The sequence below is a fragment of the Taudactylus pleione genome, unplaced genomic scaffold, assembly GCF_031769625.1.
Source record: "Taudactylus pleione unplaced genomic scaffold, aTauple2 ptg000018l, whole genome shotgun sequence".
NCBI lineage: Eukaryota > Metazoa > Chordata > Amphibia > Anura > Myobatrachidae > Taudactylus > Taudactylus pleione.
This window is the reverse complement of record NW_028284420.1, coordinates 63,607-135,695: the sequence shown is the minus strand read 5'-3', so window position 1 is coordinate 135,695 and position 72,089 is coordinate 63,607. Positions and strand designations below refer to the sequence as shown.

General features: G+C 44.3%; 1 protein-coding gene across 1 annotated transcript; it reads right to left on the bottom strand.

Annotated features, from left to right (window-relative positions):
* Nucleotides 1-25,499: 25,499 nt before the first annotated feature.
* On the bottom strand, nucleotides 25,500-44,517 carry LOC148540589 (protein kinase C delta type-like). The gene is made up of 9 exons (XM_088442857.1): nucleotides 44,199-44,517; nucleotides 33,892-33,992; nucleotides 32,886-33,056; nucleotides 32,600-32,691; nucleotides 31,705-31,767; nucleotides 31,353-31,491; nucleotides 29,296-29,568; nucleotides 27,608-28,007; nucleotides 25,500-25,637 (listed from the first exon to the last, which is right to left on the bottom strand). The coding sequence occupies exons 1-8, from the start codon at nucleotides 44,515-44,517 to the stop codon at nucleotides 27,729-27,731; spliced, it is 1,437 nt and encodes a 478-aa protein (XP_088298983.1). The 3' UTR covers nucleotides 25,500-25,637; nucleotides 27,608-27,728.
* Nucleotides 44,518-72,089: the final 27,572 nt, after the last annotated feature.

Genomic DNA, 72,089 nt, shown 5'->3' with positions numbered 1-72,089 from the left:
GGGCACTGCGGCACTCTGCATTATATGGTGGGCACTGCGCACTCTGCATTATATGGTGGGCACTGCGGCACTCTCTGCATTATATGGTGGGCACTGTGGCGCTTTCTGCATTATATGGTGGACACTGCAGCACTCTGTGCATAATATTGCGATCACTGCAACACTATTATATGGTGGGCACTGCAAAACTCTACATTATTTAGTTGCCACTACGACACTCTCTGCATTATATGGAGGGCACTGTGGCACTCTCTGCATTATATAGTGATCAATGTGATGCTCTGCATTTTATAGTGAGCAATGCAACACTCTGCATTATATGCTGGGAGGGTGAGGTTTAGGGTGCTGGGAGGGAGAGTTAGGTTTAGGCACTAGGGAGGGTTAGGGTAGAGCAGTGGTTCTCAAACTTGGCCCTCAGGACCCCACACAAGTCACGTTTTCCAGGTCACCCAGCCGGTGCACAGGAGTATTCATTACTCACTGACACATTTTATAGGATCCACAGGTGGAGGTAATTATTTCACTTGTGATTCTGTGAGGAGACCTGGAAGACATGCACTGTTTGGGGTCCTGAGGACCGAGTTTGAGAACCGGTGGGGGAGGGTTAGGATACCGACTGAAAGGTCGTGATTCTAAACACCGGGATACTGAGCGCATGGTATCCCGTACCCAATCCATTTTTCCCTCACCGTACATACTGTACATTTCAGACTTTAAAATGCAGATAGCTGTATCCAAGCTAGCTCAGTGTGAGAGCTGCAGCTTCTAATTCCTGCCTTCTGGAGACTGGACATCAAAATTATTACTTACTTGGTTTTAAACTATAACTATAATAACAGATTCAGCATTATTGTTGTCATTTTTTTAGTTTTAATTTGGCTCTGGACCTGTGCAGTTTTTTTTATTTTACTTAATGCTCCTCTGCTAGCTAGCCACACCCCCATCTGGCCACACCCCTTCAGCTTTGTGCCGCCTCTCTTCAGTGGGCCCCTACCATTGCATTCCCCCTGTGGGCCCTTCATGTCCCAGTCCGACACTGGGTGTACACACTGAACGATATCGTTAACGATCTCGTTCAGTGACGTCATCCTGCCACATCCCTGAACAGGCACTTCCTGAAGATATCATCAGATTGGCCTGCATGTTTGTACGACGGCAAACATCGTTAATGACCCGCAGAGAAACTTAACGATATGAACGATATATGGTTTGAGCAATATCGTTATCGTTCATATCATTTACTTTTATTGTGTAGTGTGCATGCCCCATTAGATAACGCAATGGCATGTGTGGGTGATAATGTATAATTCTACCATCAGTCAGAAGGTCTTACGTGTATTGGTTATAAATTATAATGGACTGATTTGGAGTAGCACATTTATAGGCAGATTATCCTTGGAAGTACCGAGGTTTGTAGAGACATTTACTGTTGCACCTCTCCAAATCTGTTCCAGTTCCAGTCTCCTTCTCCTCCTACTCCAGGATGCAGGACATACACCCCTAAACAAACCACGGTAACAAATTAATCTAACTGTCCTAAAAAAAAACACTAGGGGGTATATTTACTAAAGTGCGAGGTTTTGGAAGTGGAGATGTTGTAAATAGCAACCAATCATATTCTAGTGATTTATCTTCTAGACGGTGCTAGATAAATGTTAAGTAGAATCTGATTGGTTGCTATGGGCAACATCTTCATTTCTAAAAACCTGCACTTTAGTATATATACCCCTAGGGGTCATCAGTGATGACAGACATGAAGCCTACCCAAACAATTAAAAATACTAAATGAATAGCACAGCACTGCTGATTATGAAAATATTTCAATATAAATCTGTATTCTCCTGAATAAGCATGTAGTACACATAAGAACACTATTAATCCCCATGGTTTGATCGAACAGTTGTGCGTTACTTGTTTTTTCTAAATCGTAGTGTCCTAGGTTGTTTTAATATTCACCAGACTGTTTTGATTGTCTGTTTTTTTTTTACCGCCTTTTGCTCACTATTTTCCATGAGTTCATATTTCTGATTTGATATGCTCAGTTGTGCTATTGTCACAACAGCACAGACGGTGTAATGGTTAGCATTACTGCCTCACAGCAATGAGGTCATGGGTTCAATTCCCACCATGGCCCTAACTGTGTGGAGTTTGTATATTATCCCTGTGCTTGCGTGGGTTTCCTCCGGGTACTCCGGTTTCCTCCCACACTCCAAAAATATACTGGTAGGTTAATTGGTTCCCCACAAAAAATTAACCTGTGTGTGCGCATGTGGTAGGGAATATAGATTGTAAGCTCCACTGGGGCAGGGACTGATGTGAATGGCCAAATATTCTCTCTGTAAAGCGCTGCGGAATATGTGTGCGCTATATAAATAACTGGTAATAATAATAATAATGGCCGATTTTTGTTTGAGATTTTCCATGACTATATACTGTTGCCAGAGACATAACATAGAATTTATACTCATTTGGGAGTATTGCTCTATGCATTTATATGTGTGCCTTACCACATTTTATTAATTATATATTTTGTGGCATCTGTCCTTATATGTTGCTATCTTTATACAATTTCTCTGCATGCCCTCTTTAGAGACACTACCTGGCATATAGTTAACCCTGTATATTGTCTGAAATGTATTTCGTGGATTGCCGACCACCACAATCCTGTTGATAGAGCTGACACCCACAAATTCTGGGAAGTGCGTTTTACTATTTAAAATTGGGTATAATTACTACCAACAAAACAAAGTCCACAGGTGTACAGGAACCTACTTGGCGCTGAAACCATGCATAATATAAATATATATATATTCATAGAGACATTGTCTATTTTAGAATGACATCAGCACCACTGACACTAACAATTTTCTACAATTTATGTACACACTGGGCATTTACCCTGGATTTCCTGAGCACATATTGACCTGCTGATCAGTGCCCAGTCCCTAGCCTTTCCTGACCTGCTGAATAAAAAACTTTCTTATCAAAGTGCTGACATTTGCAACATTGACGCCACTTATTTATTCAGTACTGAATCCAACAGATACTGTTGACTTTTACAACATTCAAAAAGTGATGGTCCGAACAGCTATATTGGGCCAAATGTAATAGGGTGAGAGTTTAGCAGTAATTACACTGGTCGAGTTTCATCTTCAAAATGGGAACACATCTGGATGAGAGTTTCAATTGAGAGTTTTTGGAGTCTGAAAAACATGCGAGTTTGCATGTTTTCGGACTCTGGGCCTGATTCAGAGCCGCTCGTAAGCGGGCGCTCGTTCGTTCCGAGCGATGTTCGCACATCTGCGCATGCGTATGGGTTGTAATGCGCATGCGCCAACCAGTCAGTGCGGACGGAAATCGTGTGCTCGCAAAATAGCGAATGCCTGCTAATTTGAGTGACTGGATGAGGCGTTTGTGGGTGGTAACAGGGGAAGGTGTTTGAAAACGGGGAGTGGAGATCCGAACGCAGGCGTGCCAAGCGGTCAAAACGGGCATTTTAAGGGTGTGCATAATTAACAAAGCAGCATCATCGACCACGTCACTTGGTTGTCTTTTAGTCTGAACCACTCGCATGATTGCGGTAGGAAAATGCTACCACAAGAATAGCGAGCAGTTCATATGCCGTTCGATGTACTCGATTAATCTAATAAATAGCGGAGATGACGTATGATGCGAGCGGCCAGGGGGCGTTTTTTCAAAATAGCAAGTGCATGTTTAGTTCGCTCATTCAGACATAGAGGCGTCAACAGACCGCAATGAGCGAGCGCTTAATTTAAATATCCGGCCCCTTTTTCAGAACGACCGTCCGCAAATAGCGTTCTGCTCTGAATCAGGCCCTCTATTACATTGGCCGAATTTAGAAAGCGTTTTCTAACCTCACCCTATTACATTCGGCCCATAATCTTTACTTATGTCTGTTTCATCGCATACCTTATTATATATTGTGTGTGTATATATAGTGAAGTCTGGTAACATATTTTGTACATATCTTTATATATCCACACGACTTTGGTGTTTTTTGTTTATTGTACTTATTAAGATTGACATTCTGTATGACATCATCAACTAACTTTTTTGATGCAAAAAAGGCGTCTGTTTGTAACATGTCTTGCTACAGCTTGTTCCAACAAGTTGCTAGTTTGCACAATAAACAGAGATGTAGCGTAGAGTCACGGCACCTGGAGAAAGTGTGTGCTCCCCCTCCCCGTAGTGCCCCTTATTCCCATTACGCCACAGTAGTACCCATAATCAGAGGTGGATAAGGGGGGGACACAAGGGGGCAAGTTACCCTACTCTCAGGGGGGCCTCCCAATAATATAATCAGCGCAGGACTACACTGGCAGCTGTAGAGCAGGAGGGAGGTGTAGTCCGGGGGGACATGGCTACATGGCACTGACTGTACTTTCATGCCTGCAGCATGGGAGAGGGGAGGGGAGGAGACCTGAATATCTAGCAACCAGCTTATAATGGTAAGACTTAGCTCAGGGAAGGGGCACTGTATGTATAACCAGGGCCGTTTTTAGGGGCGGGTGACCCGTGCAATCACACGGGGCGCGCCGCCTCAATCCCCTGCTGTAGAAACAGCCTGTGAACTGCCAGGCACCCGCTGAGATTCAGTTACCAGCGGGCGCCTGGCTCCCTCGAGTCCCTCCCCGCAGAGCAGCCGGAGACGGAGGCTGGAGCTCATGTGTGAGTTCCAGCTTCCGGCTCCCGCAGTGTACACTATGGGAGAGACGTCATGACCTCTTTCCCATAGTGCAGAGGAACAGTCGAGCGGAGCGGACGGCAGCGGTCGCCGAAGCGGGGCTTAAGGTAAGTATTAGTGTTTTGTTTTTTGTGCAGGCGGCTTTTACTAGGGACAATACTTGTGGGGGCACGTCTACTGGGGGAGGCACTACCACTGGGGGCATTACTCTGAGGGGGAGAAACTACTACTGGGGGCACCCGGGCACTACTACTAGGGACATTACAAGGGGGGCACTTCTACTGGGGGAGTCACTACTACTGGGGGCACCTGGGCATTACTACTGGGGACATTGCTCGGGGGGCACTTCTACTGGGGGCATTGCTTAGGAGGCACCACTACTGGGGGCATTGCTCAGGGCCCAGGGGCACTACTACTGGGTGCATTACTCTGGGGGCACTACTACTTGGGGCTTTACTCCTAGGGGCACTACTACAGAGGGAACATTACTATTGGGGGCACTAATACAGGGGCATAAATACTGGGGCATTTATACAGGGGACACTACTACAGTGGGCATTACTATTGTGGGCAATACAACTGGGGACACTACTACTGGGGCACTACTACAGGGCCATTACTATTGGGGGCATTACTGATGGGGGCTACCACAGGGGTCATTACTACAGGGGCCATGACTACAGGGGGCACTACTAATGGGGGCATGGCATAGGGGGCACTACTACTGGGTGCACTGCATAAAGGGCACCACTACTCTGGGCTCTGCATAAGTTGCACTACCACTGTGGGCCCTGCATAAGGGGCATAAATACAGGGGACCCTGCATAAGGGGCACAAATACAGGGGACACTGCATATGGGGACAACTACAGGGGGCACTGCATAATGGGCACTTTTGCCTGAGAGCCAGTGGGGGGGAAGCCTAAGACCTGTCGGGCTGGAATGGCAAGGGAGGGGGCTGGAATGAAGTGTGTATTATGTGAATCTTGTTTTTTCAATGTGTTTTATGTGGTTCTGGATTTCAAAATGTATTTTATGTGGTTCTGGATTTAATAATGTATTTGAGGTGGATGTGGTTTTAAAACGTAGTTTATGTGGCTCTGGCTTTTCCAATATATTTTATGTGGCAGTGTTTTTTTGCAGTATAATCCTGAAGTGGCTTGTTTCAGTGTATTTTATGTGGATCTGGCTTGTATTTTCAATGTGCTGGGCTCGCCCCCAACGTGACTAAAAATGGGTGTGATACAAGGTCATACTCCTGCAAATGTCACACCAAAGGCATGCACACACAAATGCGGCGCAGGCTTGTGACAGGCCACATCCCATTTTTTGAGCGCGTTGCCACTGACAGGTTAGCCTGACATTCTGACCACGCGGCTGACATTCTGACCACGCTTCTTTACTGTGATACCACACCCCCTCATGAGGAGGCCACTCCACAATATTACTGCTTCCTTGGGGGGGGGCGCATTTTGACTGCTCGCCCTGGGAGCCTCAGACCCTAGAAACTGCCCTGTGTATAACTATGCATTTATGTGTGTGATTATGTATGTGTATTGTGTATAGTTGTGACTATGTATAAGTGTATATGTGAGTGACTGCATATGGGCGCAAGGGAGGGAGCAGCCCAGCAGCTGGAGAAGAGATGTAGGGCATGATGTGTGATCATGCTCCCTTTTCATGTGCGCACCGAAAGCTAGCACACGAGAACCCGATTCCTGCGTCCCAAATTTTGCTCTTTAGGGCCCCCCTGTCTTAAGTGCTCCGGGTCCCCCAAAGCCTTAATCCAGCTCTGCCCACAATTCAAGTTACGCCACACAGTAGTGCCCACAATTAACTTTATACCACACAGTGTGCCCCTTAGTAACATTATGCCACAGTAGTGTCCCCTATACATTATTATTATTATTATTATCCTTTATATGGCGCCACAAAAGTTCCGCAGCACCTTACACAGTACATAAATGAGCACACAAGAAAAAGTTATTAGCAGTACAAAACAATGCAGGACAAGGACATGGTTTATAAATATAGCTGCGGTTGTTCCGCCCTTGCTACACACCTGAATAAATACACTTGGTTATTGCAAGAGTGCAGTCTTCTTTTCTTCTTCAGGTTCCATAGGGATCCACAGGGATACCATGGGGATAATGTAATTGGAGTGATCCAGGCACCAAAAAGTTAAGCTTTCAGCTCCCAGGATGCCTCTGGTCCTCCACCACATATACCCTGCCCCTGGCCACAGGCATTCAGTTGTTCGTTTGCTGCTGCAGGATTCAGATGCACCTTTGTAACAGGAGACAAGCTTTTATTTTGTTTTATTTTATTTCTATGCTTTTGAGCCAGCAGTGCTGAGCCCCTGTATTAAGACGCATGCACTGCGACTCCATCTACCTCCACCAGGCCGCAACACCAGTAACGTCTCTGGTGATTTTGGCGGGTCACGGCAGAGCTTGCTAGCAGCGATACTGGGGCCCAGAATATGCATGGAGGCTCTTTGTGCGCGTAGTGCCCATGCTAACATCTTACTGGGCTTATTGCCCCATTGGAAAAAAAACGGTTCCTACATTTACGATATTCTAATTTAATTTTATCCAAGCTTATTTAAAGATCGTCTAGCTTCAGTGAGCTCAGCGAGAGCATCCCCAGACAAGGAAGACTTATGAAGCAATTCAAGTTCTTGAATTTTCTGTAAAAGCAACAGTTTTTGTCCTTTTTCTTTCTGTTTTTTTTCATATAAGAGCCCAACTGAATCAGCTTGCCTCTCAGGACACATTTATGTGCCTCCCACAGCGTAATAGCAGCTATATCTGGGCTTTCATTCAAAGAGATATACTCAGCAATGCACTGCTTCATTTGGTCTCTGCAATATGAGTCCTGAAGGAGAAGCTCTTTGAGCCTCCACAAACGTATAGCAGGTGGGGGGTGAGAGATTTTAACTGTAAGGGATATGGACGCATGATCTGACCACGTGAGATTACCGATCTCCGCATCCTCAATCATATGAAGATGTCTATGTCCTATAAATAAATAAATAAATAATCAATCCTGGAGTAGGCATTGTGGGGGTGAGAGAAAAAGGTGTAATCTCGATCCACAGGGTGTCTTAGTCTCCAAGTATCCACTAATTGATGCTCATGGAGCAAACAACACACTTTACGGTGACATCTGTCAGGACGACTTCAGGACGCAGAGGATGAGTCTAGGGAAGGATGTAGGACCCAGTTGATATCTCCTCCCACAATTAACATACCTGATTTTTAAGTGTAAATTTGTTCTAATATACGTTCTAAAAATTTATGTTGATTTAAGTTCGGAGCATAAATGTTGGCAAAAGTGAAAACCTGGTTGTGGATCATACACTTAATCAACAACCCTCTATAAAGACATGAGTTTCAATATTAGACAAGGGAAGGCAACGATTAAAAAGAATCACTACTCCTAAAGTCTTGCCGAGAGTATTATTACTGAAAAAAGACTGTGGGTAGTCATGATTACGGAGAGTGGGAGCTCTGCCCTCCTGAAAATTAGTTTCCTGGATAAAGGCCACGTCTGCTCTGTCTGCTTGGAGTTCCCGAAGAAGGCGAGATATTTTTTCTGGAATATTTAAACTCTTGGAGTTTATTGAAAGTATCTTAAGACTTAGGGTCATCGGGGCACACGAAGAGACAGGCTACTATATAACCCATGACAAGGAGATAGAATATAAAAGAAATGTTAGTGGAATATCCACCCTCAGATCCAGCACCCAGAGGAGGAAAAAACAGAAAAGGGAAAAATAGGATAAAAAGGGAAAACAAAAAAACAGTAAACAGTCTAGAAAAACATCATACAAGTTACAAACATCAAAAAGAATACAGCTCCTGACTATCATGGAAAGAGAGGAAAGCACCCTCTCCATGAGTAGAAAAACATCAGCGGTATAGGGGCTCTGGGGGATCAGTGCCCGCGACAATATTAAATATCATGCCGTATATCTTGTCAAATCAGAGATATATAGATTAACAGCATTAGATATAAGAAATATTGCATCTAAAAATACAATGAACACAAACAGTCTAAAAGATATTATAATAATATTTCTATGGAAAACATTCCTTACCATCACCAAGACCTAGATGTAGCATAGCCCTATAAAAGGGTATTGAAATGGACTTACTGAAAACGTCCATTCAAATAACAGCTGAAAAACTGGATGGATCTGCACTCAACACCACTAAGGTGTGAAATGAGATAACCACAAGGATCCAATCATGTCCCTTCGGACAAGGCCACCGGCTGTCTCCGCCGAGGACACCGTCTGGTATTCTTTACTGGTTGGTAGGCCCCATCCTGGGAAACAATCTCCTGGAACTGGGAAACTATGTAGGATTCCTCCCATCCTGGGAAGACAGGCATAGACAAGTCCAGAGCAGAGCAAAAATAATCAAGGTCAGGAATGTCCCGAAACACAGCAGACCTACCATTATGTGTCGTCCGAATGGAAAGAGCCATTTTATATTTTCGATCATTAGAACATAAGACTTCAGTAAGGGGCCATAATAAACGGCATTGTTGAAGAGTGTGCCAGGAAAGATCTTGAAAGACCTGGATACGATTTCCATTAAAGTCCACTCCTTCCAGACTTCCGGTTCCGGTGGTGATGGAGTGAGCTGCTCACCATCTAGCTCCGTTACCAGCTCCGCCATTCCCCATCTTTATACCCGCAAGCCGGCTTCTACTTGCTGCTGCAAGCCCCCTGACTGTTCCCCTTGCTGATCGGCGGTGCATGGAGAGGGATTTCCCTCCTCTGATGCCCGGCAGACAACAAAAACCCCGCCAGGAGCGTAGCCGCACAAACCCGCAATCCAAGATGGCGGAAGCATCCACTCGAGCTGCCGGAGCCTCCGCAGCGCAGCCCACGCTTTCACCCGCTGACAAGTCTGAAATGGAGGGACAAGGCACCTGATATTAGGGAAGCTTTAACTTACTCAGACATAGTACAAGCAATAAAGAAAACAGTGGGTCCTCTCCTTAAGGAACAAGCACAAGCACAATCTGCAGTACTTCAGCAAGCAATGGCTGACATAAAATGACAGAGGCCCTGATTCAGAGCCGGACACTCTGACAGAGCGCTTGCTCTGAATCAGGGCCGGCCTTCTGTTTTTTTAGAGCGGCCTCCTGGCCGCTCGCATAGCTGTGGGTTACCACCGACAGCTATAGCGAGCGGCCAGGAAGATGGTCGCGATGGTCAAGACCATCGCGACCATCGGGCTTGCGACGAGACCCTTGTGGTAGGGTCTCGTTGCCGCAAGCCCCAGAGTGCTTTCGGCTCTAACAGAACCGAAAGCACTCCCACTGACATCACTTGTGATGTCAGTGGGGCCGGCCCCAGATGGTAGGCGTTCCCATGGGAACGCCTCCGTCTGGGCAGCCACACCCCCGGCCCGCCCACCAAAGGGGGCGTGCTGTCACTCAACATCGACAGCACGCCCCCTTTGGTACGAGACCCGGAGCGACGGATTGCTGCCCGTCGCTATAGCGCTCGCGAGCGGGTCTGAATCAGGCCCAGATTCAGCAGTTGGCAAACAGGGTGTCACAAGTGGAACACAGATGTGGCGAGAATTTTCAAGATATCAGTGCTCTGAAATCTACAACATCTCGACTTCAAAAATCTGAATATTTTATATTGGCCAAATTAGATGACCTGGAAAACAGGTCCAGGCGAAATAACCTAAGAGTGGTTGGACTCCCAGAATCGCTAAAGGGGCCTGCTCTATATTACTTGAGGATTACCTTGCCTGAAATTCTAAAAATCCAAGAGACCTGTACCGATCTTGTAATAGAAAGGGCTCATAGGACTGGACCAGCTAGGATGCAACCAAACTCCAGACCACGTGTGGTTCTATTCCGTTGTATAAACTTTATTCACAAAGAAACAATATGGTCTGCGTCTCGTGGGATCTGAAATCGAGGCAAAACGTCATCATCCCACCTTCCGGGTCTCGCGGGTTTTGGATCCTATATAAGGTACCTGCGTCGGTGCCATTTTCTCACTCGGCTGTGGACAGTGAAGAGGGAGGGTGGGAGTTAGGGCTGGCTGGGCTGTGTAGTGTAGTGCAGTGTAGTGCTGTGCTGTGCTGCGCTTTGCTGCTGTTGTTCATAGGGGCTGTGTCCACTACTTCAAAGTCCATAGGGGCTGGCTGGACTGTGTTGTGCAGTCAGTTGTCCATAGGGGCTGTGTCCACTCCAAAGTTTTGTGCAGTGTCCCAGTCCTAAAGGGGTGCTGTAGTGTTGTCCAGGGGGTGCTCTGTCCGTCAGGGGTACTCCCCCCAAGTGCTAAAAAAAAAATATTTTTTCTGTGTTTGTGAATTGTGTGCACTGTGGCTGCACGTGCATCAACAAAGGAGCAGCACCAAGCGTGCGCCTGTGTCCTATTAGTAAAGGGCCGGCTGGCTTGTCCGTTAAAGGGTGCTGTAACCCCCAAAGTACACTCCAAACAAAATAAAAATAATTTTCTGTGTTTGTGAATTGTGTGCACTGTGGCTGCACGTGCATCAACAAAGGAGCAGCACCAATCGTGCGCCTGTGTCATAAGTCAAGGGCCGGTTTGGACATCTGGAACGGACTGAAGGACGTGCCAACAATTTCTGACAAGTCTACTGTCACTGCAAAAATTCTTCTTTTTTTTCTGTCTTTGTGAAATGTGTGGGCTGTAGCAGCAGCGACAAGCGTGCGTCTGTCTGTTTAAAGGGTGGTGTAACCCTCAAAGTGCGCTCCACAAACAATAAAAAAATTCTTCTTTTTTTTCCTGTCTTTGTGAATTGTGTGGGCTGTAGCCGCACCTGCATCCTCAAAGCAGCAGCGACAAGAGTGCGTCTGTCTCTTAAAGGATTACATCGGTGACAGCATCCAAGTAGGCATGTCAGACAGTCCGTACATGTACTGGCAGGAAAAAGAGGCAATTTTGAGGCCCCTGTACAAACTGGCTCTATTTTACCTGAGTTGCCCCCCCTCCAGTGTGCACTCCGAAAGAGTGTTTAGTGCAGCCGGGAACCTTGTCAGCAAAAGGCGTAGGAGTTCGCTTCCACAAAATGTGGAGAAGATGATGTTCATAAAAATGAATTATCAACTTTTCCAGGGAGACCAGCCTCCAGAACGTACAGAGGGACCTGTGGTGGTGGATTCCAGCAGGGATGAATTAATACTCTGTGAGGATGAGGATGTACACAACACTGAAGATGGTGAGGAATCGGTGAATGAGGAGGATGAGGACGACATCTTGCCTCCGTAGAGTCAGTTTGTGCAGGGCCAGATTAATTGCCAGCTTATTTTGTGGGGGCCCAAATGAACCAATCATTTCAGCCACAGTCGTGTGGCAGACCCTGGCGCTGAAATGATTGGTTTGTTAAAGTGTGCAAGTCCTGTTTATACAACATAACGGTGGGTGGGAGGGCCCAAGGACAATTCCATCTTGCACCTCTTTTTTTTCTTTGCATTATGTACTGTTTGGGGCCTAGTATTTCAAACTGCCATCCGGTCTGCCACTGCAGTGTCACTCCTAGATGGGCCACGTGTTTGTGCCGCCCACTCGTGTCGCTTAGCATAGTCATCCAGCTACCTCGGTGCAACCTTTTGGACATAAAAACACTATTGTGAGGTGTTCAGAATAAACTGGAAATGAGTGGAAATTAAGGTTTTTGAGGTTAATAATAGCATAGGAGCAGAAAAATCAACACATTCTGTGATTTTAGCTGTTTTTATGCTTTTTTAAAAAAAAATACAGATCCAAAACACAAAACCCAGAACCCAAAACACCGAAGGGTGGTTTTGGCAAAACCAATCCAGATCCAAAACACGAAGAAAGATCCAGATCCAAAACCAAAACACGAAAAGTGGCCGGTGCACACCCCTAATAAAGAGCTGGGGGTACACTGGGCATATATACACAAATGACAATAGACTGGTCAATATTTCCATCACTGCTACTAAGGGGAAACTTCTGCAGCGTAATAACAAGCACCACAAGCTGTACGTCCTATGGATTTCCCGTGGTCGGCTCACCCAGACAAAAGTCCCTTTAAAAGCAGCGCCCCCTGCCCGGGCACTCTCCCACAATGCCCCGCGCAGCACTCCCACAGGCTGCTCTCACCCCGCTCCTCTCCTCTGCGTTTCCGGCCTGCGAATTTCCTGCTGCTTTTCTTAAAAAGGAAACTGCAGACCGGGGTCTTCGCCTCCGCAGCAGCGGCGGCGGGTACCGGATCAGCCATCTGTACCGTGTCCGGCTCCGGTGTGCCGGCCATCTGTGCTGCGACGTCACCAAACCATAGAGGCGGCTGCAGTGTAGCGAGCGACGCCTTAAAAGACTGAAATGACAACGCTACCACCTGCTGGATGATGGGTAAACTACAAGACAATTTACAGCCGTCGCAACTATGGTCCAACGAACACCGGTAGACAATTATTTATTGATTCTCCACAAGGTATGAATGGGAGCATCCATCGGTTTCGGATTTTTCCAGACAAATCTTTTTCTATCTAAAAACTAACGCTATATATAATATATATTCAAATAATTTAACTTCCTTTATAAACCTAAATTACCCAGGTAAGTGTGAATAGGCTTCTATAATACAAAGTGGATATAAAAATAGTTATAAACTCATGTAAGTATTATCTTTATAAACTGCTTTCTTATGTCACTGTTTATAATCATTGTGTTATGTTCTATGTATTTTAGAGCAACTGGTGCATTATAAGGAATAATTTGTTACTGTAAGCTTGCGAGCAGGGCCCTCCTACCTTTTATGTCTGTCTGTTACTACCCTGTTTTGTTCTGTTCATGTTGTTTCCAATTGTAAAGTGCAATGGAATATGTTGCGCTATATAAGAAACTGTTAATAAATAAATAATAATAAACTAGCTGGGATACCTGGCATTATCTGGGTTGAAGACTGGACCCTGAAGTACACCTGCAGTCTTTATTTGTTTACATTGTCCTCGCCCGCCTATAACCCCAATCCATTGATCCTGAAAAGGAACCCACTGTTTGCTAACATGCATGGAACCAGTGATGTAACTACCATGGGCACAAGGGGTGCTGCTGCTATGGTGCCTGAGCTGCCTCTGTGGCCTGCCGCTCCCCCTGTACCCAGTTACGCACACAAGGTGGGCCGGTCCAGTCAGGGCCGACGAGGGGGCCCTGGGTGTCAGCGGTGTTGATTTGGTGCCGGCCTGCCAGCTAATTACAGCTGGCACACTGGCAGGCAGACATGGAAAGACAGCGCCACTGGTCACGAGGCAATGGCTCACAACCGATTCCAGATTTAAATTGCGCATGCACTGTCTGTCCTAGTCTGCTGCTGCCTGCCAGTGCACCAGGTGTAACTAGCTGGTTGCCCAGGACCAAATCCACACCTGATGGCACACAGGGGGAGGCGAGAGGCTGCTGGAAGGACACAGGGAGAGAAGTTGCTGGGAGGGGGGCATAACTGTGTGGCATAATGTGTAAGAGGCACCACCATTGTGTGAAATAATGTGTTATATGGGGCACTACTACTATGTAGCATAATCTGTATGGGGCATTACTGTGTGGCCTAATGTATAAGGGGCACTACTACTGCATGGCATAATGTATATAAGGGGTACTGCTGTGTAGCATAACCTGAATGGACTCTGTGTGGGGGCAAATGTATGTTTCATTTAGCTCGGGGGGGAAGGCTGCCTTTTAATATCTTGTTATGTGTCCCACAAGTTCTAGTTACGATCTTGCATGCAAACACAGAGGGCTGACTAATGTATATGATCACTTTAAAAAGGACTAAGGGGTCTATTCAGCAATGATTCTTTCACATAATAAATGCGGAAATCAGCATTTACGCATTTTTTATGTAAATCCACTATTCAGCAATGGGTTAATTGAGAAGATAACGCAATTATCTTCTCGATTAATTCCCATCTCGCAGAGTACCATACTGTTGAGATCAGTCATTGATCTCTACAGTGCTTTAACGTTTTTTGCTATTCAGCAAAGCAAAAAGCTTTAAATTACTCTAAAAATCCTTACTTTATATAACACCATCTCCGAATGGCATTATATGAAGAAATTACATTAAATTCCCTGAAAACTGCAGGACAGAGGGATATTTTCCCATAAGTCCCTGCAGCATCGTGTAACACCGCCCAGTCAACGTCCCTGCTTTGCGGTGACCACAGACAGGTAAGACCAATTAGAGCATGTTAAACCTGCCGAAATTGATTGACATGTGTACATTTTTATGTTCTATTATACTTAACATTTATATATAAATGTTAACTATAAAAGCACATAAATATACATATATACAGGCTAATATAAAGCCTGTATGCACATGTCACTCACTTTGGACAGACTGGAGATGCACTTACCCGTCGGCGGTCACCTCAAAGCAGGGACGGAGACTGTTCAGAAGCACGTGATGTAGCTTTAACACAGGTTTTTGGCAGACTGCCAATTTCCATTGGAGCCAGCCCATGAACCTGTGTAATTTAAGAGTGTCCCAATTTTTAGGGATTGTGTGACAATGTGTGGCCCTGACGAAGTTCAAATCTAGGCAAAAACCTAATACTGGTCAAACTACACCACTATGCCGAATTTGGTGGAGCTAGGTCTAAACTCTGGCCGTGCATAAAGGACAGACAGACAGACAGACAGGCTTTCTTGCTTATTATATAGATATTTCATTGACCAAACATTTTTTGTGCCCTTTATAAAGAGCATTCCTCATTGACACATAATAGTCTTATCATTAGCATTTTTTCTAAATAAACCTGGTTTACTTTACTGGGGATTTAAAAGAGTAAAGCTGGCCATACACCTTTTATCTGTCCAACTAATTGGCTAGCTGGTACGAAAATCTAGTAATGTATGGAAGCAAATTACAATGGAACATTTGCTCCCAAACACTGGAAAATGTACAAAACCTGTCATTCAAGACCAACTGGTTAAAACTAATTTTAGTATGCATGTCCATATTTTTAATTTATTGACATTTACTTCTATATCACCAGCATATGCACTTTACGATTTCAAGGAAACCTGGGCATGACAATTATTGCTGTTGAGAACATTAAATAACTATAATATGTTTTTCATATAAACAAATAACTGATTTATTTATTTTTTTCACTTCTATGGAAGCTGCAGTGCTTATCATAAAAATGTAGCCTCCCTTCTCATGGGTCCTCCTAATGAGATGGCTCGAGCAGCGCCATTTTGACTAATTATAACTGGATGGATAGTGTGTATTTATGCCATCCCTGGGCTTGCTGTCCTCCTCTTCCTAATGCCCTTGTATGCACACTGTACTTTATTACGTCAGATATCATGCTTTCTCCTCGGCTGAGAGAGCATTGTGTGGTGATATACATTATGGACAAGGCACTGATGGGTCCTCTTTAATAATATAATATGTTACTACAACAATGAAAAAGGAATCTGAGAATACCATTATGTTTTCCATTTAGTATAAAAAGGTTAACTTTGATATATTTTGCATTCTATATAAGGAGGACAGGTCTGGAGTGCTCTACAACATATTTGCATAAAAGGCACAAGAGCAGACTGCTCTTGTAGATCCCTAATAGAGAATGCAAGAGGACATTTTAAATATGTTGTATACTGGGTAAGAAACTTTATTTTTGTTATATGACATAACTTTCTGTCCAGTAGAATTATTAGAGCCATATGCCATGATAGAAAGTTGGGCTTGTCCTCCCAAACACCTACCTCATGTGCACATCACAAGACTCTGGGCCCGATTCAGACCCGCTCTCTAGGAAGCGCTCGCACGCAGCCAGCCGATTTCTGCATTGTGCGCATACGTATGCATCGCCGTGCACAAATCAGTCCGAGCAATCGGAAAGCGTAGGCTTGCTGCGCATAGACTGCTCAGCCGAGTGAGTGACAGGACGAGCCGTTTGTGGTTGGTGACATGGGTTGGTCTTTGAAAACGGGGGAGTGGAGGTGCGAATGCAGGCATGCCTGAGCGTCTCAACGCCATTTCAGAGGCATGCATAATTAAGACGCAGTGTCATAGTACACGTCACCTGGCTGGATTGTACACTGAAGTGCTTGCGGTAGGGTATGGTCAACCACAAGCGCTGCGTTCGTTTGCAATTGTACCGATGGTTGCATACACATCCTGGAGATGACGTGCACAAGTGGGCGTCTTAAGACAGGCTGGTGGGCGTCTGCATACACAGAGCGATCGCACGACAAGACAGTGGACGTGCTTATGCCTTGCTGTGCGATCGTCTATCACTTAGCCGAATTTGCATACGCATCTAGCAAGCGGGTCTGAATCGGGCCCTCTGTTCCAAGTCATGCATCTTTAGCTGTTTTCATTTTTAGTTTTTTTACGTGTACTTTTTTTTTTTAATCATTGTCTTAAAACAGATAAATCCTTGAATAGTCACAGTCCGGTCTAATATGCCTACCTTATACCTACCATCTTTTGCAGTCATCTAATTGGGTCATCACTAAGTGCATAAAAGGTGTGTAGTAGCCTTATTATAATGGGGCATGGCCATGTTGATGTAGGGGCGAGCATAGCGCTTCTGAAGTCCAGCCTAACTTGAGACAATCTGAAGATATGCTATCTCCTCTAAATTGAGTATGACCACTGTTACTTAAAATAAATGTAATGGTTACTGGTCATGCTATTAGACTTTTATAGAGGGTGTTCAATTGGTAGGTCCAGGGTCATATTAACTACAGGTTTAATCAAAAAGTCTAAAGTTTCATCATGTCTTTACCCAGGGTGCTCATAAGTACATGATGTAATTTATGCTTCTATGTGGAGGTTCTTTATTGACGTAGATAATTTGCATATACTGTAATCACTAGGCCCCAAAGTAGGGTAGGGGAGAGGTGCTCATGTTCTAGCAGTGTGGTAAGTTTCTGTGGTCAGTCTAGGAGAGAGAGGTTCAGGTAGTGGTAAGTGAGATTCTTCAGGATAGATAAGAGGGGCTCAGGTTTCTGCAAGTGAAGAAAGCATCAAGTATCACAGGCCATAGACACTCCTGCTCGGCCAGCATCCTCCTCTTTAGAGTCTCCACGTAGCCCTCTTGGCACAGAACAATACTCCTTCAGATATTTGTCCAGAGGTGAGCAGTCTATACGTCTGGAGGTCTCATCTGTATCTGGAGTCTACCTGTTCCTGATCAACTGTAGTGGAACTACAAGTCTCAGCACATCTGATCAGTTCGATGTTCCATGGCAGCTCATGACATAATTTATTTATATTTTCAGCAGTCCAAGTTATTATAAATATATATTGTATTTATTGTGCTGTGTTCACTTGGATGCTCAGTGTAGTGTATGGCTGTGCATGGAATCCTCAGTGTACTATGTGGTTGCGGGGATGCTGTCTGTCCTGTATGACAATCGCTGGTATCTGCTTTATGGCAGTGACAGGGATGTTGTCTGTATGGCTTTCACATGGATGCTTTCTTTATTGTTTGGCAGGCACGTGGATAATCTCAGTATTGTGCTGTGGCTAGGGCTGTTTGCCAAGCACGCCTTTTTTTTTTTTATTGCCCCCCCTCCTCCCCTACATTTTATTTGGTTCCACCTCCAAGCAGCCACTTTTATTTTTGTTTTATATGGCCACTTTAAGGTCCCAATCCACCCCTGGGTAGGTCCCAACAGTTCTGTGGCTGGGCTATTGGGCCTAATTATACATCTGAAGTAGATGTCTCTGGGTGGTGAGTATTAAGATGCATGAAGCAGCTATTTCTAATGGGAGTGTATGTACAGCTCTGTATGAAGTAGTGCGTATGGGAAAGGGATATCTGTTTTTTACATATCTTACACCTACCTTGGGGCTGGTGCAAGTGCCGACACTAATGATTATCTTTGCGTCTGAGGATGCTAGGACAGTGGGCAGGATAGGCTTGCCTTTTCAGACTCACAGATATGCATCTTAGTTCGACCTATTGTCGCATTAGCATATGAAAGTGCAATGCCACGACACATTGATTGGACATCTTATATATACATTTTATTGTTCTTTTTGTTTGTCTGTCCGGTTATGCATTCGGATACCCCTACACCGATTTGGATGAAACCAACGCAAGATGATCCAGTTGGATCCTGGCCAGGTTTTAGGGGGGTTAGGGCCTGGTCGGACCTTCCATTGGCTGGGCAGACTTCTGACCTGGGGAGCCTGTTCTGAGCCTTCAACTGGATGGATTTGGATGAAAACTTCACAGAATGGTAACATTGGTTCCCAGAAGACATATTAGGGGGATTTGGATGAAAACTTTACAGAGAAGTGGCAATTGGTCTAGGATGCCTAACTTAATAACTTGAAATTTAGGCTCCTGTCGGATCTCCCGTTGGTGTACGCTGGGCAGAACTTTGACCTGACCCGGGGAGCCTGTTCTGGGCCTTCCACTGGATTGCTTTGGTTGAAAACTTCACAGAGGGGTGGCAATTGGTTTGGGATGCCTAACTGATACTCCTTTTACACTTGCAGCAATAACCCGAGTTATTACACATGAACGCTCAGTAACCTGGGTTAATGTGCAGTGTGAAAGGGCCAGGATGAAATAAGCCAGGTCGAGTGACCCCCGCGCATGAACATAATCCTGGGTGCGACTCGGCATTAAATGTTAAAGGTATAAATAACATAAAGATTTAAACCTGGGCAACGCTGGGCACTTCAGCTAGTATTCTATAAATATCCGGGGTGTAGCTAGCAAGGTTTAAAGCGGTTATTTAATTATCTAAAGGTTCATACACACTAGACTATGTGCTGTATGATCGTTATTGTGAAAGATATGGGGTGTACACAGGGTTGGACTGGCCCACAGGGGTACAGGGGAAATCCCCGGTGGGACCCACTGCCTGGGGCCCACCCCCTCCTCTAGGTGTCATGTTCCACACTGTGTACTGAATTGTACACTGTTACTGTATTAGATGGTCAGTTACCTTGTGGAGCAGGAACATGGATGAACATCAGTTCTTGGTTTGCTTCTATAGAAACTATACCAAGATTTGCTTGATAGTTAGCCAAGCAACTGTGGTGGCTGGCCACACCCCCTCTGGTGGATGACCACACCCTTTAAGCATGGGCTCCTAACACTGCATTCCCCTGGTGGGCCCTTTATGCCAGCAGTAGGGATTGGGGACGATAGAGCAGCATAGAGGTGCAGATAGTGTAAATGTATAGACAGAGTATGATAGTTTTAAAAATTAGGGAGCTGAATATGTATTCTGAATGAGATGGATGTATGGAGTGAGAAGGATGTTGGAACCCACTGGGATTGTTGTGGTGAACGAATGGGAAGATTGTGGGCACTGAGTGGAATGTGTGTGCCACATAACTGCTCAGACCTCAGTTGTATAGACTGTATGTGTGTATTCCAATGCGCACACAAATCTGTGAATTAGCAGCTCTACCATTTTGTGAGTGACAGAAATCTCACTCTTTGAGAGTGCTGAATCTGCAGTTAACCACAGGTGTCATGGCATACCATATCTGTATTGCGCAAGGAACACGTCCATTAAGGCATCATCCTTAATGATCGGAATTTCATTGCTTTTTTTACTTTGAGGGCCAGGAATTCAGTAGGTTTTGTGAAATTTCAGATCATGTCTAATGAAGCTTTAATGGGACATGCGATACCGTAAGGTTTTTTGTCTATGGAATTTATTTATTATTTTTGCTGTTTTGCTCCAAAATCAGAAACAGCCCCTAAATGTTATACAGAATCCATTAATGCTATTTTGTACAGTAAAGTTATTAGTTTGGGCTTGTGCTTTTTGTCTTACTACTTGTTTTGCTATTATGTTTTTAATAATGTATTAACCTTGTTTTAAAAATATAAAAAATGTCGGATTGGACTGCATGTAGGGAAGATCAGATGATGCGACCAATGACCCCACAGGAGTGCGCACTGCACTCAATATAGTGCATACACACTGGGCGATTTTAATGATTTGTCGTTTCCGATGCAACGGAATCAGGTCTAGTGTGTAGGGGCCTTTACAATGCATTAATATAAGCTTAAACACTTTATAAAGCTCTACTTAGAAGAACATACTTTTTATAGTAGTCACAAGCAGCACTTTCAGTGGTCATATTACACCATTTAGTTCTCATCTACAGTCGGGGGGGGCAGGGTGGCATCTGCCCCCTGGCCGATACACTTTTAAGGATTTAGGGGCACGCCCATGAGGCAGGCAGAGGATGCTCCCAGGCAACAATTAGAGCTGACAAGCAACATTCTCTGCCTTTCTACCGGCGCCTGTCATGTCCAGACTTCAGTCCAGAGTCTGTCAGACTGTCACTCTAGGCACACGCAGCGAATCAGCGATGCAGCCTGAGCGGCTGCCGCCTCACTAAACTGTAAGCTGCTAGCATTATTGATTGGTGGATGGTGCTAGCCATCCACCAATCACAGTTGTGGGAGTATCTAAATGCTGATTGGTGGATGGCTGGAGCTATCCAACAATCAATGGAAACTACAGTGCAAGTGGCCAATCAGGCTCAGGTTAAGAGCGAGAAACAGAAGAACACAGAAGGGACTGCAGCAGCAGGAGCCTGAACTAGGGTATGTATATGTATTGGGCAGTCCCCATAGAACTGAGGTCTCATTTAATATTGATCTTTTATCAGCAGTTGGGGCATGATTTTAATTGAGGGGGAAGAGGGGTTGTCACTTATAGGGGTGTTAATTGACAGGATTTCAATTGACAGAGAAGGAGGAGGTTGTTAGGTCTGCGGGGGGTGGGGGGGGGACAGTGTAGAATATGATTCTACACTGATTATATAGGGGAAGGGGTTGTTAGATTTAGGGGCAGTTCTGGGACATGATTTTAATTGAGGTAAAAGAAGGGGTTATCAGGTTTAGGAGAGGCAGTTCTTTGACATGGTTCGGGGCTCGACTTGGGGGGCATTTCTGGGGTATTATTTACATTGAGGAAGTTGTCAAGTTTGAGACTGATTATAAAGTAATTGAGGAAGGAGGGGTGATTGTCAGGTACAGGGTATGTTTGCAATTGAGGGTCAAGGGTTGTCAAGTTTGGGGTCTGATTATAATTGGAGGAGTGGGGGAGGTTGTCAGGTATGGGGTATGATCATAATTGAAGGAGTCTGTGTGATCTGGGGTCTGATTTTAAACTAGAGAGGGAGGGGAACTGACCTGTCAGATCTGGGAACTAATTTTTAATGAGGAAGGGTGGTGTCAGATTTGGGATCTACTTGTTAATGTATAAAAAATTGGGAATGATCATTTATTTCTTTTACCAGTAATATACTTATTTATTTTTACCTATAGGGGTCGATTCAATTAGCCATGAGGTGGCTTGCCCCGCGAGTAAGTGCAGCTATATAACACAGTTTTGGTGGCTCTGAACACGCAGCTTTTTATTTGCAGCGCTGTGTACAAAAAAATTGAAGTCTGGGGCGGTATTGAGCCGGGACTGGGCAAGTTCAGCTGCCATTGCTGACGTTTCTACACCATTTCAACTGAAGCTTTCTTCTCTTGCGACTAATTGAATTGACCCCATAGAGTGGCACTTTACTAACTCCATGTATTAGTCGTACTATTAATTATTTATGATTTGTCCTGGTTTGTGTCAGTGCCAGCGCTCACGTTTGTATGTTGTACATCATGTGGTACACCTGACCACTACGCATATGTTTAGCTTTTGCTAATTATCATCATCGTACATCAGACTACACTTGTTGCAGAAGATGCACCGGGCGTATTTACACTTAGGACCAACTCAGTGGCTGCAGTTCAATCAATACGCCCTCACTGAACATTATCTACATGAAATTGCTCATTACAGCCCAGTTACGCCTCCTCAGCCATTAGTGGAGATTCACTCTAAATGCGTACTACCCTGTGTCAGTTACACTTCCATATGCCTGGTTTGTGCCTATTTTTCTTTTGCTGTAAGCTGGTAGAAAGCCAGGGCCACTTGCTTGTATTTTCCCCCCAGGCTAAAAGCTGCCAGACCCTGACTATTACCATTCGCCAAATAATGTAACAAGTGATCCCAGACCAAACATTTTTTTGTAATTGCCATTCTGAACACTTGAATGGAAAAAAGGAGAGAAATTCCTCTTAAAATATAACCTTTATTGATACAGTATAAAACATACACATTAAAATATTAAAAATATATAAACACGTAAAAAAAGTGATACAAAGTTGGAAATGTGAGGTAATAAAATGTCACATTGAATGCTGCTATTTTTGTATTAAATTATACAGTACTGTACTAAATTGTTTGAGTAACCATGACTATAAATAGAGAATAGTGTTAGTAAGGTAAGTCCATATAACCCATAGAGAGGGAAATCCCCAATAAAGTATATAATAAATAAAAAAAGAAAACATATATATAATTATAGAGAGATAGAGATCATATATGGTGTATATACTGGAAATAACACAGTTTAAACTTATAGCTAATAATAAAATGGCCCCAATTCAAGATGTATTTATCTTCCTCTTCAACATCACTAAAACCTGGCTTTCTCCCACAGCTCTCTACTATGGTGACCTCTTTTCTACTCACTCAACAGGTGATGATGTGTTCTTCAAGGCTTTCATCTCCTCCAAATCCTCCAACTACCAGTGTCTCATCACCACCTTCTCTGCCTTCCCACACTCCTATATCTCCTTCCCTACCTATATCTCCTCCCCTATCTGCCTCTGACTTTGTCATCTATTCACCTCCAACATAGAATCTATCAGATAGGAAATCTCTACCTGCCACCTTCTAACCCTGCCTATCCTACTTCTTCTCTCTCTAGCTATTACTCCTTTTACTCCATCATAGGGAACAAATCCAAGTTCTTCTCTCTTTTCCCTTGGTCCCCCTAACTCATCTCTCTCCTATTCAATCTACCCTTAACATGCGGTCATATTTCTTTCATATGCTAACAATAATAATTGCAATAATAATAGTAATAACAATAATGACAGTAACAGAGATATGTACTGTCAATTTTTTTGTAAATAACTAAAACACAAACTGTAGGTTTTATTTTTATATGGACACATCTGTACCATGTTTTAGGTAAAACCCGGCCTCCACCACCCCTAAATAGCCGGCCAGTCACACGCCTTTGATATTTATTATTATTATTATTATTATAGTTATTAGTTTAAATAATCTCTCTTCTCCCCTGGACCCCCTAACTTCTCTCTTCCCTATTCATTCTCCCTTTAACCCCTCCCTTCAGCAATAATAGCATTAGTAGAAGTAATAATAATGAAACCCGGCCTCAACCTCCCCTAAATAGCCAGCCTGTCACACTCCTTTGATGTTTATTATTATAATTATTAGTTTCTTTAAATAATCTCTCTTCTCCCCTAACTCCTCTCTCCCCTATTCAATCTACCCTTAACCCCTCCCTTCAGCAATAATAGCAGTAGTAATAGTAATAATAATAAAACCCGGCCTCCACCTCCCCTAAATAGCCGGCCAGTCACACTCCTTTGATGTTTATTATTATTATTATTATAAGTATTGTTATTAGTTTAACTAATCTCTCCTCCCTTGGCCCCCCATAACTCTTCTCTCCACTATTCACTCTCTCCTTAACCCCTCCCTTCAGCAATAATAGCAGCAGCAGCAACCGGCCTACATCGCCCCAAAATAGCCGGCCTGTCACACTCCTTTTGAAGTTTATTATTATAATCATTGATATTAGTTTAAATAATCTCTCTTCTGCCCTGGCGCCCCCTAACTCCTCTCTCCCATATTCACTCTCCTCTTAAACCCTTCCTTCAGCAATAATAGCAGTAGTAGTAGTAATAATTAAAATAATGACAATAATAAAACTCGGCCTCCACCACCCCTATATAGCCGGCCAGTCACTCTCCTTTAATGTTTACTATTATTATTGTTATTAGTTTAAATAATCTCTCTTCTCCCATGGTCCCCCCTAACTCCTCTCTCCCCTATTAACTCTCCCCTTTAGCCCTCACTTTAGCAATAATAGCCATAGTAGTAGAAGTAATTATAATAATAATAAAACCCGGCCTCCACCTCCCCTAAATAGCCGGCCTGTCACACTCCTTTGATGTTTATTATAATTATTGTTATTAGTTTAAATAATCTCTCTTCTCCCTTGGCCCCCCATACCTCCTCTCTCCCCTATTCACTCTCCCCTTAAACCCTTCCTTCAGCAATAATAGCAGTAGTAGTAATAATTAAAATAATAACAATAATAAAACTCGGCCTCCACCACCCCTATATAGCCGGCCAGTCACACTCCTTTAATGTTTACTATTATTATTGTTATTAGTTTAAATAATCTCTCTTCTCCCCTGGTCCCCCCTAACTCATCTCTCCCCTATTCACTCTCCCCTTAACCCTTCCCTATAGCAAAAATAGCAGTAGTAATAATAATAATAAAACCCGGCCTCCACTGCCCCTAAATAGCCGGCCTGTCACACTCCTTTGATGTTTATTATTATTACAATTATTGCTATTAGTTTAAATAATCTCTCTTCTCCCCTGGTCCCCTAACTCCTCTCTCCCCTATTAACTCTCACCTTAAGCCCTCCCTTTAGCAATAATAGCCATAGTAGTAGAAGTAATAATAATAATAATAATAATAATAAAACCCGGCCTCCACCTCCCCTAAATAGCCGGCCAGTCACACACCTTTGATGTTTCTTTTTTTTAATATTATTATTATTATTATTATTATTATTAGTTCCATCCTAACTCATCTATCCCCAATTAAATCTCCCCTTAACCCTTCCCCTTAGCAATAATAATAATAGTAGTAATAATAGTTAAAATGATAATAAAAATAATAGGAATAATAATAACAATGAAATAATAATAGTAAATGTAAAAATACTAAAAATATAAACATGTTTTAAAAATTCTAAAAACAGAAACATGTTCTTCTTTTCTTCATCATGGCTCTGAAGTGCTGTATAATAACAAAAAAAAAGTAAGACTTTAATGTGTGTTTTCTATGGTAAAAAACACACACACACTACATACAGTATCTTATTCTGTTTGTTGCTGTGTGATCCTGCACTATGGATGCAGAAGACCTCCAACATGCATTGTCATCTCCTGCCAATATGTCTTATTTCTATACCCAGCACCTTCATCATTAGATCTCTCATATTGTGACTATTCATGATATTAATTATCGGGGTTCGGACCCAGATAATTAACATTCTAACTCGATGCAAGCGCTGGAGCAATTCATCATTGCTCCAGCGTGGAGACAGCTGATCCGAAAATCAGCTGTCTCCCCGAACTGTTTCACTGTTGCTTTCAGAGCAGTGAGACAAGTGCACATGCGTAACCTACAGGTTACGTATGCGCACAAGAGTCCCGTCGTCTGGAGAAAGGAGTCGAACAGGGGTGGAGGGATCCAAAAGAACCCTCTTCGCTATCCGGGACTGTTGCAAGGCTGGAGCCGGAGCACTTGTCATCTAAAGATGGCGAATGCTCCCGCACTCAAGCCCGTAAAATATTGTATTTTCGGAGCTTGATTAATTCTGACCCCATACTAGTGTATGGGGACAGTGACCCATTCAGCAAGAGGAAGGTAAGCAGGAGATATCACAGATACCTTCTTGATGAATGGCCCGATAACTTAATTTCTACAATTGCAGGTGAAAATGTTCATTTCCCCTGCTTTTGTAGAAATTAAGTGATGATGAATAGGCCCCTATATGATGAAGCAAGGGATGCACAGGATGTTATTGTTCATTTACTCATTTAATCAGTATGTGAGATAAAATATTCCCTATCCTGCATTACCTAATATCACATAGACAGCAGGCGCGTAACCAAATGGGATAGGCCATCCCCTTCCCCAAGTTCAGTCATACATTGTGTGGCTGCACAGTGACTGGGTATGAGATCATCTTACACAGTAGCAAACTGATTGGTGGATGGTGCTGGTCATTCACAAGATGGAGTAGCTGGAGGTCTCCATACTTTAATTAGTGAATGTCTGAAACTATCCACTAATCAGAGTGCAGGCTGCTGTCACATGGCCTGTACAGTGCACAGACAGACAGCAAGACACCACAGGAGGGGCAAGTTATTTAATTGTTTCATCCTACAGATATGTGATCTAATTCCATAATAATTATACCAATAAACTTTTGGGAGTGGCTCAGTCCAGGGGCGTATCTATAATGGGTGCAGGGTGTTTGCGGGGAACATAGCCCCCTGGGTCCAAAGGGGCCACGCACCGCACACCCTGCACCCATAATATTACGTACCTCTCCGGAGTCCCACGTCGGTGCGGGCGTCCTGCGCTGTAAAACGACTGGAAAATGGCCACGTTGGCCATTTTCCCGTTGTTCGCGCAGGCGCAGTACAGGGAAAATGGACGCCGCTGCAGTGCCCAAAGTCTATAACTCCAGCGCTGGCCGCGAACAGCTCAGTGCGCTGCCGGCCGCCAGGCGGAGAGGAGGGGGCCCGTGTCGGAGACTGCACACGGGCCCCCTCCTCTCTAGAAACGGCCCTGGCTCAGTCTCATAATTATTTCAGAGATCTGATTTTATATTATATTATATAGAGGGTAGATTTAAATTATATTATGCTGTATTATATTATGTATATTATATTGTGCTGCTAGAGATCTACGGTCTCATTTAGCATTATTGCAGAGATTGGTAAGGAGGGGAATATTCTACATTATAATGTTATCAGAGATATGGGGCCTGATTTTGAATTACAGAGATTGAAGTATGGGGTACTCTATATTAAAATGCCAACAGAGATCTCATGAACAACCATGGCTGTGTATGAATTTAATAATTAAGACACTTTCATAGAGGAGCTGACTATAAAAACTCAAAGTTCAATATTATCATCAGCATCAATCAACTGATTTGCTGAGTGACAGACATGAGCCCTCTTAGAATTTACCTTCTTCATCCAGCGAGAAGTCTAGACTATTCCTGCTGGGAGGTGGTGACATAATCTGTAGAGCACATCCTCAGAGGTGACCTCAGAAGAATAGAAAAGAAAATGTGTTAAAATTATACTCTTAACTTATATAGAGAATATACACATAAAATATAAACATGAATACGAAAACCATCAGCTTAAAACCATCTCTTCGTTCCATAACCATCTTCCAGGTGTTAGGCCATCTCGCTCCATGCAGGTGGAAGGCTGGTGTTCTGGGGAAGGTCCTCCAGTTGGAGCCCACATATGAGAACCCTCTGAACAGCTCCTGGTCCATTGAGCTCAGTGGTGTTATCTGAGCCTCTGCTGCTTCCATCTCCTCGATGTTACATCCTCGGGAGCTGTGTTCAATGGTGGGCTACAGGAAGAAGAGACAAATAAACATCCATGTACTAAAATCTGATTTCAAATTCATAAAAGCTAAAAGTGTTAGAAAAAAGTAAGATGTGACATGTATCTATGGATCCGCTGATAGCACAGACTAGTGTAGTGTGGTTCTGCTCAGTGGCCTCTCTATAAAGGGTGCGGGGTGTGCGGTGCATATATTGTAGGCTGCAAAGTCTACTGGGGCCCAAACCATACCAGGGCCAAAACTAGGATTTTTCTCACCCGCGGGAAGGCAGTATTTTGGCCCCTCCCCCCAAAAAAACAACAAAGAAGAAATTTTTTTACGTGCAATGCATGTGCACTCCTGAAAAGGGTGTGTGGTTTCATGTATTACATTACGCAACACAGTAATGCCCACAACACATTATGCCACACTAATGCCCCTTAGACAGTAAGCCACCTTAATACCCCTTACACATTATGCCACAGTAATGCCCCTTACACATTATGCCATAATAATGCCCTCTTACACATTATGCCACAGTAATACCCTTTACACATTAACCCACCATAATGCACCTTAAACATTTATGTCCCCCTTCCTTCCCCGAAGTCTCTCACCTTGTTCCCAGGATTTGAAGCCCCTCACCCTAAAAGTTGGAGCTGCACGCCGCATTGGCAAGCTTGCTTTCCAGCTAAAGATTTGGGGCCACATGCCTGCATTGGCAGACAACAGTCCACAGCCCTTGAGAAACAAACACCACCATCATTCTAATGAGACACCGGTCACGGGCCTATCAGAGCTTGCAGACCGGTAGCCGCTGCTGATTTGCAGCTGGTCCACGAGCTCTGATTGGCTCTCGATTGGCGCTACATGAGAATGATTGCAGCTCTGTGTCTCTGCAGGGCAGCTCCAAACCCACACTAACAGCCAGGTACCTTAGGCCCCCGCTCAGCAGCCTGTTCTCAGTGCCCCCAAGACCAGCATCAAGGGCATGTGCCCCCCTAGTAGCTGAGCTGACCATACACCCTGCACCCATGTTCAATACTTAGCTCTCCGGAGTTCCATGTTGGCAGTGGCTGGACTCAATATAATAATGTACATGAAATCACTTACTACATATGGGTGCAGTGTGATTGCAGTTATTTCACTAGCTAAATAAAGCAGGTAATGCCACAGTGCTCACCATGTGGAGAGGCTGAGCGATGTCCTCTCATCATAAAATGATAGTTGACCATCTTTTTATTATATTTGTAAATGACCCTTATTATCTTTAAATGCATTAATTGTGCAAAACTGCTTTTTTTCCTATACTTACTGGGTCAGGGACATGTGGTGGTGGGAGTCTAAGGGCTTCCAGCGAGACCCAATCCATACGCTGGAACAAAGGATGCTGGCGGATGTTTCCGGTGACTCCCAAACGCCTGGATGGATTTTTACACAGGAGCTGCTTAACGATGTCTTTAGCCACAGCTCCTGCCTTGTGGAACCGTCTGGGATGGTAGCGACGGGTTCCGGTAAACATTTCATTAATGATGACACCAAATGAATACCAATCCACTCCAGCGTTGTACTCCTCTCCTGCCAGCATCTACCATAAGAGAGATATTATAGCACATTGTTACTCTATCATTATCTACTATATGCCATGTGTCTGTGTCTCATTGGCACTAGCTCTTTGCTATTATCATCCCACCTCTTTCAGTAGGTAACACTTTGGGCAGCATTCTATTAGCTGAGTCTTTGCCGCAAATTGCTTGAAGTGGCTAAAAACGTCACAACCGTGACTAGGAATGGTCATATAGGGCTTTCTATTGATGGTCACCTTCCATGTGCCATCGATGATAACCATCGATGGTGCAAAACAAAACATCTATCGAAAACCATTGATGGTTTGCACCACTTGATGGCCACTACTGCCTAGTAAATAGTGGGTCGCGGGCCAATATAAAACGTGGGGTGGGACTTAGCAGGCTACCAGGGGGCGCAGCTAAGCTCTTTATCTCTCTGTAGAAGAAAAAAACATTGAGCTCCATTGGCTCTCTGCAATCGATAGCAAAACCGTTGCCCATTGGTAGTAATTCTTAATGCTTGTTAAATATCGATGGTCAATGGCCATCCTTAGCTGTGACTTCCACGGACAGAACTCACAGTGAATCTGCCACTCAGTGATGTTATTAGGGAAGTGTGAGCAGTGACATTGTGCAGGGCCCTTGGTATGGCACTGTCTCTGTCCCAGGCTCCTGTATTTGGCTTGCAGGGTGCCTGGTCACTACAAACACACACCCTGCAGCCTGTAGAGCTGCCTGGAGTGTCGTAACACCATGAAGTCACATATTCAGGGGTGGGGCTGGCACAGGGTGCCACAGAGTACTTCCCCAGCACTGCTGTCACACATGCTTGCTCCTGGGTAGGCAGGTCAGTGACGCTCTTATTAAGAGTATAATAAAGGTGTGATGACCCAGCTATGAACAGATGGAGGCCAGAATTATTATTTGGGGGTAGGTCAGGGACGTGTGCACATTCACTGATGATGATGATCACCAGCACTAGCGACCCACTTGTCAATGAATGATGGCGAATGCACCACTTATGCTGACGGGACATATAGGGCCTGATTCTGAATTGGATGCAATGCCGATGGTCACAGAGTTGGGCAATGTTTTACTACTGTGCTTACCCGAAAATCCCTAAAACTCCTACGGCGCATTTGTGTTACACAGTGTGTGCGCACAAAGACACTGATGAGCCGCACACCATCAGACATGTCTAGGAGAAGTGCCTGGCATTCCTGGGTGGTGACTTGGAGGTGGCTAAACAGATGCACAGAGATGGTCTGTCTTATGGGCATGTCAGTAACGTGTTTGTGTACATGGGTGCTCAATCACTCACAGCGAGGCCATACTTGTATAATCTGCACCTGCCATAGGGCTGGTATAAGTTTCTATGGTGTGACCGATGGTGGTGACTACAGATGCACCAGGCAGTATTACAGCATCTACATATGCCCATAGTGACGTCTCAGTCCTTGCTCACACAGATGTACACCAGGGAAGGGCTGTGCAGTGTCATTACATAGTATCACATACGGGCGATCACCAAAGACACAGTCACGTCTGCTCCCACCTCTGACTTAGGCCCATAATGTTTTATTTGTGTGTGGTGTAACCATTGTTTTCTCCATATGGAGAGTTTTTTCTATGTCTTAAAAAAGATTTTTAAATTTTATGCCTAAAAGTGATGTATACACTGTATTTTGCAGTCAAAACAAATGGCAAAAAACATTGATTAATAATATAATAAGTGTATGTGACATCTGCCAGGCGTAAGCCGGAGCATATGCTGCTGATAGTAATAATATATTACACCCCTCACCTCTGGTGCCATATATCCAGGGGTTCCAGCGTAGGCTGTGGCTGTCTGGTCACCAAAGATGTTATCGATTGCCAGGCCGAAATCAGCAATTTTCAGATGACCAGACTCTGCCATCAGGATGTTATCTGGCTTTAGGTCTCTAAAAAGAAATATTTATAATAAATGAGAACTGTTTTGTCTAGTGAGAAATATATACTGTACATGAATTACCAGTAGTATTACAGGAGTCACATTTTGCAGACAGCGCCACCTAGTGATTACAGTGATTTCAGTTCTTACTTTAAGCGTAATAAGAAAGTGCACATCACTGTGACCTGATTATGTATGAAATTGGAATTATTAGTATAATTACCGATGGATGATTCCCTTAGAGTGCAGGTGTTGTACACCACATGTGATCTCAGCTGTGTAGAACCTTATAGAGAGGAAATGACTGTAACTTGTTGACATTAGAAAAAGGTAGAAAACCTGATATCCCCACTTACCCCCTCATGTCATAACACTGCCCCTGTCACATGATACCCTGTTATCACTGACACATTCTCAGAACTATGCCCCCACATGATCAGCACATTGATATATATGCATGACATTCCATGATCAAATAGGCCATATGTTAGCAGGGCTATCATACAATGGTGGGACCAGGAGATATATAGGGGGTGTGGTCAAATCCCCCTGAAAAAAATTAGTGGAAAATACTATGTGCACCTGCAAAGGGGGGTGTTTATCCCCCTCAACAGCTGGCCCAGGCACCCTGCCAAGCCCCTCAAACAAGTTCAGGCCCCGGTAATTAGTATCTGCTCCCCCTTCTCTCTGTGCCCCTGCATGTTATTCTATCCATACTCACATTCCACATAGAGACCAAATTAAGGTGATCAGACCGTACCTTAATGAAAAGATTACATTGAACATTTGCCATTCCCTGGAGAGGATGGCCCAGGTGTATGGGATGGGGGTATGTACATTAAAGTCTGCATTTTATTTAAGTCTAACTCCTTTCAATGCAGATGTAATGCAGCTCAAAACTGAGTATTATTATCTTAAACAAGCTCTATTGATAAGGACAAGGTACCCAGTAATGTTAGCTGCTGGGCCATCTAGCATCCCAGCTTTGGGTAAAGGTGTAGGGGTAGGAAATACTAAGGGGAATTTATAAAAGGAGTACAACCTTTATACTGTCCCTATCTCTGCACACCCTGTTACAGTTCATTTCAGTACATGTCTGTTGTATTTGAGGTGCTTACGTTGCGCTGGTGATGTCCAAGCAGCCTTTCCTCTGCAGGAACTGGTATAAGTCCCCGCCACTTGCGTATTCCAGACCCAGAAATAGATGGTTCTGTTTGATTGGACACACACAATAGTCATATAATACATTTTATTAGGAGAACATTGCAACAACTCCAAGTGAGCGTACTGGCTCATAGTAACATTATTACCCAAGAAGAGATGAATCCTGTATTTATGTTAAATGTGTAAATATAAATAAAGATCCCAACTAATTATCCTTGTCTAATAAGAAATACACTGTACCGTGGTCTGGAAGGCAAGGTGACCATGGATGAGGAAGGCACTACCAGACGCAACCTCTAGCACCCTGCGCTCCACAAACACCAGCTCCGGGTTCTTCAATAGCAGCTTTCTCTTCTTGATGACCTTCACTGCCAGTCGCTGACCAGTCAGAGAGTCCTCAGCCAGCAGGACCTACAGGTGATAGAGGCATACACACACAATCATAATTCTACTTACATTTCATTACCTCCATACGTATCCAGGTAGCTCCATATCTTTAGAGGTTAGCGGTATATTGTATTTCCAGTGTCATTAAAGAAAAAAAAATTTCATTTTTAGATATTATTTGATTCTATAACAGAGTAGACTGTGGATGACGTTTCTGTAAATGACAATAGTAATATGCAGTCAGCCAGCACAGGAGTAAGGCCTACCCGGCTACTTTCCTGGAATGAGACTCCAGAATATTCCCAGATTAATGATGTGACTGAGGGGAATAGTGCCATTAAGTCCTGCCCCCACTGCAGGGCCGGATTAAAGGGGGGGGCGACAGGGGCGGTCATCCCTGGGCCCCACACATGGAGGGGCCCCCACACAGGATCAGTGTGACCCTGCCGAGAACAGGTGTCCAGTGACAGTGCCGCTGCATACAGCTCAGAGCGGCTCCCGAGTCTTCTTACCGGTGCCACGTGACACATTACGTCCATGACGCCGATTGGAGGACCAGGCAGCAACTCTGCCGGGAGGAGGTCACGCCCGCACGCCGTCACTCAGATAAGTCAGCGGCAGAGTCTTTGGGGTTAGGAGGGCAGAAGGCTTAGGGGGAAGCTCCGTGTGGCTTGAAGGGGCCCCCGCAATATAAGGGGCCCCCAGAAGCCTTAATCTGGCCCTGCCCCACTGCTTTATGGTGATGCTTAATGACGTGCATGGAGTGACAATGATAATATATTCATGATGCCTCCTTTACTACAATATCTGAGTCACACAGTTGTTACCTGAGTTATGTAACCACAGTCACATGACTTACCTTCCCAAAGCTGCCCTGGCCCAGTAGATGGCAGAAGGACAGCCTCTTGATGTATGTAGAGACTGTTTCTCCAGGAGCAGCTTCCTGAACACCACTTCCTCCTTATAGGGATAAAAAAGTGAACAATGTAACATTTACTATTCAGCGTTAGGGCTCTATTTATTATCATTAGTTTTACTAAAATTAAGTGAAAAAGGGTGTTTTCACACCCTTTTCACATTATTTTAGTTTCACCTAAAGTTACTACAGGGCAATTGGAGTAGAATTTGTAAAATTCTACTCCAACCCCACATATCACTTATTTTTAGTAATCAGATCACATTTTGCATAATTGGAATGGGAAATGCGATCTGTGTGCAAGTTACTAAAAATAAATTGTGAAAAATATACCTGGGGAGGCCCTGTAATAATAATGCCACCTGGAGGTGGCGTTATCCAGGGTCTCCCCCGGTTACCGGACTCCTGCTCCACTCTAACATGCTGAGCAGAGCCCGGAGTCAGCCCCAGTGATCAGCTGTGTGGTCTAAACAGACCACACGCTGATACACTGCAAAAAAAAAGTACTTACCTGAGTCCAGGGACTGGAGTTCGGGGCTCCGTTGATGTCCTCCCTCTGGTCAGCTGGTCTACCTTACTGCACTGCGGCCCGGTCATCAGGTGACTGGGTCCCAGTGCAGTATGGGATGTCAGCTGACCGGAGTAATTTCACACTACAATCTGCATTCGCAATGCGGATAGTAGTAAATAGAGCTTTTAGAGGCACATGTAAAATGCATGTACATTATTGTATTGTATTACACCATTATGTAACTGTAATGCAGTCAGAATACTGTTGTGTACAGAGAGAGCACATAAACTCAGCCATACAGAGAAAAGTGGGTCATCAATTGCTACTGTTGGAAAAATGGTCAGGGATGGGCTGTGGAGGGGTATTTGCACCTCTGGCTGGTGTCATATTGCATCACCTTGTGCCAGTCAGTTGCTCAATATTATTTGTATAATAGCTGGATTGGCTGACCATCCGTGTATCTGGGATATCCTCAGTGGGCCGCATTGCTTAACAATTTAATTGGCTAATATTTTCCAAAAATTACCCCAAAATTGTTGATTTTTTTAAATGATCAAATAGTTATGTAAATAACTATTTACACTTGATTTGGTAAAACGCAATTAATAAATATGTAGATTATTAATGACATTATATTGAATAAGGGTAATAGTTCTTATTTACATAATTTGATTATTTAATAAATCAATTTTTGGAACAATTTAAAAGAAGAGTTTCATACAGGTAAAAAAAAGTTTATAGTGATATATATATACATATATATGTATATACATATATATATATATATATATATATATATATATATATACCATTTTTATAACTGTATAAAACATAATTTTACTTACACTTATCAGCCCTGCAAAAAGCCAGCAGCAGCAGTGAGTGGGCAATCCTGCGGGGCTGGCCAGGTGAGCAGTGCATGTAAATGGGGAGAGACGAGAATACACAGCATCCCTAAGCCCCTTGAGCTCAGGCTGCAGGAAGACTGTTTTAAAGCAGGGGACTGAGCTATTCATTTTATTATTATTTTGTGGGTTAGTAATTTAATGTTATTGGATAGAGGACTTGGCTATTTATTAGTGTGGAGATATTATTTAATGTAATGGGGATGTGGGCTGGGCTATTAATTTATTGGTGTGGTGGGGTAATCATTTAGCAGTGGATGGGAACTGTTCATTTAATGATGAGGGATATTAATATAATAGTGGCATTTTGGCAATGTCTATTAATTTAAGGTGGGGATGAGGGTTATTTATTAAATATTGATGTTATTATGGGCTTTATAGGATGGAAGGTATATTTATTTATTGGGGATGGTTACATGGGATCCACAGTGGTTATGTTGGTTATGTTGATCCCAGAATGGGAGATGTGAAATGACTGAGCAGTAAGCGCTGTATACCGTGATCACTCGCACTGCCGGCATTCTGTGCTGACTGCCCCAAGTCCTGACAATGCGCCTGTGCTGCTGCGCAGTGTGTAACTTCCCGTATCCCCATACAACTGCATGCCTGAAAACTCTCTGTAACCCTGGTTGTCTCTAGAATATGTCTTATTTATTAATGGCAATGTGAAGGCACAATTGTCCCCTGTGGGCTATATTGCACTTTATACATTATATTGTGTAGGAATAATGTACTATAACTGTGAGGGAGGAGTGCTAGTCCCTTATTTTGCCAGGGGCCTTTGCCATATAAACTTTAGGTGGGGCCAGGGGTGTAACTAGGTATTTGAAGACCCCATAGCAAAAGTTTGAGAAGACCCCTATGTAGGACTGGCCCACAATGGTACCAGGTAGACCCCTGGTGGGCCCCACTGCCCAAGGGCCTACCCTCTTCTCTAGTGCTCAGGTTCCAGACTGTACACTTGAATTATTAATTATACATATGTTAAATTATACTGCATAGGACTATGATGTATTTTCTACAATGCATTGCTGTTATTAATCTTGTACATTATCTTGCATGCATTAGCAGTATTTACTATATAGATTCTTTAAGGGACTCAGACCATGCAATCTTAATGGTTAGCCAAGCCTCTGTGGAGGCTGGCAACAACCCCAAATATGGGCCACTATCACTGCATTCCCCCGGTGGGCCCTTCATGCTCAAGTCCGAGACTGCCCAATGGTAAAAAATATAAGACCTATAACTTTGACAAGGTAGATCAGCCCCCCTCAGCACTGGGCCCTAAAGCAGGTGTACCCCTTGCACCTATTGTAGTTAGTAGGGATTAGCACAAGATGAGATGTCAAGGCTAAAGCAACATGCAGGGCCGGCACGAGGCATGTTCAACCATTGCAGTCGAAGAGGGGTGCCACCCCATTGAGGGCACACCCCTGCCAACCTTCCCGATTTTCAGCAGGACAGTCACATTTTTTGGGCACTGCCCTGCTGTTCCACCCGAAGTGTCCCGTTGGTGGTCGGGAAGTTGGGCACTCCCACCGCCGCAGCTGTGCCGGCCTCATAGAAAAGTAATGGACAATACAGTGCAGGAAGAGGGCTGGGGGCAGCCCAGCTACTGAAGGAGTGCTGGGCTTGCCCCCAGCCTGACGTTAAATGGGAGACGTGCCATACAGGCACGTCCCCAATTAGCATCACTTAGGGGGCATGGTCAATGATAATTAGGCCACGCCTCCTTTTTGGGTGCTCACGACTTCACCGAGCGCAGGGTGAGGGGCATCATATTCCCTCTCCACACAGGGCGTGACTCCTCCTCGAGCTGGCCCTGGTAACATGCAATAGTATGTGGAGTTGCAGCAACTCAAGGGGGAGCATATTACAGTAAACAGACCTAAATACATAAAAAACGCTATAAAGTATTCAGTTATACCCCAAGTATTTCATTAATGTAGAGGTCAGATTGTATGCTGTGCTCCATTTTGTTGTGGCTAAAGGGTATTGACATTTAAAATACTCCCTGGAACTACAATGAAACATCTTACAATGGAATTGTTTCCTCTATGAGTAACAAGTAGACATAGCTTATTAGGAGCATCTCCACATAATTGTGGGCTATGCAGGGATTGTGCATATGTGTAAATACACCTGTATATTCAGGAGGATCTCTTGCACCAGGGAAAGGGCTGACACAAGTGAGAACTGAAAATAATGACAGCTATGAAGCCAAGGGTACAGATTGTAGCAGTCCAGTCACAAGGATGCATACAACTCAGTGTGTGGGTGATATCTGTATTTAAGGCCTGTTTCATTATATATCGCTATTGCGATCGCAGCTGTGATAATGCATGCAGTTCTGCTGCAAAATATGCTAATGTTTGCAACCACTCAGCCAGCATAGAGACGCCCACTACCGCTTTCTCACATCCATAATACCTCTCAGTCCTGCGTATAAAGCGGTAACAATGAGTAACATCGGCCCCTCTAACAGAATTACAGCAGGTCTGACCTGTCCCAGGAATTGAAACAAACAGATCACAGGTGCACAACCCCAAATTACTAATTATATATAAATACATTTGCAATCAAATTTTGCAATCGATAGAGCTTTTCGCATAATCATGGCCAAGGTTATGGGCCTACCCACCATATCCAGGTAACCTCTTTAGGGTAGGTCCCTAACATACTAGGGGTCAAATCCAGATCGCACGACACCCCCAAACTAGCCCAGCTAAGCCACCTTAGGGCACCGCCATAATAGGAAAAGTGAAGTGTAAAAGAAATAGTTAAGAGCAACCACAGCTGCATATATATATATATTCAGGGTGTGCAGTCCAGGAATCTTTCCTATATACTGAATCTTTCCTGTCTCAGGAATTGCAAGTTCCGTTGCATGCAGTGAGTACTCAGGCTGCATATGTCGTCACAGTAGCTAATGTATGCACACCCATGTAATGGCGTTCAAACGGACAGACACGCCTGGGTTTCTCCTACCACTCCCTCGTCACCACCCCCAAACACTGACATCCCATCACTCACTCTGCGATGGCTTTCTATCTGCGTGTGTAAATGCAATGCTAACCTTCACATGCGTACTGCGGTGCATGCGCAGTATGCACCATTGACCGATATGCGTATGCAGTTGCAATCCATGCTGTTTCAGGCCCTTAGTTCCATATATGCAATGCTGGAGCTATTATGGCCAACTCGCATTGCACTCTGCATTTAAAACCAGACACATGATCATTATCCAGCTGCATGCAGTCAGCTGTAATCATGCTTGTAATTAACCAGTTTATTTAAGGTGGTAAAAGATTATGGTTTTACAGATGCAGCAAAGTTTGTTGCAGCAAACAGAATGTATTATGCTATTTATTCATATAACCCAGGTTACTGACAGCTTAACTCAGACCCTCCAACGCATACTTGTCTACTCTCCCAGAACTCTCCCGATAATCGGGTGCTGCTCCCGTCACCCCGCAAGACTAGAAATACAAGTTGGAAGCTGCTCAATCACTTCAGTAATATCACTCAGGTGCATGTAAGGGAGGGGCTAGTCTATACAAGAAACAACAAAAAGTATTCCCCCAGCACTCAGAATGAAATCAGCAATAAGATTTGAAAAACTACATGGTGGTAGATAATTCAGAGATCTCAGTTGCATATATTTGCAAAGATATGGCTAAGCCTCCAGGCCGCGTCACGGTGTCTCTGATACATATAAGGCCACATGATAATGGCACATACAAATATACCTGAATTGAGAGCTAGCTTACCTTGGAGTCACCCCTAAGTCCTCCTAATGGCACTACAAGAACCAGCACGCCCTCCTAACGCTGGTCCCATCTATGCCTCTCAATACAGAAATACAAGTTGGAAGCTGCTCAATCACTTCAGTAATATCACTCAGGTGCTTCGCTGGGGTGGCTGGCTATCGCCGGCTTTTTTGGGGTTCTGCACCCCAGATTCTGACCAAGTGATAGGGACCTCCGGTATCAGATACACCGTGACGCGGCCCGGAGGCTTAGCCATATCTTTGCAAATATATGCAACTGAGATCTCTGAATTATCTACCACCATGTAGTTTTTCAAATCTTATTGCTGATTTCATTCTGAGTGCTGGGGGAATACTTTTTGTTTTACCCCGCAAGACTAGGCAAGTCCCCCGGAATGGCCTCCGGCACCTCGCAAACCCGCAAAAGTGGGCGGTCCGGGGGTGCGATGACGCGATTCGCGCTGAATTTCGTCATTGTAGCCCCGCGCCCTGCCTTATAATGCCAGTAATACTGGCATTCTAAAGCGGGGGGTGGGGCCACTATCATGTGATCGTGTCGGCACGCCCTCGCTCCGCCTACCTGAACCGCCCCCACCCTCCCTGCTGGATGGACCTGGCAGCCCCCTCCCGAAGCCCCCTGCAGAAAAGTCGGTAAGTATGCTCCAACGTGACCATTCCATTAGGAATAAAATACTCTGCTCCTGGACTTCCCTCTTAATTTATGATTGCAGACACCTGTGCTGAAACACCTGTCTCATCAATTACCTAGTTCAGCACAGGTGACTGCAATCATACATTACGTGGGACCCTAGGAGCAGAGCATTTTGTATCTAAAGGCCCCCATACAACAGCAATCTGAAAACCACAATTGAACAATTTGAAGATTTATTGCCTGATCTTAGGATTTCCCAATCGAGCAATCTGCGCCCATACATTACAGATCTGTTTCAGTGATTTGCAGATCAATTGCAGAAAACACAGATCGGACAATCTTGAAAGGCCCATCATTTTACTGGTAACGGTCTGCAAATCTGCTGATCATGGCCATACACTAGCAATCTACAGCCACAATCGATCTGTGAAATCCAACATGTTGGACAATCAGATTTAACAATTCCAATCACTTTTTGGTTGCAATCTGCGATCTGTGAAGCCCATACATTGCAGATTTTTATACACAATCGATTGCAAATTGCACGATTGCTGCAATCCATCTCTGATGTATGGGGGCCTTAATGGAATGGGTCATGTTAACTGTGATTCAAGATATCAGAGGTTTAGTTGTGACAAACCATTTACTGCACTAAATCCTGCCCCATATGTAAATAACAGGATAAAACCACATACTCTTCAGCAGTAAACATATACCTATTGTGGGCAGCTGTAAGGTGCCCATGCAGGAGAGCACAATCTCTTTCTCATAGTAATTATGCCTGCTGCCCCTTTAAATTAAGCATCCTATTTCCATAGCCATGTAACAGCACTGGGTGTGGTTATCATTATCTAGTCCCCTATGCCCGATATCCCCTAACAATGCATGATAAAAGGGAAATGTTGCATTTTCTATCTAGAAGGAGTAATCACCCCCTCCCTCGGACACCTAGTGATTGCATTATGGCTGGTGGGGCAATTTAAGGCTTGGTGGGGCTAGGCAGCTGCAGAGGTAAGAGGACTGCAGATGAATAACATAGGGATAAATCACATACCTACAGTATAACCTAAGGCCATCAGGCTGAGGGGGAGGATATACAGATTAGGGGGACATGACAGCAGAAAAGAAGCTACAGAAGGTCACTAAGGGTATATCTTCAGTTGAGCCATGGGCAGGGCCGCCAACAGAAATCTTGGGGCCTGGTACACTGATATCTCTGGGGGCCCCCCTCGACCCCCTCGCCCACACATATCTCCCCTGCATTTGCCAAAACATAAGTTACAGCTATACATTGAACAGAGATACCCCCATATATATATTAGCTATACACTGAACAGAGATACCCCCATACATATTACAGAGACAATCAGCCTTTGTCACCCCTGTATTGCCACATAATGCCAACAGCACTACTGCAAGTCATGTGTTGCAGAAGTAACTACATTATTATCTATAACTTGCCCAGGACCCCACGATAGACAGATAGATAGATAGATAGATATGACATAGATAGAGAGATAAATATGATATAGGAGACATAGATAAATAGATGAGACAGATATGACATAGATAGATGCATACCTCCCAACATTCTAACTTAGCTAGGTGTCTATGGAAAATGGGAAAGAGCCTCGCAACTTCCACCGTTATTGTCACTTTGGGGGACGTGCTTTGGGAGAGCGGTTTGTGGTCTCCCCAACTTCCCCCCCACCGTGGGACACTACGGCCCGCGGGTGGGACAGCGGGACAGTCCCAGAAAAACGGGATGTCCCGCATTTGGTTGGGAGGTATGTAGGTGTGATATAGATAGATATGAGATAGAAAGAAAAATATGAGTTAGATAGCTAGATCGATACTGTAGATAGATAAATATGAGATGGATGGATAGATAGATAGAGTAGATACTGTAGATAGATAGCTATGAGATAGACAGATAGATATTATATAGATATATTTGAGATAGATAGATAGATATTAGATAGATAGTTATGAGATAGATAGACCATTTTAAAGCCACCCTCTGCTTATACCCATTTTTTTATATTATATATATTTGGCAGTAGCAGCACAGCGTTTTTGTTTTAAATAATATCCCATAATATTCTATATGTAAATCCAATGCAAAACTAATTAAATTAATTGATTTTGCTTACCGCATCTCACAGTTAGTGTGTGTTTCAGTCAGCTGCTGCGCTGCCATTCAGTGACTGTGAGATGCTATGGACTGGTTGGGACTGCCAGCCAGGGAGGGTCAGGTGTCATAGATAAGTGTAATAGATAGGATTCTGTAGTGTGGAGGGACTGGAGTGGTGGTGCTGCAGGGCCGCTTATGGACAGTGCATATGGATTAGTCTTGCATTGGACACCATTACTGGGGGGGGCTACTACTGGGGACACCATTACTGGGGGGGAGCTACTACTACTGGGGACACCATTACTGGGGGGATGACTACTACTGGGGACACCATTACTGGGGGGGAGCTACTATTACTGGGGACACCATTACTGGGGGGGACCTACTACTACTGGGGGCACCATTACTGGGGGGAGCTACAACTACTGGGGGCACCATTGCTGGGTGGGAGCTACTACTACTGGGGACACCATTTCTGGGGGGGGGAGCTACTACTTCTGGGGACACCATTACTGGGGGGGAGCTACAACTGGGTGCACCATTACTGAGGGGGCTACTACTGGGGGTACTGCATCGGGAGGGGAAACCTCTACTGGAGACTACTACTAGGGGGAAACTACTACTAGGGGACCACTACTGGGGGCACTAAATAGGGAGAACCACTACAGGGGGCCCTGTATAGGGGGGTTCGCTGTTGGGGGCCTGCATAAGGGGGACAGCTACTGGGGGCACTGAATAAGGGGCTGCATAAGGGGGACCACTACTGGGGGCATTGCATACTGGGGGTACTGTATAAGGGGAACTAATGGGGGGCTGCTTAAGGGGGACCACTACTGGGGGTACTGTAAAAGGGGTACTACTATGGGCCTACATAAGAGGGACCACAACTGGGGACATTGTATACTGGGGTACTGTATAAGGGGCACTACTGGGGTTAAGGTGCATATGGAAAGGAATGGTCAGAGTGACGATAAAGGGGTGTGTCATGTTGACACGCCCCATTTTTAAGTGGCCATGCCCATTTTTCCGCCATTTTAAGCCTTCCCGATGCTTCTCTGGCTTGAATACATACTGCTTATCTTCCCAACATGCTCCTCCGACTCCAAATTGGAGTTTCTATAGAGGAGTGTATAAAGAGGCGCAATATGAAAAAGCTCAGGGATGGGCTATATATAGATATATATGCATTTTTTACAAATCTGTATCATTATACTGCTGGGAATGGCTACAGGGACTGATTGTACAAGATCCCTCTATCCTGGTTGTTTTCAGGCTGAAAGAAGGATTTTTCTTCATATGACGCTATTCTGAGATGACATTATATAAAATAAGCGTCTACACCTTTATTTAATGTTTTGATGCTTGATGAGTTGCAAAAATGTTAAAGAACTGTAGGGAGCAATGGCTTCCGCTCTACAGTGTGATACTATGCGAGCTGGTATTAATGGAGAAGATAATTGCGTTATCTTCTCTGGTAACACATTGCTGTATAGTGGGAATAGTACTGAAAAATGTGGTAACACTCATATCCGCATTGTTTAGTAGAAATGTGTTTGCTGAATAGAGCCCCAACTATGATATTTTTAGGAAAAGCAACAGAGATCATTATCTGCATAAAAAAAGACTAATAACAGACAGTCCCAGGTAGTCCCTTGAACAGCAAAGTACATTTTTTGTATTTATTAATGCATATGTTTATCCATATAAATTAATGTAGTTCTTTTTCATAGAATATATGAAACTGTTTTTCTTTATATACTACACTTTAGCATTAAGCAAGTTCTCGTTGGAATTACCACAACCCCACTAATGGCAGTATATCACCTCGCTAGTGGTTGGCCTTACCCCTAAGTGGGACCCATGATTACATTCCCTTTAGGGGCAGTAGATGTAGTCTTGGACCATGCTAACTTGAGTAAACAGAGACCCAAGAGATGGAAAATAACAGATAAAGAAGACTTATAGCCAAATTAAACACATATTTCTAATTATATTCATAATTTCAGCTGCAAATCCTAATATTGTTATACTGCATGTGATGGCCATAAATGATTACCTCAGATAATATTGAATAATTACTTCATAAAGGTTATCATATTTACCACCAGGCAAAAGGTACATAATTTGTCGGATGTGCGATTCTCATAGGAAATGGGTGTGGTAATTGTGGATAATGGGAGTGGTCTAAACTGTCCAGATTGTTTTTGTTGTTTTCTTGTAAGGTTTGTATTATTCCAAGTCTACTGGTTGTCATGTCTTATATATTGATACGGCCATACCTGCTCGTTCTTGTCTCCTTCTAGAGTCACCAAAGCGAATGAACTCCCCAGATGTTTTCCTTCTCTTCCTGTCTGCAATCATTCCACTGTCTATGCCAATTTCTTCTATCTGATCCTCTCTCTTCCTCCTCTTATCACTGTTTTGGTTGGTATAATCCATAGAAAAAAATTCCTGGCTCCCATCATCAGAGCTGTTTTCCACATGCAGGCACTTCTTCCTTCCTTTCGTGCGAGACTCGGTGGAAATCCTCTTTCTGGCCTTCTTGATGGCCCAAGACTCCTCCAAACTGTCAGATATCTTTCTTTTCTTCAAAACCATCATCTTCTTTCTTCTCTTGTAGATAGAAAACTCCTCATCCTCTGAGCTCCTGGCTTCCTCCAGATGCGACGCCATCCTGCCAACAGTCCAACTGTCTCTGACTCCCAACTGCCACTCAGAGTTTTGAAAGTAAACAGCAGCAGGTGATCATGTGACAGCAGCATGGCAGCTGATGATGGCACCAGCTATACTTTACCAGACAGCCCACCACCATAGATGATGCCCATCTCATGTAGCTAACTTGTAGCTGATACTGTTACTTCTCCTATTACAATCAATTGATGTTGACAAATGCTTGAAGTTACAAATCAGGGTAATTAAAAAAAACATTAATTCATATACATTTTTGAGCTTGGAAGAGGGCCTCTGTGGCATCACTGACAAATCTCCTTGCTGGACTGACGCAGATGGTGTTTCGCTTGTATCTTTTATCATGGATGCTGTTTCATGCTGATTAACTATAGAAGGCTAGCTTGTATAGTAAAGAATTTAACCTTTCAGACCTAGAAATTGAATAAATTATAGAGGCTTAAGTAGAAGTACGTATCAGCAACAGCATGACGCACAGTCACAGTGTCCTCTTTAGGGCCATATTCAATTTGAAGAGAAAAGTCAGAGGTCGGACTTTTCACCATCATCGCCGTTTTTTGCAGGGATAAAGTATTGGGCGCATGCCCGCTTATCCCCATATTCAATTTGGATCCGGCGAAAACTGGACCCGGCGGAAAGGTAAGTATCGAAAAGTGCTGTTTGTTTTTGGGGAAATAATGCTGTCAACCCCCAAAAGATGTTCTGACATGGGGGATCACTTTGGGCACCCCCGATTTGGCCTGCTGAAGATAGACGGGGTTTTAACATAGCCGTGGCAGGTGCATAAATGCGCCTGTGAAGAACTAGTGAAGAATAGCACTTAGCTTTTTTTGGAGAGTAAAAATAACAATGCCTATCAAATTTGGGGCACATGAAAATGGGTACAAGCATATTTTTAAGTCCCTAAAGTTATTTTTTAAAATTCTTCAAAAATGCACCTGCCGCTACCAGCCGCATTCTAGAAAATGCACCTGCCGCTACGAGCCGCATACATGGGAAACCCCCCTGAATAATTTTCGGTAGTTTAAAACTTTTTCCCCAATATTTTTTTTTTTGCCCCCAAAATTAAAGTATATTTTTTGGGGTGTCCTGAGGATTTTTTAAAAATGTTTTTTTTGACACAGATGACTTTTAGGGGACATTAAAAAGGCTGCATGCTATTTTCTTTTATTCTGCAGCCCAAAACCCCAATTCTGCACTTTTTCATCATGTATTACATGGAGAAAACATATACCCATTTTTTTTACAAAGACTTTTCGCACCGGCGAAAAGTCTTTGAAATTGAATATTGGGATAATTGAAACAGGCGAAAATGATGTCATCAGCGATAAATTATCGCCGATGACAGACTTTTCGCCCCATATTGAATATGGCCCATAGTTGTTGGTGGTGGTGGAGTTTTAGAACTATTCTGCTGGCTGCACCTGAAAAACTCTTGAAAACAAAGGGTTACCCGGCAGTCATTTCTCATCCCAAGGGTCTTTTTCCTCTAATATTGATGACAACAGTTTATTTTTTAAATAGCCTATACAGTAGTTATTATATTACTCATAAACATTTGACCTTCAGTTACCAGTGGTACACGCAGGGTGGTGCTTATGAGCACCCAAAACTGTAAGACGCGAGAGCGGGTATCATATTATTAAGCCCTGGACCAATATGATGTGATTCCTTTCCTGCTAGGGAGAGGAGCCTAATGACATGGTGCCTGGACCTGTCTTCATCTACAACCCACAGCTGCTGCAAGGTATGTGTGTGTGTGTTTGTAATGCATATGCATGTTAGTGTTTAGATATATATGTGTGTATGTGTAATACACTGTACACGTGTGTGTATACACATATGTATGTTTGTGTATATATATATATATATATATGTCTGTGTATGAATATATATATATATATATATATGTGTGTATGTATGTGTGTGTATGTATATATATATATATATATATATATATATATATATAACCATATGTGTGTGTATGTATAATATATACTGTACATGTATGTGGGTATATATGTCTGTGTATGAATATTTATATGTATGTGTGTATGTATACAGTGTGTATATATATATATATATATATATATATGTGTGTGTGTAAACTGTGTATGGAACGGCCCAATTCAGGAGCAGACCTACTTATTAGCAAAGACCACTCTTCTCTCTATTCTGAAAACGTTAGCTGAACCAATATAAATAATAGCATCGGGGTCTATGCCACAGAAATGAGTTTGATAAGTGAAACTGATTTAAGCGACTAGAGTGTCTTATGTATAATGGCGTTTTATAACCCACTGGGTCAAGAATGAAGTGCAGTAGTGTTCATATATATATTATATATGTGCATAAATCTTGTAGCAAAGTGTAGTAAACTGCTTTGTGAAAAAAGCGCAGTGTGTGCAAAGTGTGCTACTAAAGTGCTGAAATAAACCAATAATTTAACCATTTAAAATGACCCCATCAAAATGGGGATGGTAAAGTGCTTCATAAATACCAAAATATATACCAGTGATATGAACAGAGGCCCTGATTCAGAGCCGGATGCTCTGACAGAGCGCTCGTTCTGAATCAGGGCTGGCCTTCTTGTTTTTTAGAGCAGCCTCCTGGCCGCTCGTATAGCTGTGGGTCACTTGTGATGTCAGTGGAGCCATCCCCAGATGGTAGGCGTTCCCCTGGCCTGCCTTCCAAAGGGGGCATGCTGTCACTCAACATCGACAGCACGCCCCCTTTGGTACGAGACCCAGAGTGACGGTGTGCCCGTCGCTATCCGGGTCTCGCGCATGCGCACGACGGAGCCGGCTCCGTCGTACGCATGCACACTGGGCCACCATTGACCTGCTTGCGAGCGCTCAGCACTCGTGAGCAGATCTGAATCAGGCCCAGAGTGCAATAAAGATATATATAGCAATTTATTTATACCTGAGCAAAAATCCAAAACACAGCCTAGCAATGATCACAACCTCTAATCAACCTTTAATGGGTTACCAGGTGGATACATTGCACTTTATTATCCACCTGGTTACCCCATTCTGATGGGGTCATTTTAAACGATTAAATTATTGGTCTATTTCAGCACTTCAGTAGCACACTTTGCACACATTGCACTTTTTGCACAAAGCAGTTTACTACACTTTGCTACAAGACTTATGCATATATATATATATGTGCATATATTTATATATATATGTGTGCATAAGTCTTGTAGCAAAGTGTATATATATATATATGTACTTATATTTATATATATATATAAAACCGTGCTCTCCCAAGGCTCTACTTAAAGGGCGGTCCGCCGAAACCAATAACAGCCGGCGGCATCTTCTTAACCAATCGCCGCCGGCAGATTCTCTTCACTACAGTTCCGAGAATCACCCTGGCGCTTGCAACTCCTCCTCCCTCTGTGTGCGCCTTCTGCAGTTGCTGCCCACTCGTCGCTCTGTTCCTGGCTTACTCAGCCTCACTCCGGTCCCTCTCCATCACACGCTGATCCCGCCACAGCCACTCTCCATTCACTGTGCCTCAGTGGGGATGTCGGACCCGAGCTGGGGAGGTGTGCATACCAGTTGCCCAGGTGTAAACGGTGCTGGTAGAGGAGCATCCAGAATGGTAAGGACTCCTGTCATTGGTGTTACTGGCTGGCTTTGTGGCCCCTGTCACTCCCCAGCTGTGTGGCCCCTTCGCCTGGTATTAATTCCCATTTACCCTGACTGCTGTGTGCACCCCCGTCCTTACCCCTAGCACTGCCTGTCCCTAACCACCTCCTTGTCCACAATAGTGCCCTAGCTATCTACCTTTGCCCCCTCTCAACACCCAAGCCAGGCATAGTGTGCAATAAGGGGCCATACTGTGGGGGCATAATGTGCAATAAGGGGACATACTGTGTATATATTGGGCAATAAGGGGCATACTGTGTACATCATGGGCAATAAAGGGGCCATATTGTGTGGGCTTAATGTGAATTGGTACTATTGTGTTGTCACGCCCCCTCCATGGAAAGCTAGGCCCCTTTTTGCACAAAGTTTGCCACCCTGCTGCTTCTTGATGCCACCCGGCTGCCAAAATTTTTATCCAAAAAAGGATTTTACTCCTGTGGTCAATGTTTCAATGAGTTAACATTTTCATCAGGACAAAGTATACAACATAAGCTCACCTTTCCTTACTTCTATTATTGTGGGTCTGGAGTCCGGACGTACATGTGCAAGGCAACGGGGTGCAGTTTGTTTCTTTTCAGTGAGTGCCGGATCCCCTTGGAATATATATATATATATACAGCTGTATTTTTCAGCAGGAACAAGCAGGAACTTTGGAGCTGATTCAGACCCGGACATTAAGAAGTGTTCGCTCGTAGCTGGCCGATGTTTGCATTGTGTGCATGCGTATGCATCGGAGTGTGCGTGCGCAAACCAGTGCGAAAAATCAAGAAGCGTTCGCTCGCCCAGTATAGACAGCCCAGCAGAGTGAGTGACAGGAGAAGCCGATTGTGGGTGGTAACAGGGGCAGGCCACTAGAAACGGGGGAGTGTAGATGTGAACGCAGTCGTGTCTGACCGAAATAACGCCGTTTCAGAGGCGCGCATAATTAACAGGCAGCGTCATAGTACACATCACCTGGTTGTATTTCACACTGAAGTGATCGTAGTGCTTGAGGTAGGGTACAGTCTACCTCAAGCACTGCATTCGCTTCCGATGGTACACAATGTACCCAGGCTTGCATACACTTACTGAAGATGACGTGCATTAGTGGCCGGCTTAAGACAGGCTGGTGAGCGTCTACATACACAAAGTGATCACATGCCAGAACATAGTGGGCATGCTTAAGCCTTGGCGTGCGACTGCCTGCTGTGCCATCACTTGGCCAAATTTGCATACGCTGGGAGCGAAAGAACGCATCTAGCGAGTGGGTCTGAATGAGCTCCTTAGATCCTGATCCTCTCATTGACTATGACGTAATGTCCGGGGGCCAAAATGTATTTTCCATTAGAGGAGCCTAATGACATGGTCATGTCTTCATCTATAACCTGCAGCTGCTGCAAGGTAAGTGTGTGTGTGTGTGTGATGTATGTGTGACATATACATGTTTGTGTTTAGCTATAGATATACAGTATATGTGTGTATGTGCAATATACATATATATATATGTATGCATACCTCCCAACTGTCCCGCATTCAGAGGGACAGTCCCTTTTTTGTGGGGCGTGACACGGTCAAAGGGGGCGGGGCTCGGCAGCTGATGCGGTATTGGGGGCGGAGCATGGGGGCGTGGTAGCGCAATCGCATCATCATGGCTCTGCCCCCTCTTCACAATGCCGTGATTAATGGCGGAACCACAATGACGCAAATCGCGTCACCGGCCCCCCTGCTGCCGAGGTTTTTCCTTACAAGTGCGGGAGGGTGCGGACACATCGCCGGGGGCCAGGAGGATTGCCTGCCTTCCTGGGAGGTTGGGAGCGGCACCCGATTTACGGGAGGGTAGGCAAGTATGCATACATACATAGATACACACATACATAAATACACACATACATACATACACACATACATACATACATACATAAATACCCACATACATACATACACACATACATACACACATACATACATACTCACATACATTACATACACATATGAATTCTCACCAACAAGACATGTAGTGTAGAGGGGCGGAGCTTCTTTTGTGATTGACAGGCTGGGAATCCAAGGGTAGGAGGAGAGGACTTCAGGAGAGGGAAGGGGTGGCCCCCATACTGCCTGCATGTTCCATGTCAGTGAATGCATATACCTGACAGCCAGGAAGGTTCTTCTGATAACCCTCCAAATCTCCCCCTGACACGACACTGCACTGCTCTGCACTCTGCATTCAATGACATGGAACATGCAGGCAGTGTGGTGGCCACCTCTTCCTTATCCTTAGCACACAGCAGCACAGCACACATCAGAGCTGAAGCTGACCGCCTGGGTGGCCACGGCAGAGACTTGCTGGCAGCCTGGAGTGAAAAGGTCATACAGGAGTTGGGGCAGATAGCGGCGGCTAATTAGACCAGCAGCCGTCACCAGAAGGTTGTCTATTTCAGAGACATCCTTTTTTTGTTTGGTGGACTCAGCAGCGCCCTCCAGGGGCTGGCACTTTTAGGCAGCTGCCTAAGGCAGGGTACACTTCAGAACGACCTGGGCATTATAGTGAGAGCCTGTATGTAATAGTGCAGCAAGCTGGGGATATGGGGCTTATATACTGTATGTATAGGACTGTACCTGACTTGCGCTGCTGAGACATCTCTGGGACTTGTAGTTTAGCAGCAATTATCTGTCTACTTGTTCTAGATGGGATAGGCCTAGCATTATTTTTGCCTTTGTGGAACTACAGGTTCCAGCATTACCTTTGGAAACTAGAACAGAACCACACAATCACTAATACATTGTTCTTGTGTATAATTTCCTATTGACTGTACCCAGTGGCGTCAGAAGGGGGGTGCGGGGGGTGCGGGCCGCACCCGGGTGTCACCCGCCGAGGGGTGACACCAAGGTGCAGGCTCCCCCTCGGTAACAGGAGGCGGGTGCTGCACTGTAACATCATGTGCAGCACTCGGCTCCTGTCACAGAGAAGGAGCCTGCACTGCCCGCACCTCCGGCACCCCCCATTGATAACTAACTACCGGCGGTCTTGGGACGCGAAGCCACGCCCCGTTCCCAAGGCCACGCCTCCTCCATCGAGGCCACACCCCTTTTCGGCGAAGTGCGCGGCTCCGCCACGCTCAAGGCATCCCTCCCCGCACCGGGTGTCACCGCGGGGAGGTACGCCACTGACTGTACCTACTATACATCTTGTATGCAGGGTCGGCAACAGAAATCTTGAGGCCAAGTACACTGATGTCTCTGGGGAGCCCCCCTCGAACATGCACACACCACCACCCCTGAACCCACCACGCTTGACCCAGCACCAACACATCCCTCCCCTGCGTGTGAGGGAGGCAGGGACAGAATTGCCTGGGGAGGGGCAGCATTGCGTGTAAAGTCACCGCTGCATCATTCATTAATAGGCACAGCACGAACCAGGTGATGAGCGTACTCAGAGGGGGGCTGAGAGATGGTGCCATGGCTCATACCTCCCAACTTTTGTGTTCCACAGAGAGGGACACTTCGCGTGCCTGAGGCGCGTGCGTGAAAAGTGGGCGAAGCTCCGATGAAAAGGGGTGGGTTTATTGGAAATGGGGCAGAGCCTCACAGCAAACCCTGTTTATATCATTATAGGGGGCGTGCCCAGCAGTCTCCGAGATGCTGGGCAGCTGCCTTACACAGGTGAACAGATGCGGCATCTCTTCACCTTCTGCACACCCGTTGCTATGCAGAGCAGGGCTGGATTAACAATGGGGCTGTTGGAGCTACAGCTCCAGGCCCCCAATCAAAATAGGCCCTCCAACTGCTGTGCTCCAATGCCCCGCCCCCACCAGCCACTGTGTATATATATATATATATATATATATATATATATTTGTGCAGTATTTGTATTTTATATACGTATATATATATAAATATATATATATGCAGTGTATGTATATATATATATATATATATATATATATACATATGAATTCATATATGTGTAGAAATTATACTGTTTATGTGTATATATTAATAATATACAAAGAGTGTGTATGATTTATATATATATATATATATATATATATATATATAACACATGCACTTCTGTTATGGGATTGCAGTGCCCTGGTGCACTATATATATATATACAGTTATATATATATATATATATATATATAAAGTCCACACTTTAGCACTCACATCAATTAACATTGCACATTGATGGGGTGCACACCAGCTGTATCTCCTTAATCCAAGGTTCACCAGCGCAGATAGATATAGTAAAGGATGGCACTCACCAGTAGAATTGCATCTTATTTAATATGTCAAAGAATAGACAATAGGCTTACATACAGGCGACGTTTCGGTCCCCAAATGGACCTTTCTCAAGCAATCAAGCCTTGAATTTCACATAGACAACAAGGTACAGTTCCCTGTGAATAGAAGTATAAGATGCAGTGCACGAACTAGTCCATCGTGATCGCACCCTGTGCACAGACGCTCTGCTATAATTAGTGACGGGACGTGCCGTTTGTGGGTGGTGATGGAGTGGTCGATGGAAACGGGTGTGAACGCAGGCGTGTCTTTGCATCTGAATGCCGTTTCAGGGGAGTGCATAATTAAGACGCAGCATCGGCATAAATGTCACATTGCTGAATTACACATTGCAGCACTCGCAGTGCTTGCGGTAGGGTATGGTCAGCCACAAGTGCTGGGCATGGGTCTGATGTTACTGATTGTTTAATACACTTCCTGGAGATGACGTGTGTTACTAAGGGAAAGTGGGTGTCTTGTGACAGGCTGGTGGGCATCTAAATACATACCGTGATCGCACGGCAAGACATAGTGGGCGTGCTAATGTCTTGCTAGCGATCTCGGGATTTGCATACTTTGGCAGCTGACGGCTGCATGCGAACACATCCTAGCGAGCGGGTCTGAATCAGGCCCTTAGACCCATCTTCTATTACATGACTTGACAAATTTTTCTAAAATCTAGGAGCCAGGATGAAAGTGTAGGAGCCAGATCACCGTCCCCCCAAAAAAATTACAGGAGTGAGTGAGGAGCACAGCTCTGTGTGTTATGCAACTGTTATACACACTATACTAGTCCACAAAATGGTTGCAGTTGAATGGATACAGTAACATGGAGGCCCCCTCACTGCTCTGCACAGCTCCCTTGCTCCACCCCCCACCCTCCAGTAATAATGGACCACATTTCATATAAAACAATGATGCCAGAAAGTACAACAGAACCCCCATCCCCTCGTGGTCACACCACTATCCCTCTGAAGCTGCTCCGCAATCCCTGGCCACGCATAGACTCTACTACCGGGGAGCTCTATGCAGCCAGAAATAGGCGACAGTAGACAGCCGGGACATACAGGAGGATCAGCATAGACTGAGACAGACAGCAGGGATCAGAGCAGGACAGGAGGAGTCAGCGCAGGATGGGACAAATAGGAGGAGTCAGCGCAGACCAGGACAGACACAGGCACAGTACTTACCGCAGGCGACACTCGGCACATGCGAAATGAACGCCTCAGTACTACAGGCACAAATCTCTGTGGGGGCTGATGAGGATCTGCTTCCTCCCTCACTGCAAAATCTGGTAGCCATGGCGACCTGGCCCCTCAGATTTGTCAAGCCCTGTTCTATTAGATAAATACTATATGGGCAGATTGAATTGTATTAGTGGTGTAGTGTAGTGTATTAGCGGTAATGCAGCAGATGGGTGTGTATGTATTTTTTATCTATAGCACCCATTGGAAAACAATTCCTATTTTCTGTCAAGGCATACTTGCCTACTCTCCCGTTTTGGTCGGGAGCCTCCCGAAAATCGGGTGCCGCTCCCGACCTCCTGGGAAAGCAGGCAACCCTCCCGCGATCAGCGACATGTCCGCCCCCCCCCTGCACTTACTATAAAAATCCCGGCAGCGGAGGGGCCAATGACGCGATGCGCGCTGAATCGCGTCATCACGGCCCCGCCCCCTGCCTCACAATGCCTTTAAAACCGGCATTGTAAAGAGGGGGCGGAGCCGTGATCACGATGACACGCCCCCATGCTCCACCCCAAAATGCACATCACCCCCGGGCCACGCCCTCTTTTCGCCGCGAGCCGCCCCCCGCCGAGAAAGCCCGACAGCTCCCTCCAGGAAGGAGGGAGTGAAACATCGGCATGTATGTCAAGGTGGTTATCTGGCATTAATGGCTGGCTGGTAATGGCTGCTGTTAATTGAACTATTTGTTATCCCAAGAATATTTAAAATTAGCTGATATTTGTACATAATACACGTGCACTATGGACCTGAATCAGAGCCACAAGCAAAGCCAGTGTTCACCTAGTCAGGCAATTTTTTTGTTACTGCACCTGCATAAAAATCACTAAAATCGTGTACAGTGCATGTATTACACAGTGTGTACGCATAATGACGCTGTTGTGATTGAGACGCACAGTATCAGAAATGTCTTGGAAAAGTGCCGGGCGTTCCTGGGAGGTGGCTAGTAATGTGTGCAAAAAAAATGGTCAGTCTTATGGTGGTCACTAAACTGTTTTCATACACAAGTGCTTCACTATTCACATCATTCACACTTCAACTAGCACATATGCTGGTGCCAATCCTCTTAGAAATAGAAAACATGTGGGTGAGGTTTGTATAAATAAAGACATCCAGGATGGCACTCAGAAGCGTTGCTGTCAGCATTTTTTATATATATATATATATATATATATATATATATATATATATATATATATATATATAGCCTTGAGTTGGTATCTGTCTAGTGCCCCATGAGGTCTTTGTTCTCTTAAACATTGTGCCTCCGTGGGCCCAAACAATTAAATTCCCCTGGTGGCCCCCTCATACCCCAGTCCTCCAATGTTCATAACCATAACAAAATAGAATTAAAGCACATAATTAGCATTTTGTTAATAAACCATAGTTTGTGAGTTTTTATTTACATTTTTTATTCAGTGATCAATAATATAATAGACGGTGTAATGCTTCATATAAGCAAAGAGGGTGATAGCCACACCCCATGGCACAGGCCACACCCCCATGTACACACATCAGCTGGTCACACCTCCTGCGGCAGCACGCAATAGGCCCTTCATAAAGGTCAGCTCCAGGCCCATGTGGACCTTAATCTGGTACTGAACAGATACCTATTGTAGTCAGCTGTAAGGTGTCCATGCAAGAGAGCACAATCTCTTTCTCATAGTAATTTTGCCTGCGGTCCCTTTAAATTAAGCATTCCACTTTCCATAGTCATGTAACAGCACTGGGTGTGGTTTCAGGTCACTAATAAGCTGGGCACACACCTCAAAGATATATCTGCAGATCGACTGATCAGCATGGTGAGCTAATATATCTGCATCGGCTGTGCAGCACGGAATGGGTATGAAGTCCAGTTGGCTGTATAGGGTGCATATCCAGACGCTGGCAGCCCGAAGGGAGAAGATCCCGACAGGGCAGGTAAGTACCATATCCCTACCCCTCTCCGCCCCGTAACCCTCCCTTAGTGGTGCCTAACCTCCTGCTTAGTGCCTAACCCTAACCTCCCCCCGGGGTGTGCCTAGCCCCAACCACCCCTTACCGCACCCTAAACCTAACCCACCTGGGTGGATGCCTAACCTCCCCTCGGGGTTGCCTAACTCTAACCCTCGCCCCTAGTGGTGCCTAACCCTAACCTCCCCGCAAAACCTAACCCTAACCCCGTTACGCTTCCTAAAACTAACCCACGGCTAACGCTAAGGGTGCCCGGGACGTACCTCATTCGGTCTGGCGTCCTTTGGCATTCCGGCGTCGAGATTAAGATAGGCGGTGGTATTTCAATGCCTATCTTGAGTTCCTTGTCAGGATTCAGATGTCGGTATTGAGATCCCGTGCAGCACAGCCGATGCGATATGTCTGTGAGTGTGAACAATGTCATTCACAGGAATATCACTGGTACACACTAGCCAATGGCTTGCTCTCTACAGTGTGATACTGTGCAAGATGGGTATTAACAGAGAAGATAATAGCATTATTTGCTCTATTAACACTTTGCTGAATAGTGGGAATAGTACTTTGGGAATAGTATTTAAAAAATTTGAAAACGCTCATATCCGCATTATTTGAGTAGAAATTTAATTGCTGAATAGAGCCCGGATCTTTCCTGTTATCTGCCCGCCACTATTCCTAATTAAGGTAGCATTGTCACTTTCCCCACATGGATTCCACTGACTGCTTGTGGGGGCACCTGATTTACCCGCAAATGTAAATAATCGTCAGATAGACGGTTGTATGCTCACCATTTGTCAGATATTATTGTAGTGCAAGGGCAAATATACTGTTTAATAACGGAAATTAAAATATTGCTGGCTCTGTATTAAAGCTGTCTCTGAGGTAAAATACTCTCTCTGTAGTGTGACCAGGGTTGCCATCAGAAATTGTGGGGCCCGGGACTGTTGGAATAAGCGGTGCCGGGCCCCCCTGCCCTCATCCTGCACAAACCCCTCCACGCAACCTCCCCCCCCTCACACAACCACATTTCCCCTGCTACTTTACTTATACACACTATATATATATATATATATATATATATACATATATATATGTATGTGTGTATGTATATATGTGTGTATATATATATATATATATATATATATATATATATATATATTAGGTGTGTGCACCGGCCACTTTTCGTGTTTTGGTTTTGGATCTGGATTGGTTTTGCCAAAACCACCCTTCCGTGTTTTGGGTTCTGGGTTTTGTGTTTTGGATCTGTATTTTTTTGAAAAAAAAAAGCATAAAAACAGCTAAAATCACAGAATTTGTGGATTTTTCTGCTCCTTTGCTATTAACCTCAATAACATTAATTTCCACTCATTTCCAGTCTATTCTGAACACCTCACAATATTGTTTTGAGGCCAAAAGGTTGCACCGAGGTAGCTGGATGACTATGCTAAGCGACACGAGTGGGCGGCACAAACACGTGGCCCATCTAGGAGTGACACTACAGTGGCAGACAGGATGGCAGTTTGAAAAACTAGGCCCCAAACAGTACATAATGCAAAGAAAAAAAGAGGTGCAAGATGGAATTGTCCTTGGGCCCTCACACCCACCTTTATGTTGTATAAACAGGACATGCACACTTTAACAAACCAATCATTTCAGCGCCAGGGTCTGCCACACGACTGTGGCTGAAATGATTGGTTCGTTTGGGCCCCCACAAAACAAGCTGGCAATTAATCTGTCCCTGCACAAACTGGCTCTACGGTGGCAAGATGTCGTCCTCATCCTCCTCATCCACTGATTCTTCACCCTCTTCAGTGTTGTGTACATCCTCATCCTCACAGAGTATTAATTCATCACCGCTGGAATCCACCACCACAGGTCCCTCTGTACGTTCTGGAGGCTGGTCTCCCTGGAAGTGTTGATAATTCATTTTTATGACCATCATCTTCTCCACATTTTGTGGAAGCAACCTCCTACGCCTTTCGCTGACAAGGTTCCCAGCTGCACTAAACACTCTTTCGGAGTACACACTGGAGGGGGGCAACTCAGGTAAAATAGAGCCAGTTTGTACAGGGGCCTCCAATTTGCCTCTTTTTCCTGCCAATGTAATCCTCCACCATTCTGTCACTGGTGACCGTATCATATGCAGTGACAGTAGACATGTCAGAAATTGTTGGCACGTCCTTCAGTCCGGACCAGATGTCCAAACCAGCCCTTGACTTATGACACAGGAGCACACTTGGCGCTGCTACTGTGTTCATGCACGTGCGGCTACAGCGCACACAAGTCACAAACACAGAAAAAAAATATTTTTTTATTTTTTGGAGCACTTTGGGGTTACACCACCCTTTAACAGACTTATGGGACACGGGCACACGCTTGGCGCTGCTCCTTTGTTGATGCACGTGCAGCTACAGTGCACACAATTCACAAAGAGAAAAAAAGAAGAATTTTTTATTTTTTGTGGAGTGTACTTTGGGGGTTACACCACCCTTTAACAGACAGATGCACGCTTGGCGCTGCTGCTTTGAGGATGCACGTACAGTGCACACAATTCACAAACATGGAAGAAAATGTTTTATTTTTTTGGAGTGCACTTTGGTTGTTACACCACCCTTTAACAGACAGACGCACGCTTGGCGCTGCTGCTTTCCCAAGTTCCCAACTTTTAGTGATGTTGTTCCCAAACTTTAGTGATGTTGTTCCCAAATTTTAGTGATGTTGTTCCTAACTTTTACTGATGTTGTTCCCAACTTTTAGTGATATTGTTCCATTTATTATAGAATATATGCAAAAATAAAAGAAGAATTGTGCTGTAATTTTCCAGTGTTCTACTAAGACTTCTAGTACATACATACAGAAAATCAATACGGGGAGATTGTCAGGTCCCACTTGGGACCTGACACTTCGGGATCGTTGTGATTTGTCGGACCGTGTCCACAGTGAGGTGGTTACAGGTATCCGGAAACCCTGAAATACCCCCACTTTTTTCCAGCATGGAAAGTATCCCTTACATAACTGACCTAAGTGTGCATCATACTGGCGATGCTATACGCCTGTTGTTTTATTTGGAATGTGAGTGCAATACTTTAATAAATTGTTGTTGATTTTTACCAAACAATATTTGCACTATTTTCCTGTTCTTCTATATCCTTTGTGAGTCATGTTGTAGAAAGTAGAAAAGAAAAGACTCATCTGATAAGAGTGGAACAGAATAAATTCTGATAGGAATCATTTGGACTTCTTGCTCATTTGGAATAATATACAGTAGATGTAAGAGACTTTCCTTTCCATTATCTGACAGCGCCGAATGAGACTCTATATATGTATTATTTTTTTATATTTGTTACTTTGGCTTTACCCTTCAGCTTAGTGCAGGTGACATGGTCATTATTGGGAGCACACGGCCACAAGAGATTTCGGTCAGTTGGATAAAGTAGGGAACAGTTGTTGTCTTTTCAGGTAGGTACCTCTCTATGGGTTGTGACATTCCTAATGTACTGTGCAAATTGTGTTTGTTTAAATGTATAGTATTATGGATTATGGAGCTTTTACTTAATTGGCAGCATATGCATCCAAAAACTGAGCTAAAATTAGTGCCCAGATGTACGCAATGTATGCAATGTAGATGCATCCAGCTCTGTATCCGTAGCATGCTACAGTTATTTTAATTACAAAAATAAAAATTCATTATACATTCAGTTTCCTTAAATAAACAAAACTTTTTTTTAATCCAGTAGATATAATATACTATAATGAGTGATTTTAAAATGCTTTCAAAAAAGTATATGATGTGGGCATGATCAATGAGGATAACAACTATCCGTTTCAGATGTGAATTTCTATCGGCCAATTAGAAACCACTAGCCATTGTTGGCCAATGTTATTGTCACCATCGTGTGTATTTGAACCATCCCCCAGGTGCACACAGTTTATTCATCTACTTCCTGGCATACAAGTGCCTCTGTGCAGGTCTGCTCCTGTGCACAATTACCCCCCTGACTGTACCCAGCAAACGTTACTCCTCCCCTACGCTCCTCTCTAATCACACACTGGACCACGTCCATTTCATCATCAGGCCCTTTGGATGAGAGGACCATTCTGTGACAACCGATATCACTGCAGAAATCCCACCTGAGCAGTTTGGCTTATCTCTGCAGAGTTTAGCTGTAGCATGGGGGTCTGATCATCAGTCCCCCTGACTCACACTCTGCTGTGCTCTGTATTAGGGGGGAGGGGCATAATGAAAGTGGCGACCACATTTTGCCACAGATTTGGGGGGTGGGAAGATGCCCCTCCAAAGTGTTATCACACCCCCAGGACTCGGGTGGGGATGACACCACCTTGGGAAAAAAAAAATCAATTAAATCCTTAATTATATTCTTAAAAATGTTCTAAACCTAATAATTTTTTTTTTTTTTTTTTTAAATGACAATTTGGAAGTGTTTTTTTTGGAAAAAAAGTTAGGCAGTTAAGTGGTTAATTAAAAATCAGGAATGCATCTGGGGGAGTAGTCATATTAGCCTAGATCATACATATCTACTCTCACAGAATTTACGGGATGCTCCTAAATTTTTGGGTAGACCCCCGCACCCCCGAAAGAGTATCCGGATCTCCTGCATCCCGCCCACTTCCTAGTGAAGTGGGCAGAAAGGGGAATTAATTGCTGGGAATCGCGGCTCCATATGGAGGGGACTGGGCTAAGTGATGCAAACATGCGTCATTTAGCCTCGCGGTCCCACGATTCGCAGCAGCGTGCTGTGAAGGGAGCGGGCCTAATTTATTTATTTATTACCAGTTATTTATTTACAGTCAGGTGCATAAATATTGGGACATTGACAGAATTTTCATATTTTGGCCTCTATTCACCACCACAATGGCTTTGAAATGAAACAAACAAGATGTGCTCTAAGTGTAGACTTTCAGATTTAATTTGAGGGTAATTACATCCAAATCAGGTGAACGGTGTAGGAATTACAACGTTTTCTATATGTGCCTCCCACTTTTTAAGGGGCCAAAAGTAATGGGACAAACTAAACAATCCTAAATTTAACTTTCACTTTTTAATACTTTGTTGCAAATCCTTTGCAGGCAATTACAGCCTGAAGTCTGGAATGCATAGACATCACCAGACGCTGGGTTTCATCCCTGGTGATGCTCTGCCAGGCCTCTACTGCAAATGTCTTCAGTTCCTGCTTGTTCTTGGGGCATTTTCCCTTCAGTTTTGTCTTCATCAAGTGAAATGCATGCTCAATCGGATGCAGGTCAGGGGATTGACTTGGCCATTGCATAACATTCCACTTTTTAGCCTTTAAAAACTCTTTGGTTGCTTTTGCAGTATGCGTCGGGTCATTGTCAATCTGCACCGTGATGCGCCGTCCAATGAGTTCTGAAGTATTTGACTGAAAATGAGCATATAATATTGCCCGAAACACTTCAGAATTCATTCTGCTGCTTTTGTCAGCAGTCACATCATCAATAAATACAAGGGAACCAGTTCCATTGGCAGCCATACATGCCCTCGCCATGACACTACCACCACCATGCTTCACTAATGAGGTGGTATGTTTAGGATCATAAGCAGTTCCTTTCCTTCTCCATACTCTTCTCTTCCCATCACTCTGGTACAAGTTGATCTTTGTCTCATCTGTCCATAGGATGTTGTTCCAGAACTGTAATGGCTTTTTTAGATGTTGTTTGGCAAACTCTAGTCTGGTCTTCCTGTTTTTGTGGCTCACCAATGGTTTACATCTTGTGGTGAACCCTCTATATTCACTCTTGTGAAGTCTTCTCTTGATTGTTGACTTTGACACATATACACCTACCTCCTGGAGAGTGTTCTTGATTTGGCCAACTGTTGTGAAGGGGTTTTTCTTCACCAGGGAAATAATTATTCTATCATCCACCACAGTTGTTTTCCATGATCTTCCGGGTATTTTGGTGTTGCTGCACTCTCTGGTGCGTTCTTTCTTTTTAAGAATGTTCCAAACAGTTGATTTGGCCACACCTAATGTTTTTGCTATCTCTCTGATGGGTTTGTTTTGATTTTTCAGCCTAATGATGGCTTGCTTCACTGATAGTGACAGCTCTTTGGATCTCATATTGAGAGTCGACAGCAACTGCTTCCAAATGCAAATGTCACACCTAGAATCAACTCCAGACCTTTTACCTGCTTAATTGATAGTGAAATAACGAGGGAATAGCCCACACCTGTCCATGAAATAGCTTTTGAGTTGATAGTCCCATTACTTTTGGCCCCTTAAAAAGTGGGAGCCACATATAGAAACCGTTGTAATTCCTACACCGTTCACCTGATTTAGAATTAATTACGCTCAAATTAAATCTGAAAGTCTGCAGTTAAAGCACATCTTGTTTGTTTCATTTCAAAACCATTGTGGTGGTGAATAGAGGCCAAAATATGAAAATTCTGTCAATGTCCCAATATTTATGCACCTGACTGGAGCACACACATATTCCACAGCACTTTACAGATAATATTTGCCCATTCACATCAGTCCCTGCCCCAGTGGAGCTTACAATCTATATTCCCTATCACATGCGCACACACATATACACTAGGGTTACCGGAAGTACCCGGAGGAAACCCACGCAAACACAGGGAGAATATACAAACTCCACACAGTTAGGGCCGTGGTGGGAATAGAACCCATGACATCAGTGCTGTGAGGCAGTTATGCTAACCATCTGTGCTGTCTAATGACATGCCCTGCCCCCAAAGTAGCCCGGAGAGGAGATATTAAATGTCGGCAAGTATGGCCTAGATTCACCATATAAATTACAGAGCATTATGATCATACACTGGTAAAGAAAAGAAACCCACAGGAGTTGAACATATTGTAAGTGAACAGTAAATAATGAGATTTTGGGTCTCATCCAGACCCGGTTGCAAGCGCCGATGCGCTCGCAACTGCGTCGATAGTTAGCCCTGCGCAGCGGCCGCACTGCGCATGCGCAAGCCCCGAAGTGAGAGAGAAACTCTCTCGCTCCGGAGCTCTCTACAAAAGGGGCGGCTGTCGATTTTGATCGACAGCTCGCCCCGTTTTGTAGGCGGACCGGGGGGGTGGATTCAAGAACGGAAGCGTTACTTAAGGAACGCCTACCGTTTTGTGGGCGGCCGCCCTGACATCATCAGTGATGTCATTGGTGAGTTTCCTGCTCAATCAGAGCAGGAAGCTCCCTGGGGCCTGCGGTTGCCGAGACCCAACCTTAGGGTCTCGTCGCAAGCCCCGATGGTCGCGATGGTGTTCACCATCGCGACCATCAACCTGGTCGGTCGCTAAGCTGTGGGTGGTAACCCACAGCTCAGCTAGCGACCAGGAGGCCGCACTAAAAAAAGGAAGCGGCCGCCCTCATTCAGAGAGAGCGATCGCTTCTTGCGACCGCCTCTGAATGAGGGCCTTTGTCTTATCAGGACACATTTTATTTCTTCTTCTTAAATGCAAATGTCTCATATCAGCAGTTTAAATGTAGCAATATTGAATAATGAGGTATATTTTTTATGATTTCTACATATAAAATTACATATCTAATTAAGCACAATTCCATAGGTAACTACATATTTAGAGCAGTTCTTCCTATTTATATCCATTCTACAGTCTACATACACCTATCCTCATATCATGACAAATATCCCCATTTGGCCCACCATACACTTTGTGACTAAGCCACATCATGCGCCTCACCTCAGGCTTCTTCATCAAATATGCATCTTACTGTAGCTGCATTGCTAAATGACAGTGCACGGGTAGCATGGACACAAGTGCTGGCATTACCTGCTGTGTGTGTCTCATATGCTAAACTGGGTAAAAAGGCAAATGACAGAGGACCGATATGAGTGAGCCGCTCCATGTTTCACGCCACGCATCATTGTGTTTAATCTGCAACTTTATACTCATTCATTTGCAACAAATATACTAATCATAAGTGCCCAGGACACTAGAGAGGTGATTCAATTAACCATGAGGAGGGCGAGTTGGCGTTACAACTGGGTGGAAATGCCGCCAACGGCACCCTAACCCTATGGGGCACCGTAAGTGCTGCATATAGCCGTGAATAATTAGCTAATTGAAGCAACTACTATAAGTGACTGTATGCGGCTATGATGTGAATAAGATGCTAAATTAAAAAAGTACGAATGTTTGGGAGCCGCTACCCATGGTGAAGCATTTAGGTCGCACCGTGCATCTTGTGCCATATATCCCAATAAGGATAGGTGTATAATTGGTATGTAGCCAGGAAGCCAATGGTCGAAATGCCGACCGCCAGCTTCCCGACTGTCAAATCCCGGAAGGGGGTCTAATGATAGGTGTCGAAATCATGACGCCTATCATTATCCCTACGCCGGGAGCCCGACGCCTGGCATACCGAACGAAGGTAAGCCGAGTGATGGGTGCGGACAGCTGCGGGGGGGAGGTTTAGGGGCTCCCGGGGGGGACTTAGGGTTAGGCACCCCCCTGGGGAGGGTTAGCTTAGGGGAAGGGGAGGTTAGGGTTAGGCACTAGGGGAGAGGTTAGGGTTAGCAACCACTAAAGGAGGGTTAGGGGGGGAGAGGGTTAGGGTTAGTTAATTTACTTACCCCGTCGGGATCTTCACTTCCGGTCGGGATTCTGTGTGATTATAAGCTTGTGAGCAGGGCCCTCTTACCTCTCTGTCTGTCTGTCATTACCCAGTCTTGTTTTATTACTGTTTGTTCCCAATTGTAAAGCACAACGGAATATGCTGGCGCTGTGTAAGTACCTGTTAATAATGAGGACACATCTGTACATAACATCCCAATTTCTTGTCATAGAATCGCTCTTACATTCCACTAGATGGAGCCCAGATCATAAGCTATTGGCGCTGCTATCTACTAGATAGCAGGGTCATGTACAAACGGTCATACCGCATGACCGTTCGGCCGGCTGTAGCTGTCCTTAGCAACAGCTACAGCCTTGTGCTTGCCTATCCCCACAGCAGGGACAGCGCTGTCACTGCTGCGGCTGCTGCCGGCTCCAGCCTGCGTGTGGGGATCCCGCGATACTTGTGAGATCCCGTGCATGCACAGTGGAGCCGGCCGGGACAGAGACTAGGCTGATGCGCTGCTGTCTCTAGCGGGTAGCGCCGAAGGGGGGAGATAACCCTCTTCGGCCGATGAGATGTTCTTACATCTCATCGGTAGTGCTTCCTGCTACGCCTCGGTAAAGAGGCGAAGCAGGAAGCGGTATAGCGGCACGTTAAGTGCAGCTATCATACATCTACCCCTTTGTTTTTAAATGTTCTTAACTTGCAATCTTTGTATGATTAAATATTTAGGGCTCTATTTAAAAAGCAAAGCAAAAAAGCGTCATTAAAACTTTGCAGCTTTGTCCTGCAGAGAATATGCTTCTTTATTTTAACTTGCAACAAAGATATATATATAGTCCTGCAGAGAAGCCTGTTCATATGCCCCTTTCACCTTCAGAGAGGGGCTTTGCTGAGCCGGGACCCACTGGTGGCTGACTATTAGCCCTCGCGGACCCTAGTGCGGAGGCTTTGGAGACGGAGGTGTCTCCTCACTGACCCCCGGAGCCCAGAGGCCTAGTTGGCGCCTGAAGCCGTGGCCTGGATTTGGGTCCGCTGCCTGCCGGGACTGACGCTGCATCGTGGAGCCACAGGGTGAGCTGCTTCGTTAGCCCCGCAGCCCCAGCTATCACCAAGGCCCCCGGAGACCCTGTGTACCTGCTAGCCGGTGCGGCTGACTTCCGGGGAGCGGTGGTGTCGGAGGGCGTGACAGCCGATGTGGCTCTTCTCCTGCTGCCGCACCCGAACGCTGACGCAGCGACTACTGCATGGAGGGGGTACCTGAGGGAAACAGACGGATCTCGCTGGGATGCTTCTTCACGTGCTGCCGATCTGGCGTCTGGTGCCCGCAGCTGGGGGTGAGTGCCTGGAACACTTCTACAGTGGCCTGCTACATTTGAGTCTCCACAGTCCCTGTGGACAACTCCCGTCTTTGGAGCCTGGGCGGTTGGACCTGTGAGCCCCTGTGTCCATTTGTGTCCATTTGTCAAGCTTGTTATGCCCTTTGCTTGCCCAGGATAGTGGCTGTAACATTAACTCAGCCAGCTTGTTGTTCGGGAGTCTGATGGTGCATAGGGGACCCTCCCCTTTTGCTTGTTCATCTTCTCTGTAGGGGCTGTTCAGCATTAGACGGAGCCCAGTACCTGTGTGTTAACCCATCCTTACAAGCGGATAATATTCTAATAGATACTTACCAGAGTCCACTGTGTTGACGATGTGAAGATACCTATCTAAAGAATGTTGCACCTCCACGGGTAATGCCCTGCCTACCCATGCATAATCTCCTGAGTCGCTTTCCCCAAAACATCACTCTGGTCCGTTTCAAAGCGAGATTTTACGTATTTCTCCGACTATGCCGTCAAAGAAAACAAGACAACAAAAACTTCCAGCACCAATTCGCTTTCCTACTGCCCCTATATCTAAAGTCGGACAGATACCTTCCCCAACATCTGGAGCGTCATCTATGTCCACTTCACGGGATTCGATTTCACCTGCTGACCTGGGACTAGACCTGGATGTTAATGCACCGCTAACTACACAGGCAATGTTCCAGGTTTTCGCGGCATTTCGGTCTGATGTGTTAAAGGGAGTGGATACTTCCATTCAATCTATCCGAGCTGATATTCTGGGGCTGGGAGAGCGTACAGACCATATAGAGGTGAAGATGCAGGAATTGGTCTCATCTCATAATGAGCTCCTCTCAGCCCACGCAGAACTCCAATCAGAGGTTTCATCTATGAGAGATAAAATGGCGGATATGGAAGATCGCTCACGAAGAAACAATCTGAAGATTCGCGGTGTCCCAGATTCTGTATCTAATGCAGAGCTACCAGATTACGTTTCAAAGTTGTTTCTTAAATTGGTGCCTACGGCTTCTCAACAAGACTTGTTAATTGATCGGGTACATCGCCTTCCCAAACCGAGATCAGGAGCTGGAAATGACCCGCGAGACACTTTATTGCGTGTCAATTTCTTTCATTTCAAAGAGCAAATCATGTGCGCTGCACGTCAAGCTGAGGGCACAGACACCTTGGGGGGCCTTCAAATCTTTCCTGATCTGTCTGCGGCTACTCTGTCCAAAAGGCGCTCTTTCCAGTCCATTACTACAGCTCTAAGAGATAATGACATCACGTATCGTTGGGGGTTTCCTGTAAAGCTTCTGGTCAGCTACGAGGCTTCCTCATACGTAATCTCTACTGTGGAAGCTGGAATTAAGCTTTTGGCGGAATGGGACATCCCAGTGTCTACTCATGCTTCTGGCTCCAGCGTTCAAGTAACTCAAGACTGGTCTAAAGCTACGTGAGATTACTACATATATACAGCTATTGTGTTATCTCTGTTATATTCTGGTCAGCCCTGTTTTATCGATAGGACCGGAGATATTAGATTACATTTTTTACATGAGATAGTCATTTCTTATGTATGTTCTATCATGTTTTTATTGTCTGATTGCACCAAATTGAATAACAAAAATCTGCATTTTTGTATTTCTGTTAGTTTAAGGACCTTATTTACTAATAAGAAATAAGAGGGGGGAACCCTTAAGGGTTTCCATCCTTCCTACTATTGCAAAAAGTCTTAATTTGAGACCCTTTTCTAGTACATCTATAATCAAATAAGCATGTTTAATGCATATTGTTTTTGTTACTGTGTGCAATTCAGATTCTGAAAATTTCTATAGTATTTAGGTGCATACACACTAGACGATATGCTCCCTGAGCGATATCGTCTAGTGTGTCCCCGGCAGGCTGTGCTCAATGTCGTTCATGACATTGAGCACAGCCGCTGAACGATATAATTAATGATATCGTTCAGCGCCGGGCTCTCTCCCCCATTCCCTGACATGCAGCAACCTGACGAGATCGTCAGGTTGGCCTGCATGTCAGCCCGATGAACGAGGATGACGAATGACCCGCGGGAACGCGCGTCGTTATCGTTCATCTTTTTGGGCTTAATAATGGATGATAAAGTGGACGACTGAACCATAACGATATCGTTATCGTTCAGTCGTCCACTTTATCGCCCAGTGTGTACGCACCTTTACTATTACTATTATTATTGTTGTTTTGTGGGTTTAGCGACTCCACGTTTATACTGTTAGTAAAGTGGACGAGTTTATGTTAGTTTATGTTTGGATTTAGCTAAACGTGCATATCTGGTATCTAGAGAGACTTGAATAGTCCTTATGCACTCTGTATTGGCGAGCGTTTTATTTTAGCTTTATTCCTATATCTATGTAGTCCACCTGTCTTTGTATTTGGTTACCAATATACTGCATGGGGGGCTTATGGCTTTTGCCCTAGGCATGTTCCTCCATGTTCTTAGATTTGCCGCGAGATATAATGTTGCATATTATGCGAACGGTCCTCTCAAAAAGAATGGTGTAGCTGTGCTGTTCCATAACTCAGTGTCTTTCACTTTATCTAGAAAGGTAGAAGATAAGAACGACGGCCGGTATCTGATATTAGTAGGTCAGCTAGATAGTAAAGAGGTTACATTAGTTTCCCTCTATGCCCCTAATACTCTTCAAATCCCGTTTCTCAGACGAGTGTTTGAGGAAGTCTATCAGATTAGACGTGGTCATACGATTATAATGGGTGATTTTAACTTAGTCCCTGACAGTCGAATAGACAAATCATCAGTTAGTGTTTCCGGAGTGAACAATAGCGTTGCCGATACATCAGCTCTGCTGCGGAAGCTCTTGGCGGAATTCGATCTATACGACGCGTGGTGGGTTCATTCGCCTAATGTGAAAGACTATACGTTTTTTTCACATGTACATAATACTTATTCACGTATCGATCTGATTCTTTTAGACAAACATCTACTACAACATACTCGACAATCTAGTATTAAGCCTATAGTTTGGTCTGACCATGCTGCGGTAACGTGGACTTGGGATGGCCATAACACAAGATTTCCCTCTAGACCATGGCGTTTACCAGATCACTTACTATCTTCCCCTGAAGGTGTTAAACCATTAACAGAGGCCCTGGAATCCTATTTAATAAATAATGATCCACAGGACATCTCTAGCACAACACACTGGTGCGCCCTCAAAGCTGTCCTTAGAGGAGTAGCCATTCAAACAAGTTCTCGACTTAAGAGACAATATCTACTCAAACAATCCGAATTGGAATTACGCTTAGCCCAGGTTGAATCTCTAAATAGGGCCCGTCCTTCTCGTACTCTTAAGAGAGAACTAGTGTCTATTCGAAACCAACTCCAGACATTATTTTTGGCTCGTATGAAATCATCCCTAATTAAACTTCAGCAAAAGTTCTATAATTCAGGGAATAAGGTAGGCAAGTTTCTAGCTCGTAAACTGCGTAAACGTCAGACCAGAAATAGGATTGAATATTTAATCACACCCAATAATAAGAAACTACTTAACCCCGCTGAGATTGCAAACGCCTTTGCTGAGTATTATGCGGGACTATATAATCTTCATACTGACATTACTATACCACAGCCATCTGGCGCTTCTATTTCTACCTTTTTAAGAGACATTACTTTTCCTCAGTTAGGAGAGGATGCTTTGGCTGTTTTGAATGCACCTTGGACTGAACAAGAAACTTTGAGTGTGATCAAGGCATTGCCCTTGGGGAAGTCCCCTGGTCCAGATGGGTTTACTAACCCATTCTATAAACACTTTGCTAATTCGCTTTCTCCCATACTTAGCTCCTTATTTAATTTTGTCTCCGGTCAGGGTAGCTTTCCAACAGAGATGTTGGAAGCTCAAATTATCACCTTACCTAAACCAGGTAAACCTCCTTCCTCCTGCCCGAATTTTCGCCCTATAGCCCTACTTAATTCAGACATCAAAATTTATGCCAAGATGGTAGCCAGTCGGTTGGCCCCTTTTATCCCCCTTTTGATTCATCCGGACCAGGTGGGCTTCGTCGGCGGCAGACAAGCATCAGATAACACTCGCAGAGTATTTGACTTGGCGGAGCTGATGTTGAGGCAACGCAAGGAGTTCATTCTTCTTTCTCTCGATGCCGAGAAGGCGTTTGATCGCCTTCACTGGCTGTTCCTCTATGAATCACTAAGCCATTTTGGTTTTCAGGGTGCTATTTTAGAGTCTATCAAGGCACTCTATAGTAATCCCACAGCTAGAGAGTTCAGTAATGGCTTTCTTTCCTCCCCATTTAATATTAGAAACGGTACAAGACAGGGGTGTCCTCTATCCCCACTTATGTATGTTTTAGCCATTGAACCATTAGCTTCAGCAATTAGAAATTCCCCTTCATTTCCTGGAGTGACAGTCGGTTCAACTTCACATAAATTATGTTTATTTGCAGACGATATTCTTTTGTTTGTAACTAACGCTGTTGCTTCGTTGACAACCCTACATGATATACTAGACAAATTTAGCGCAGCTTCAGTATACAAACTTAACACCACCAAGACTGAAGCCCTACCTTTTAACATACCTGATTGTGTTTTGTCACATCTACAAGCTCAATACAGGTATAATTGGAAAACGGATTATCTTCTCTATCTAGGAATTAATGTCTCGAACAGACTAGATAACTTTGCTAAGATAAATTTTGATCCTACAATAAAACATATTGCCGAACTGTTACATAACTGGTTGGGTTTCGAGGTTTCCTGGCTAGGTCGCCTTGCAGCATTTAAAATGATGATTTTGCCAAAGTTAATGTATCTATTTTGCACCATTCCCTTTTTGGTTCCGAAACACTTTCTCATTAAGGCCCGTAAACTAATTGTGTCTTATATTTGGAAAGGTAAAACTCCACGGCTAGCTTACCAGCGCTTGACCAAACCTAAAATTCTGGGGGGATTACAAATCCCAGACCTAGAGTTATATCAGTCAGCGTGTTTAGTTTCACAAATTAGTGACTGGTTTCTTCCTCCTAACACTAAACCCTGGGTTGACCTAGAAAGGGCACTATTGAAAAAGTATCCCTTGGTGGACTTAATTTGGACACCCAAACAAATGCATCCCCTTTCGAATAATACCCCTAGGGCCATATTAGACTCCCTCAAAAACTGGGACGACATGATATTTCAATCTAAATGTATCAGATTACCGGCTAAATCTTTATCTTTAGCCGCTATAGCACGCTTAATCCCTGATCTATCGGTGGCGATCTGGCGTTCATGTGGGATTGAAACTATCGCAGACATTTTGGGTTCTTCCTCTCTAATCCCGTTTTCTCAAATCCAATCCCAATTTCAGTTACCTTCTGGAGAGCTTTTCTCCTAACTTCGAATTCAGCACTGGGTGGCTAATATAATAAAACTGTGTGGTTCCTTGGAGTTGCCTTCGGCTGATATCTTAGCTAAATTAAAAAAGGGTAATTCTAAAGGTACTATTGGTTTTTTGTACTCCATGTGTCTCGAGGCTTGCCCCCCAGTTAAGTTTAAGTCCCAAGAGCAATGGGAGTCTGATCTTCAGGAGTCTTATACTCCCCTGCAATGGGAATCTATTTTCACTACTGCTCACAAATTGTCCAAATGTTATAATCATTTAGAATTACAGTATAAAATACTCCATAGGCTCTATTTCACTCCAGCCAAATTACACGTAATATGGCCAACGCAATCAAAATATTGCTGGAGGTGTAATACAAATATTGGAGATATATTTCATATTTTTTGGAGTTGTTCTCATATTCAGGCTTTCTGGAAAGATTTATTTGATTTGATTTCCAAGGTATTAAAAGTGAATATCCTGCCATCCCCCTCTTTGGCATTATTGCACGTCTATCCTGTAGGCATGGCCAAAACTGACTGTTACTTAGTGGGGCATGATCTCCTAGCAGCCAAAACAGCAATAGCACAATTATGGAAATCATCTTCTCTTCCTTCTATTCATAAAATTATGCATAAGGTACAATTCGCAAATTTAATGGAGACTGTAGACGTTGCATATTCCACGTCTGCTGTTCCGCCACTGAGGTTATGGTGTAAATGGCAGGAATTTGTATCTGTTGGCGAAGGTGCAGACCTTATGCTTGGAGATATACCTTGTGTATGAAAATATATGGGGTATTGGTCTTTACTGGGATTTAGGCATTTTGATTATGACATATTTTATTTGTACTGTATATTTTTGTGAACTGTGGTACCTTTTATTTTATTTGTCTTTTCTTCTCTCTTTTTTTTTTTTATTTTTTTTTAATTTTTTTTATTTTGGTATTGTATTATATTTATCTTTTTTCCCCTTGTTCTATTTTCTTTTTATATTACTTACTTATTTTATGTCATTTATCTGCAACCATTATAATTGTAAGTAATGTGTTTTTACTTGTTTTTTTATTTTATTTTACTTTACTATTTTTGTATTTGT

Bases quoted from the DNA above. Each gene is read 5' to 3' on its own strand.
- LOC148540589 (XM_088442857.1), bottom strand. From the start codon at position 44,517: ATGGTTTTGAAGAAAAGAAAGATATCTGACAGTTTGGAGGAGTCTTGG. The intron at 33,057-33,891 runs GTAAGTCATGTG...TATCACCTGTAG, and splicing joins GCCAGGGCAGCTTTGGGAAG to GTCCTGCTGGCTGAGGACTC. The intron at 32,692-32,885 runs GTACAGTGTATT...CCAATCAAACAG, and splicing joins ACCTTGCCTTCCAGACCACG to AACCATCTATTTCTGGGTCT.